The sequence below is a fragment of the Capra hircus genome (assembly GCF_001704415.2).
Source record: "Capra hircus breed San Clemente chromosome X unlocalized genomic scaffold, ASM170441v1, whole genome shotgun sequence".
Classification (NCBI taxonomy): domain Eukaryota; kingdom Metazoa; phylum Chordata; class Mammalia; order Artiodactyla; family Bovidae; genus Capra; species Capra hircus.
In genome coordinates, this window is record NW_017189517.1 from 28,209,077 (window position 1) to 28,281,165 (window position 72,089).

A 72,089-nucleotide genomic window follows, 5' to 3' on the forward strand; every position below is an offset into this window, starting at 1 on the left:
ATAATTAATCTTTTTTGTCTTCTGCTTGTGACCTGCTCTGGTCTATCTTCCCCGTTTCTCCTTGCATTCGCTCACTTTGATTTCTCTAACTTGAAAGTGTGCTTGGCATGGCACACCAGTCATCTTAGATCTCCAGGCTACTCAGTGGAGGTGAATATGTCAACCCAATCTCTTTCCCACTTGGTGTCCATACATTCATTCTCTACATCTGTGTCTCTTCGCGCTTTGCAAATAGGTTCATTTGTACCATTTTTCTAGATTCCATATATACCTGTATGTGTTAATATATGATATTTGATTTTCTCTTGCTGACTTACTTCTCTCTGTACGGTAGACTCTAGGTCCATCCGCATCTCTGCAAATGTATACTTGCTTTAATGATTATTATATTTGAAAATTTTTTAGTTTTACATTTCTCACAGGAAAAATAGCCTATTCTGACTCAGTCTCAAACATACAAACATACAGAGGCATGTTAAAGTACAAAACTTTGGCTTTAGGGGATCATACTCATGCTGCTACTGCTGCTGCTAAGTCACTTCAGTTGTGTCCGACTCTGTGTGACCCCATAGATGGCAATCCACCAGGCTCCCAGGTCCCTGGGATTCTCCAGGCAAGAACACTGGAGTGGGTTGCCATTTTCTTCTCCAATGCATGAAAGTGAAAAGTGAAACTGAAGTCGCTCAGTCGTGTCTGATTCTTAGCGACCCCATGGACTGCAGCCTACCAGACTTCTCCGTCCATGGGATTTTCGAGGCAGGAGTACTGGAGTGGGGTGCCATTGCCTTCTCCGACTCATGCTACTGTAGGGCATATTTGATTACAGTTCTCATATTATTTTTGTATAATGAATACATGTCACATAGCATGGGTATCTTTGTTTGAAATAACCTGTGATTTGCTTTGTATCATTTCCCAAATTTAGCTAATTTATTTTGCTTGTGTGGGTGTAATTTAGTTAAAATTAGTTTTGTTTTTTTTTTTTTTTAACTAAAACGTTATGATTTCTGAGGTTGTTAACTTTAAAAACTGTTCCCCAATGTGTGAAGTCCCTGATGCCTCTACCTGAAACAAATGGAAAAATTATTTTTTAGATGTATCTTCAAAAAACGAGGCTGCCTAGGATTCCCACAGAGGAATATGCATGCACACACTCAAACAATAAACGCACAATGCAAATCACACAAATTTGTGATCTATCCTTAAGAAGTTCTGCAGCTATAAGAAATAGTAATCCAGAAATAAAAGAACAATACTAACTCCCTCCCCCAAACCAAGCCCTAGAGATATATATAACATGACTAAAGGCACTAAAGGGAATAGAAGTCACAAGAAGAAAAATAAAGAAAATGACTACAATAATTATAAAACTTCAATCAATAAAAATAGGGTCACTAAATTTAAAAACTAAGTTGATTCCGAATTGAGATAGAAAATATTACGGAGTGATTAAGAGACATAGAAGTGAGAATGACACACCTGACAAGCATTCCAAAAGAAGAGAATAGAAAATATTTAAAAAAATATGAAAATAAGGAAGGATTTTCCAGAATTTAAGGGAGACATGAATACTCAGATTGAAAGAGTAAAGCGCCGATCAAGATAAATTGAAGGGTGAAAACAAGATTAGTTGATGTCCAGTTAGCAATCAAAGAAATAAAAGTTAAAATGTGGTGTATATATTTAGCTAACATTTTAAAGACACAAATCCTCAATGATGATAATGTGGATACTCATTCTTCTTTATCCATCCATCCATCAGTGGGCTCTTAGGTTATTTTCCTATCTTGGCTATTGTATACAATGCTGCAATAAACATAGGGGTGTGCTGTGATAAGTCGCTTCAGTACTGCTGGACTTTTTGCAACTCCATGGACCATAGCCTAACAGATTCCTCTGTCTATGGGGATTCTCCAGGCAACAATACTGGAGTGGGTTGCCATGCCCTCCTCCAGGGGGTCTTCCTGACCCAGGGATCGAATCTATGTCACTTATGTCTCCTGCATTGGTAAGCAGGCTCTTTACCAGTAGTGCCACCATATTGCACATCAAAACTACAATGAGCTATCTCCTCACAGCTGTCACAATGGCTATTATAAAAAAGACAACAAATTACAGATACTGCTGAGAATGTAGAGAAACAGGAACACTCAAACACTGTTAATGGGAATGTAAATCGATGCAGACAGTGTGGAAAAATGCGATGGGTCCTCAAGAAAATTAAGAATAGATGTACTATATGATCCTTTTGGATATTTATTGACTATTCATATTCCTCCTCTGTGAATTGCTTGTCCATATTCTTTGACCATCTTTTATTAATAACAATTAAAAAAACAAATATAAAGGAGTTCTTTATGGATTCTTGACCCTCAACTGGTTTTGATTATACCTGTTGGCATTGACTTCTCCCAGTTGTATGTTCTAATTTTACCTTGTCCTTTTGTCATATGGAAAGATTTAAATTGTTACTTCCTAGAAGTGGAAGTCCCACCTTGTTTTTAAACTCCTCCAAAGTATTCATCATAGTATGAGTTTTAAGGGCAATGCTTAATAAGCAACCCCATTTCCAAGGAGCAGTAGCTGCGCAGGTACAGGAGGGCCAAGAGGAGCTACTCCACGTTCAAGGTCAGGAGGGGTGGCTGTGGGGAGATACCCCTCTTCCAAGGTAAGGAGCAGCAGCTGTGCTTTGCTGGAGCAGCCCTGAAGAGATACCCCACGTCCAAGGTAAGAGAAAACCAAGTAAGATGGTAGGTGTTGCAAGAGGCATCAGAGGGCAGACACACAAACCATAATCACAGAAAACTGGTCAACCTAATCACATGGACCACAGCCTTGTCTAACTCAATGAAATTAAGCCAGGCCCACGGGGCAACCCAAGATGGGCAGGTCATGGTGGAGAGGTCTGACAGAGTGTGGTCCACTAGAGAAGGGAATGGCAAACCATTTCAGTATTCTTGCCTTGAGAACCCCATGAACAGTATGAAAAGGCAAAATGATAGGATACTGAAAGAGGAACTCCCCAGGTTGGAAGGTGCCCAATATGCTACTGGAGATCAGTGGAGAAATAACTCCAGAAAGAATGAAGGGATGGAGCCAAAGCAAAAACAATACCCGGTTGTGGATGTGACTGGTGAGAGAAGCAAGATCTGATGCTGTAAAGAGCAATATTGCATAGGAACCTGGAATGTTATATCCATGATTCAAGGCAAATTGGAAGTAGTCAAACAGGAGATGGCAAGAGTGAACGTCGACATTCTAGGAATCAGCGAACTAAAATGGACTGGAATGGGTGAATTTAACTCAGATGACCACTATATCTACTACTGTGGGCAGGAATCCCTTAAAAGAAATGGAGTAGCCATCGTGGTCAACAAAAGAGTCTGAAATGCAGTACTTGGATGCAATCTCAAAAACGACAGAATGATCTCTGCTTGTTTCCAAGGCAAACCATACAGTATCACAGTAATCCAAGTGTATGCCCCACCAGTAACGCTGAAGAAGCTGAAGTTGAACGGTTCTGTGAAGACCTACAAGACCTTTTAGAACTAACACCCAAAAGATGTCCTTTTTCATTATCGGGGACTGGAATGCAAAAGTAGGAAGTCAAGAAACACCTGGGGTAATAGGCAAATTTGGCCTTGGAATACAGAATGAAGCAGGGCAAAGGCTAATAGAATTCTGCCAAGAGAATGCACTGGTCATAGCAAACACCCTCTTCCAACAACATAAGAGAAGACTGTACACATGGACATCACCAGATGGCCAAGACTGAAATCAGATTGATTATATTCTTTGCAGCCAAAGATGGAGAAACTATACAGTCAGCAAAAACGAGACCGGGAGCTGACTGTGGCTCAGATAACGAACTCCTTATTGCCAAATTCAGACTTAAATTGAAGAAAGTAGGGAAAACCACTAGACCATTCAGGTATGACCTAAATCAAATCCCTTATGATTATACAGTGGAAGTGAGAAATGGATTTGAGGGACTAGATCTGATAGAGAGAATGCCTGATGAACTATAGACAGAGGTTTGTGACATTGTACAGGAGACAGGGATCAAGACCATCCCCATGGAAAAGAAATTGAAGAAAGCAAAATGGCTGTCTGGAGAGGCCTTACAAATAGCTGTGAAAAGAAGAGAAGTGAAAAACAGAGGAGAAAAGGAAAGATATACCCATCTGAATGCAGAGTTCCAAAGAATAGCAAGGAGAGATAAGAAAGTCTTCCTCAGCAATCACTGCAAAGAAATAGAGGAAAACAACAGAATGGGAAAGACTAGAGATCTCTTCAAGAAAATTAGAGATGCCAAGGGAACATTTCATGCAAAGATGGGCTCAATAAAGGACAGAAATGGTATGGACCTAATAGAAGCAGAAGTTATTAAGAAGAGGTGGCAAGAATACACAGAACTATACAAAACAGATCTTCACGATCCAGATAATCACGATGGTGTGATCACTCACTTAGAGCCAGACATCCTGGAATGTGAAGTCAAGTGGGCCTTAGAAAGCATCACTATGAACAAAGATAGTGGAGGTGATGGAATTCCAGTTGAGCTATTTCAAATCCTGGAATATGATGCTGTGAAACTGCTGCACTCAATATGTCAGCAAATTTGCAAAACTCAGCAGTGGCCACAGGACTGGAAAAGGTCAATTTTCATTCCAATCTCAAAAAAAAAAAAGGCAAAGCTGAATCATGTACACCCATGGTGGATTCATGTCAATGTATGGCAAAACCAATACAGTATTGTAAAGTAAAATAAAGTAAAAATTAAAATAAAAAAAAAAGAATGCTCAAACTACCGCACAATTGCACTCATCTCACACGCTAGTACATAGAAGGCAATGGCAACCCACTCCAGTACTCTTGCCTGGAAAATCCCATGGATGGAGGGGCCTGGTGGACTGCAGTCCATGGGGTCGTGAAGAGTAGGACACGACTGAGCGGCTTTCCTTTCACTTTTCACTTTCATGCATTGGAGAAGGAAATGGCAACCCACTCCAGTGTTCTTGCCTGGAGAATCCCAGGGATAGGGGAACCTGGTGGGCTGCCGTCTATGGGGTCACACAGAGTCAGACATGACTGAAGTGACTTAGCAGAAGCAGCAGCACATGCTAGTAAAGTAATGCTCAAAATTCTCCAAGCCAGGCTTCAGCAATACGTGAACCGTGAACTTCCAGATGTTCAAGCTGGTTTTAGAAAAGGCAAAGGAACCAGAGATCAAATTGCCAACATCAGCTAGATCATCAAAAAAGCAAGAGAGTTCCAGAAAAACATCTATTTCTGCTTTATTGATTATGCCAAAGCCTTTGACTTTGTGGATCACCAAAAACTGTGGAAAATTCTGAAAGAGATGGAAATATCAGACCATCTGACCTCCCTCTTGAGAAAGCTATATGCAGGTCAGGAAGCATCAGTTAGAACTGGACATTGAACAGACTGGTTCCAAATAGGAAAAGGAGTATGTCAAGGCTGTATATTGTCACCCTGCTTATTTAACTTATATGCAGAGTTTATCATGAGAAATGTTGGGCTGGAAGAAGCACAAGCTGGAATCAAGATTGCCAGGAGAAATATCAATAACCTCAGATATGCAGATGATACCACCCTTATGGCAGAAAGTGAAGAGGACCTAAAAAGCCTTTTGACGAAAGTGAAAGAGGAGAGCGAAAAAGTTGGCTTAAAGCTCAACATTCAGAAAATGAAGATCATGGCATCCGGTCCCATCACTTCAGGGGAAAAAGATGGAGGAACAGTGGAAACAGTGTCAGACTTTATGTTTTGGGGCTCCAAAATCACTGCAGATGGTGATTGCAGCCATGAAATTAAAAGATGCTTACTCCTTGTAAGGAAAGTCATGACCAACCTAGATAGCATAGTATAAAGCAGAGACATTACTTTGCCAACAAAGGTCCATCTAGTCAAGGCTATGGCTTTTCCAATGGTCATGCATGAATGTGAGAGTTGGACTGTTAAGAAAGCTGAGTGCTAAAGAATTGGTGCTTTTGAACCGTGATATTGGAGCAGACTCCTGAGAATCCCTTGGACTGCAAGGAGATCCAACCAGTCCATTATAAAGAAGATCAGTCCTGGGTGTACTTCGAAAGGACTAATGCTAAAGCTGAAGCTCCAGTACTTTGGCCACCTCATGCAAAGAGTTGACTCATTGGAAAAGACTCTGATGCTGGGAGGGATTGTGGGCAGGAGGAGAAGGGGACGACAGAGGATGAGATGGCTGGATGGCATCATCGACTCAATGGACAAGAGTTTGGATGTACTCCAGGAGTTGGTGATGGACAGGGAGGCCTGGCGTGCTGCAATGGGGTCGCAAGGAGTCGGACATGACTAAGCAACTGAACTGAATAAGCTTTGGTCACAGACATGTCCACTTCTTTGCTCACCATCATCTTTTGCCTTTCCATGATTTCAAGATCCAGCCTCTTTCTCATTTCAGTATAATCTTTAGGAGAAAGAAATGGCAATCCATTCCAGTATTCTTTCCTGGAAAATTTTCCATGGACAGAGGAACCAGTGGGCTACAGTTCATGGTGTCACAAAGAATCAGACATGACTGAGTGACTGAGCGCAGCCCACAGCATTATAATTATCATAATTTTTGTCAATCATTTTGCTTCGTTTTTAATGTTCTTACCAATTTTATACTAGACCATTCATCTTTGTTCTGTTTTCCAATCTCTTTCCACATCCACATATTCGTGTTCTAACATCACATTGTTTTAAAAAGTGTTTCTTTAATGCATTTTTATATAAGCAAAGTATCTTCTATTTTTGTTTTTCAAAAATTCCTCAGCTGTCTCATATTTTAATATTTTAGATGAATGTTAAAACTACTTTCTTAAGTTTTAAAAATCCTCTTGGGATTTTGATCTGAAATGGCAATCCACTCCAGTACTATTTCCTGGAAAATTCCATGGACAGAGAAGCCTGGTAGGCTACAGTCCATGGAGTCGCAAAGAGCTGGACGCGACTGAGCAACTTCGTTTTCACCTTCTTTCACAGGTAAATTACATCTGAATCTTTGAAAACTTTGCATGTTTATATTGTTTAGTCTTCCTATCCAGGAACATGTTCTTCTTCTACATGTACGTAAATCTTGTATGTCTCCTAGTGAAGTTTTGTAATTTTCTTCAGCCAATGTTTAGTTTTTTGTTTCTGGGTATTTTGTATATTATGTTGCCATTTTAAGTGGTCTCATTTTCTAACTAGCTAGAATCAGTACAGGACTTCCCTGGTGGCTCAGACTGTAAAGAATCTGCCTGCAATGTGAGAGACCCAGGATTGATCCCTGGGTTGGGAAGAGCCCCTGGAGGAAGAGAATGGCTACCCACTCTAATATTCTTGGCTAGAAAATTTTATGGAGAGAGGAGCCTGGAGGTCTACAGTCCATGGGGTTACAAAGAGTCAGACTCGACTGAGCGACTAACACTTTCACTTTTCCCCCACTTATTTTATGTATACAAGAAAGCTCTTTAATCTGTTCACTGACTTTGCTTACCAGCACTTTACTAAAGTCATTAGTTCTAAGATTTTTTATTTAGGGTTTTTTAGATTTTCTATGCAGATATTTCTTATTGCATTCACTATACTACTATTAAATAATTATAGTGATGCAACACAATTGTCTTGTTCTTGATGTTGATTATGTCCCCAGTGTGTTGTTGTTACAGATGTTGGTTATTATTTTCTTCTCAATATCATAATATTAAGGGCCTAATCTTTCATGCCCAGGCTTTTAAAAAATTAACACTTGGTTTTAATTAATCCAAAAATGGATGTTGAAATTTAGCAAATGAGTCTTTTGGACACCTGTTGAGATAGACTTATATAATTTTCTTTTGACCTATGGAAATGATATATTAGAGATTTCCTGATATTGTCCTCCTAATATTCTGAAATAAACTATATTTGATGATATTAGTTTTAAAATATTGTCCATATTTTATTTGCTTAGTGCTTTGTGTTAGTTTTTTTTTTTTCATTTTAAGAGTATCATTCTTTAAATCCTCTGTGTTACACTTGGCAAGATTTTATGTCAGGGTTATGCTAGCTTCAAAAATTGCATTTGCCATGATCTGACTTTTTAAATCACTGGCTATTTAAATACTTCATGAAAATCTGAAAAGAAAAATCCACAAATAATCAGTGTGGGAATTTGAATACAGCTTCCCCATAGAATATAAGCTGCAAGGAGAATTTCTATCTGTTTTGTTCACTACTGTATCCCTACTGTTCTAGAACAGTGCCTGGTATTCAGTAAATGTTTGTTGAATAAATAGAAAGTAATGAATAGTCTCCCTGGACATTTAATAGAGTTGCTTGGAAGGGTTTTTTTTTTTTCTTCCTGATTTATCCTGTGTTTTGCTCTATAAAGCTCTTTCAGGGCATCACTTATGTGTGTGCACCCACACACACACACGCATACATACACACCGCTCCTCAAAAAAAGTTTATTATAAACAACTCAAATATAAATATCACTAGAAAAATCTGTATTATACTTAAATTTTCCACTGACATTAATAACAATTATCAACATTTTCCATTACTACAAGTTACAAAAAGGCTGCAAATTATATTTTAATATAATTTTCAGGTTGGCATTTCAACGTTTCAGTGACAAACATAATGAATTGTTAAAGTCTCAATCTGAGATGGACATTGTAGCTCATTCTCTTAGTAAAAAAGCTAAAAGCAATTCTTCTAAGTCACTTAATACTTTTCAGAACAGATTACAGATCTAAAGATCATTTAAAATAAGCTCTAAATGTCACTTAAAGGAAAACAATGTCACTGAAAATAAAATACCAGATTTAAGCATCATCATTCAGATTATATAATCTTTTTATTTTGCCTCTATTACAACATCAGGGGTGATATGGGGGTAGAGGAACAAAAACAATCTCAGGTTAGGGTTGATCATAACTATATTATCTTTATCCTTTCTCTTTTTAAAGAAAAGAAATATGGTGTAGAAATTTTGACTCAATCTGATTAATTTTAAAGAGCATGTTCTCAGCAAAATTCTATGGCAATTTATATGTAGTGAAGTCTGGATTATGCTGTCAGTGATCAATGATCTGTGGTATATTTAACATACCACTCATTTCTTTGACCATGGATTGTATGATGTGATTCCAAATGAAAGGAAACTATAATTGAAAAGCACAGAGGAACCAGAAAAGAAAAAATGAAATGAAACAAACCTACCATGCCCTCTGTTGATGAAATGTGTGACTAGAGAATGTATGATTGGAAAGAAAAAATTCAACATATGTTTCTTAGTTCTTATTTTTAAGTTTCTCTAAATTATGTTCTAATTTAATTTCATAAAATAAGCATTTTATATTCTTCTGTTTTTATAGCATTCAGCGCAAAATTATGTCAGTTAAAAAGAAAAGTATCCATGTATAAATGGTTAATGCAGTAGGCCCAGTCACATGGCCATGAATAGGTGTGATCTACTCTGAACTCGTCCTGAAAGAACAACAATTGGAAGGGAAGAAACATTTTTAGACAATTTCAATTAAAGCAAGGTAGAAAAGGTAGAAGGATGGAATTCTGAACAAGTCAGACTGCTATCCTTCCTCTCCATTTCCCTAATCTTCAAATATCAGCCAAGTCCTTATAAATGATGAAGTTCATGTGCATCTTATGGGTGCAAGGGTGGGTTGGTATCCTGAGACAAAATCTAAACCTCCTTCTCTAGAAGGTGTCAGACAGATTGACAGACATCCTTCAATAACTCCTCATCTTCTCCTTCTCAGTAGCATAACCATAAATTTTGATTTGGCTCAGTACACAGAACAAAAGCTATATTTCTTGGCCTCCTTTGTAGCTAGATTTGATCACTTATCTACATTCTGGCCAGTAATGAAAGTGGTAGTATCATGTGCTCCTTAAAAGAGAGGAGGCTCATCCTTCTTCACATTTTCCACCAGCCTGGTAACACAACAATTCAGCAACACAATTTGTCATACTGAAGATGACAAAGCAAAAGAGTATAACAAACCAGGGTTCCCAATACATTTATGAATTCTCCCCTGCCCACACTGAATTGCTTGTCTTTTTTTTTTTAATTTTAAAATCTTTAATTCTTACATGCGTTCCCAAACATGAACCTCCCTCCCACCTCCCTCCCCATAACATCTCTCTGGGTCATCCCCATGCACCAGCCCCAAGCATGCTGTATCCTGCGTCAGACATAGACTGGCGATTCAATTCTTACATGATAGTATACATGTTAGAATGCCATTCTCCCAAATCATCCCACCCTCTCCCTCTCCCTCTGAGTCCAAAAGTCCGTTATACACATCTGTCTTTTTTCCTGTCTTGCATACAGGGTCGTCATTGCCATCTTTCTAAATTCCATATATATGTGTTAGTATACTGTATTGGTGTTTTTCTTTCTGGCTTACTTCAGTCTTTTAATCAATGCTGTGTATTTAAGTTATTGTTACAATGAAATATTCTTCAGCTTTAAAAAGAAAAGAAATTCTGACAAGTGCTACAACATGGATGAAGCTTAAAGACATTATACTTACATTCTGTAAGCAAGTCACAACACAACAAATATTGTATAATTTCACTTATATGAGATACCTAGTATATTCAAATTCATAGAGAAAGACAGTAGAATGGTAGTTTCCAGAGGATGAGTGGAGGAGTGAAAAAGAACTTAGTGTTTAATGAGGACAGATTATCAGTTGGAAAAGATGAAAAAGTTTTGGAGATGAATGGTTGTACAACAAGCAAATTTACTTACTGCCACAGAAGTGTACACTTAAAATTGGTTAAAATGATAAATTCTATGTTTTATATACTTTACCACAATAAAAAATGCAAAAAAAGTCAATGGTTAGCAACAATGTGTGTGATCAGAATATCTTCCAAAATCTCTGAAGTGCTCCCTTGGATACCAGTAGGATCAAAATTCAAAATTCTATTGTTGGAGACAGTGTTACTGGGCTTCACTCAATTTTATTTGATGAAACAAGAAATTAAGTGTTAACCACAATTACGTGCCTACACTGACATGAGGGAATTTCTTACACGTCTAGAGCTTCAATTGCTATTTACATGCAGATGCTTCATAAACATATGTCTTCAATTATTTACCTGAGATCAATTATTTAATGTTTCAAAGTGTTAGGTTGGAAGTTAGACATGAGCAACCAGAGGAGGCCTGGCTGTAAGGGATGGAAGCCTATCTCTGAACCCCATCCAAGAAACCCCCAGGAGAGCTCACAGACATGCTACAAAATAACTATACTTTTCAACTCCTGCACATGGGCCCTAGGCACAAGTGGATACAAAATGACCACAGGGGCTGTTCCAAGTAACTTTAGGCAGTTAGGATCTCATTAAGGGCTCATGAATATTCTACATCTAAATATGACAGAATTATGGGAAGACATAAATAATACAACTTGCTGTTATGTAACATAATTGTCAATTGGCCTTGAGCATATGCTTATTTGCATTCCCTTTCATTGATTGGTGGTGAGTGCAAGCCCCACTTTGCATCAGGCATAACCAAAAGGAAGAGACTGGAAGTACAGAAGGGGGAAGCCAAGAGGATTTGACAGGAAGGATGAGGGCAACTTTCCTGGGAGTGTTGGACTAAGAAAAGCTCTGTCTGCTTGAGTTGAATGTTCTACATGTTTTGGTTCATCACTCCAATTTTTTGTTGTGACAAAACAAGAACCAGGGAAGAGAAATAAACCAACCTGACAAAAGTCATGTCATACTCAACACGCCCAACACCAAATTCATGATCAGCATCCCCATACTTGGTTATTTGTCATCCATCTGATTGAGTAAGCCATAAAGCCAGGACCTTCACTCTCCTTTACATCTCACATCCTATCATATGCTTCTGTGCCATCATGTAGCTCCTGTTATCAGTTATTTCATTAATACTTTTACATTATTTCTGTATTTGATTACTATCTATCTCTCACACTAGAGTGCACATTCTGAGTGAGCAGAGACTTTAGTTTTGCTCATAATCGTATTCCCAGAATATAGCACAGTGCCTGCCCTTTACATGGGTGTTTAATAAATACATGTTAAATAAATCTTTAAGGTTTAACTCATAATTGGGAAAAAAAAGCTTGATATAAAAATGCATAAATGTAATTCCTCTCCTTCTTATCTTTATGAAGATGTGAGTTATTCCCCAAGCAGTTAGTGGGTTACAGTTTGACACTTATCTTGAGATTATCCTGGCTATTGCTTTAGTACTGACTTTTAGTTCAGTGTCATCTTGTACATTTACCTGAATTTCTTGAGCACTTCTAACTTGTACAATGATTTCTGTATCTGTCCCTTCTCATTAATTAATCCAAATATACTGTTCCATTCCTTGGGTAGAGAATAGTAAATATTTGAGGCTCACAAGTGTAGGTAGAGGTCCTGAGGATGGGGATGAGGATGAGGGAATGGGAGTTTACCTCAGAACTCAAACTCTGTGGATTCAAGCTGTGCTTTTGCTACTAGTTTCAAATGAGTTTACTTAACACTTGAATCTGTTTCTGCCTTTCCCGAAGTAGACACACCATTAAAGATACCTATAGCACAAAATTCGGAGAAGGCAATGGCACCCCACTCCAGTACTCTTGCCTGGAAAATCCCATGGACGGAGGAGCCTGGTGGGCTGCAGTCCATGGGGTCGCCAAGAGTCAGACACGACTAAGCGACTTCACTTTCACTTTTCACTTTCAGGCATTGGAGAAGGAAATGGCAACCCACTCCAGTGTTCTTGCCTGGAGAATCCCAGGGACGGTGGAGCCTGGTGGGCTGCTGTCTATGGGGTTGCACAGAATCGGACATGACTGAAGCGACTTAGCAGCATAGCACAAAATTATTGTGAGAGCTATATGGAGAAATGGCCCTGGAATTACTTTTTAAACTGTACAGTGGCACAAACGTACATTATCCCAATGTGAATATAGTTGGAGTGAATCTTAAAATAGCAGCGGGGGTGGTAAGGAGGTATTTGGCTACGACTCACAATATGTAGGTAACTACTTTTACAGTGTATTTCTACCTTGCTTTTGAACTAGTTTTTGAAATGAATAATGAAGTGGTTGCAGCAAAGGAAAAAAAAAATCTTAACAGGAAAAAAAGGTGGGGGAAGCACTTCTAAAATCTAGCATTTAACCAGTCAATTTGGCGTCTTTACTTCTACTGTGTTTCAGCTTCCCCAAAATCCCAAACTCTCCCACCATCTCTAACTATCTTAACTGTAATCAGGTGTGCGGTATGCGCTGCCTGGTTTCCCGTCAAGCTGGTGTTACGTCATCAGATTGTGACGTACCGCCCCCTGTGCGTGCTCAATTGTGAGGTCACATGCTCTCTCTGGTATATAAAGCTGGACTCTGCCTAGCATCCCACTTGCACCAGGCAGTGAGGGACGCTGAGCGTCCTGGCCCGCTCCTTTCCGGGCGGCTAGCGGCCCCCTGCTTCCCAACTGCCAGCTGAGTGCCTCAGTTCCTGAGAAGAGGGAAGAGGTTTGAAGAGGCACCATGAGCCTCCTGTTCCTGCTAGTGAGCAGCATTCTGTTTGCCTTCATGTTTGTCTTCTGGAAAACCTGGTTTCAGGTAAAGTGTGTAAGAGAAGTTGGAATTAGATGAAGCTCGACAAATACATGGCTTGGGGAGGGAGGTGTGTTTAAGAGAGTAGATAGTAAAGAGTAAGGCAGGGGTCTCCCCATTCCTTTTTCCTTTGAAAGCACTCAGATGTTGACTCTACCTCACACTTCTCCCATGTTGACCAGTAGTTCCACAGCTGTACTGTGTTGTGAAAAGCCCCAAGTCACTAGGTGATGAGGTCAGTTTTTCATCCACTTGAAAAGTACAGCAGAAAGTGTCCATCTGTCCCCTCCCATTTTAAGAAACTGTACCTACTCTTCCTCTCTGGCTTTTACTACCCCCATGTGATTCTGTTTGCCTCTTCCTCTCTTGTATTTTCATTATCAGTCATCTTTATGACAGCTTTGGGTGGGTGGAGGGGGCATCACAGATAATTAAGGTCAAAATGTGGGTTTCCTGATGATGTTTAATGTTCCAAGTGAAGTGCTTTTAGATAAGAATCAGGGTCCAAGTATGGACCTACTGGAATGCCTAAGAAATGTAAGCCAAGGCTATGGCATTTTGGCATCAAAAGGCTACTTTCATTTTTTTTTTTTCTCTCACTCTTTGGGAAGGACATATTTCCAAATTAATGTATTCATTCAACAGATTTTTAATCTTGGGGGAGGTCAATCAGTTCATTTTGGTAAACCAAGACTAAGAATGTTATTATTTGGTGGTATTTGGACATTGCTAAAGTCAATAAACTACATATGTTTAATTTCCTTCCCTTACAGAGAAACACTGGTGAAATGTCATCAAATTCAACTTCTGTTGCACTAGTAAGATCATACTCTTCTACTCGGTCAACTAAGAGCAATACTGATAAGAGTCTTTCGGTCAACAATCTCTCTCGGGATATCTTAATTAATTTCCCACACTCAATAGCCATGCAGAAGCGAATATTGGTAAACCTCAGGATCGTGGAATACAAGCTGGCTGAACTGGAACAATTCCTAGTTACTAAGGGTTTAAATGGTGCATTAGTTAACCGGAAATCCACTGACAAGCCTACAGAATGTAATAACAATTGAGGCAATCATTAAAGGGACTTTGAGTGGATTCACTTGATTATATGCTTATACCAAATGAATTATTATTTTAAAGGGGAGGGGTGCCAAGTCAGATACAAAATCCAGACATTTGTCAGTTTGCTTACATTTAGAGAGTTGATTATGTTGCTAACATATTTTACTGGAGAAGGAATGAAAGCACAATAGAGAAAGAAACAGTTTGAGTTGTTTTCTTTTTAATTAGCTACAGTAAAAAGAATATAGTTGAGATATAGTGATTTTAACTTCAATTGTGAAAGTTTTTTTTCTAGTGGTTTACAATACAATACTGTAAATGTCTCCAAGTTTGCATTAAAGTAAATGAGATTTGATGGAACTTTTTTCCATTATGCAGAATAGTCTAACACTATTGAATCTGTGTAATAATACTAAGAGCTATCATTGAGCACCCTAAAATATGCCAGGGACTCTGTTAAGATCTGTGCTTTACATACTTGTAAAGATAGTCACAGAAACTCTTAACTACTCTTCATAGTCAGCTATTGAAGTAGACTACTTTTCCAGCACCACCTCTGCTACTAATTAGATATTTCATTAGAAGTGTGCCTAAATCTTCCCTGAATTGCAAGTCACCTGTAGAAAATTATCTGCATTTTATTTGGTGAAAAACCCATACCTCAAATAGCACCAAAATATAATGGTAGAATGTATATAATATAATATGGCTTAAAATTAAAGTATTTATATGCTGTATTTAGCAATCTATTTTAAATATTTTATAAAATCTAGTAATCTGTTGACATTCACTAACAGCATTTGACCTACCCTCAAAGAAAACCCTCAGAATATCTAACACAAGTTCATCTTATGTGTATGTTAGTTGCTCAGTCTTGTCTGACTCTTTGCAACCCCATGGACCATAGCCCACAAGGCTTCTCTGTCCATGGAATTCTCCAGGAAAGAATACTGGAGTGCATAGCCATTCCCTTCTCCAGGGGATCTTCTTGACCCAGGGACTGAACCCAGGTCTCCTGCATTGCAAGCAGATGCTTTACCATCTGAACTACCAGGGAAGCCTCAAAGAAAATCCTCAAAATATCTAACACAAGTTCATCATATTTATGTACATAATTCACTGAGATTGCTCAATTACAGGCCTACCTATCTAACTTCATGCCCCCTGCCCCCAAAATAAGTAACCAGTATAAATTAAAGGAAAACCTTAATCCCTTACTCATTTAATCTTCAATCAAAAGGAAAAGGAATTTAAAATGTATAAGAAATTAATGCTTAAATTTATTCTTTTACTCATCATTTGACAAGAACAAAAAGCCAGCAGTAGTATATGTGGCTCTTAAACATATTTTAGAGTCACAGATTTCTTTTGATAGTCTGATGAAAAATATGGACTCTCGCAGTAGAAAAAATGCATATACACATACATGTAGAAAAATATTACATGTAATTTCAGCCTCATACAGTCTCTGAAGCCCATGTTAAGAACCTTAAGAATAACTGAAAAGTTTCTTCCATAGTTAGGTAATCCTAGATTGTGATGTTAAACCAGTTATAAATGATATATAATCAGTGTATAAATCTATTAGTGATATGATGTTTTCATTATCTTTTGTAAAGAAATTGGCACGTAGGACTTTCTAAGTTGGCTGCCCTCATTCTTGACAAGCTTCACAAGTTTATCTCCTATAAGTATGTAAATAAGTTATCAGCTGTAAATAGTAACTTATTCAAGTAAAACAAAATCATTCTACTTAACTATATGTTACAATCACAAGATCTTAGATTTGATTGAAGCCATTTCCTCATTAGTATTTTGTTCTATGTTCTATTTGAAATTAGACTTCAGGGTATAAAATGAACTACTTTAAATTTTGTGAAACACAGTAGAAATTAGATGGGTCATGTTTTTCTTCTAACCATAACCTACAGAACACATTTTATGGGGAAAGAAATAACCAAAGCTTCTGGATTCCATTTTCTAGATTTATCACTTACTGGCCATAGTTTTCTGTCTTATTTCACTATTTGTAAATAAAGAATAACTATTAAGCTCACCTTAAAAAAGTTAATTATGAGGGCATGAAGTTTTTAGACATGAATCAAAGATATTAAACAATAGTCTTTATATACATAGTTCATTTTTTCCATATATACATATATGCATGGCATTTCTAATTTTCAGTTTTACCACTTTTAAATATATTTATTTTCCCCAGATTTATGGAGAAGAAACATTGTGTGCTAAGAAATATAAGCAAACAGTATTTAAAAACTTTTATAATAGAAAATATAACTATTTTCTAAATAATCAGCTCAAAATAAAGCCTTCAGTATATTAGAAAAATATTGTAGCAATACAAAATTTTTATTGTGAAATAGAGGCAGCTATGTATGTGTGAACAGATAGATAAATCACATTGCTAAACATTAGTAGATTCACATTTTTGTATTACATTCCTGTCGAAATTAGAAAGCTCATAGATCTCATTCTGGTTTTCTGCTGTCACTAATATTAGATATTTCATGGTTAGTCTCTTTTTTAGAATCTAACATGTTTTTGTATCTTCCCCCCCGATGTTTTTCCAAGTATGGCCCCCAGTTAGCAGCTGGTCTGCAGCAGGTTGCAATGCGCTGAGAAGCAAAAAAAAAAAAAAAAATTCATTATAGAGTGTTATGTCTTCTTGCTAACCAAAATGAAATAACATAGAAAAGTAAAAAAGTGATCATCTAAATTCTTAATCGTCTATAGAGAAAATGATACTCAAATTTAACCAGTTGTTAATAGAACTGTATTAACTACAAAGCCAAAATAACTGAGTATATAAATGAACTCAAAAGGAAGTGTGTGAACCCATTCAAGCAACAGTATCACTTCACATACTTTCATTGAATTTCTATCCTGGCTTTAGAGTAAGGGTTAGGTTAGGATCTAAACCAGTGTATGACTGGGAAGTTTCAAGAATCAGAGGGTAAAGCCATTCATCTATATCCACTAAACACTGACCTAAATCTTGAATCCAGTCTGACTTCTGAGCCTACCTAGACATTGTCCTACTGAGATATCATAATCAACTCCATTCCCTTAGGCCTCCATGAAAGAGGGATAACTCAGGGTCTAGATTTGGTTCAAGGTAATTTACCAGACTTTTTCCAGTTTTAACATGCTATTATAGTATGTATTATAACCAGATGAAGTTGCTTTGTGTCATCTCAGTTCAATTCAGTCGCTCAGTCATGTCCAACTCTTTTGCAACCCTATGGACTGTAGCCTGCCAGGCTCTTCCATCCATAGGATTCTCCAGGCAAGAATACTGGAGTGGGTTGCCACTTCCTTCTCCAGGGGATCTTCCCGACCCAGGGATAAAACCTGGGTTTCATGTCTCCTGCATTAGCAGGCAGGTTCTTTACCCCTAGCACCAAGATACCATAACTTTTACGTGCTAAGCATTTTAATACGGCCTGAGGATATGATAGTAATCAAGACAAGACCCCTTCTTAAAGAAGCTTATAGCCTAGTACATGGTGACACAAAAATATACATCCAGTATAATACAATGTTATGCACATAGTAACAGATAAATTGTATCAGGTATAAAAGTTACCTGAGAGAGCTATGGTACATATACACAATGGAGTATTACTCAGCCATTAAAAAGAATACATTTGAATCAGTTCTAATGAGGTGGATGAAACTGGAGCTGATTATACAGAGTGAAGTAAGCCAGAAAGAAAAAAACACCAGCACAGTATACTAATGCATATATATGGAATTTAGAAAGATGGTAACGATAACCCTGTATGCGAGACAGCAAAAGAGACACAGATGTATAGAACAGTCTTTTGGACTCTGTGGGAGAGGGAGAAGGTGGGATGATTTGGGAGAATGGCATTGAAACATGTATAATATCATATAAGAATTGAATCACCAGTCTAGGTTCGATACAGGATGCTTGGGGCTGGTGCACTGGGATGACCCAGAGGGATGGTATGGGGAGGGAGGTGGGAGGGGGGTTCAGGATTGGGAACACATGTACACCCATGAGGAATTCATGTTGATGTATGGCAAAACCAATACAGTATTATAAAGTAAAATAAAGTAAAATTTAGAAAATAAAATGAAGCCTTATAAACAAACAAAAAAAGTTACCTGAGGGAAAGAGTGATTAATTTGATTTCATGTTCAAAATCTCATATTAACCTTCATTTTGATCATAAGTACTTTATATTATAAAGTATAAATAATATTAACATTCTTACTTGAAAGATGTTTCCTTTAGCTTGAATTATGTTTATGACAGCCATGATTGGAATCCAGATAATGCAGAAAGTAATCATACACCAGCCTAGAGCAACTCCCCAGTTAGGGTATGGAATTTGGCCATACTTAGGTCTACGAAACTGTATCACTGACCAGATCAAGATTGACTGTGAAAGTAAAATATGAAAAGAAAATGGTAAAGATTAGACTTTATTGCATTAATGGTTTCAGTTGTACTAATTATTACCAGTTGTATTCCATTCCTTAGAAATAACTTATCAAAAACAATTAAGATGAAAATACATTCAAGGTGACTAAGATAATCAGGTAACTAGCCAGAAAATCAAATTCTAAATGAACCAATCTAAATAACTTGTATTTGTCTTACAAAAATTAGCATCGATACAGATACTTGTACAACATGTATTTCAGTAAAATACCTTACCATAAAATTTATCTGTTGAAAGTAAAATAGTGTCTGAAATTTATATTATTGAACTTTCATTTATAATAGCATAATTTTATTCTGTGCTATCTGGAGGAGGAAATATGGCAACCCACTCCAGTATTCTTGCTTGGAGAATTCCATGGACAGAGGAGCCTGGTGGGCTATAGTCCATGGGGTCGCAAAGAGTCAGATATGACTGAAGTGACTTAGTATGCATGCATTCTGTCCTATAAGCTAGCCAGCATATCAGTTAGTTCAATGAGAATGTAAAATACATTTTAGTGAACATGCCTTGTGTCTTGCTTAGCAGTAGTTTCTATTTATTTCCCACTACACAGAGTACCCCTTATTCCACACCCAAAACATACAGGCATTCACACATGGGTACATAGTTACCAAAGCACTTTCTTATTGAAAAAAAAAAAAAGATGTTCGGGTAACACAGTGAATCTTAAAGATGAAAACATTTTAAGGCCAAGTTTTTTAAAAAATATTTTTTAAAAAAACCTCTACTATACTGTTGCAGCATTAAAACTAATTATATAGAAATCTGTAAAGCAAACAAAATTAAAAAATTCCTTTAATTTCATTATACTAAGTCTATTTCAAAATTACCATAATTTCATATAATTACAAGAGAATGGATGAGGGATAGGAGTCTAATATGTATGACTTTATACAAAATAGATGATAATGTATATCATTTAATATTTAATACCTTTGCATTTTAAAGTAAATCTAGTTGTCAAGCCTAGAAATCAATGAAATTAGCTGGCTAAAATGTCTAGTTAGAACTTCTAAGTTGATAAAGGGCTTATTTTATTATGGAAACTTGTCAAATGAGGAAAACAATATTTAGTAGCACTGTCAAAGCCAAATATTAAAAGCACCCTCTAAAATAAAGTGTAGATCAAATTAACATAATACCCTTTTCTAGGGAAATCGTTGAAGCATGGAGGCAATGAGAACCAAAACTCATCCTCAATAAAGTTTCCCCCTGCCCCACCCCCACCATTATCTCTAGCCCATAGTAATTTTCTGTCTCATAAAGTGTTTACTTGGCATTCAGCCTTTTACCGTCCTGAACTGTTATTTAAAGTTATTTTTTGCTTTCCTTCAGCTCCTGCTGCTGCTGCTGCTGCTAAGTCGCTTCAGTCGTTTCTGACTCTGAGCGACCCCATAGACGGCAGCCCACCAGGCTCCTCTGTCCCTGGGATTCTCCAGGCAAGAACACTGGAGTGGGTTGCCATTTCCTTCTCCAATGCATGTGTGCATGCTAAGTCGCTTCCGTCGTGTCCGACTCTGTGCGACCCTATGGACAGCAGCCCACCAGGCTCCTCTGTCCACGGGATTCTCTAGGCAAGAATACTGGAGTGGGTTGCCATGTCTTTCTCCCTTCAGCTCCTAAATTGCACTAATTTTTAACATAAACTATTGCTTCTATTGATGCACGTGAGTTTTTGTAATTTCAGATACTACTTCCCATAAAAAATATGCATTAATAACTGAGTGTTGTTCCTTAGCAGTTAGTATATTTAGATTGAATTTCTTGAAGGCAGAGACTGGGTCTTAAACAGAGAGGTTAAAAACATTGTAAGTGGCTCAGCATATTTTTTAGGGAATGAGCAAATGACTGGTTTTTAAAAATTTATTGTATTGATAATTTTTAAGTGTCTTGTCCTAGGTACTCTTTAGGATACCTTTAAGTCTCAAATAGTAAATGTTTAAGCCTATGGCCTCAGAAATAATGCAACAAAGAAAGGCACTGTAATTTCAGCAACTTGGAGGCACCAGTCATGAAAAGTTGAAAATCATTGATTTTAAAATGATATGAATTTGCTTTACTGTATTTAATGTAAATATTCAAGTTTATCTTACAAGTGTTTAAATATATATATTATTGATACCAGATTCACGGCATGTTAATACTTACCATTAAAAGGACAGGCGTAATGACAAACCAGCAAGTTCTCCACCATAGCCAGAATATCCACCTTTTTGCTCCAATCATCATTTCTATATCGTCAATAAACCTGTTCCCTCCTAAAAACAGCAATAAAGAGTACATTTAGCCCTTACTCATACTTTCATTCATTAATCATTCTGGCTCTAAGTTATCTTTCTATGTCTAAACATTTTCCTGTACTATAGCAGTGAAGCATATAATACCGTTAACTACATTTTATTCATAATAAATTTTTGCCCAGTATATTATACTTAGTTATTATAGTAAACATAATGGAGAGGAATAAAACTAAGTCATTTTGATAAAATGTGTAAATCATTCTGTAGTCACTATTTACCATAAATCCAGATGACTCCTATTATTTCCAGTATAGCTGCAATCAAAATGCCCCATCCAGCACAGAAGTGGTCAATCAGATTAACCCAGTATATTCCAGCCTACCAAAAAAAAAAAAAAAAGTCAATTACTTTTAAATATAGTTTTAATTACTTTTATGATTGATGAGGTACTCAGATTGAATCTACTAATTTGATTTTTAACATATGCTCCTTGGTTTCACCTCTGCCAAAATGTAAAAGGGAATGTTTCAAATGTAAACACAAATGGGCCTTTAAATATTTTAAACAGTCTGTACCTTTTATTCTATTCTGAGTCCCTATTTAAAAAATAAGCATTTAGAATAGTTGATTATAAAAATGAAAGGTAGTGTGCTCTTTTGTAGTTGCCAAGAAATATAGCCTATATTACAGCCTACAAAGAAGTTACAGCCTACAAAGTCTGTAACTTTATTGTAATTGGGGAAAAATTGTCCACTATTGGGCTCCCCTCCCCAAATTATACATGCTATTGAAATTGTGTTATGATGGGGAAAGAATCTGGGTTAAAACTCAGAAAATCTTAAAGTCTGTACTAAACATGCTCTTAAACCATGGCTTCCTTATTTAGATTATAAAGTACATTCCAACTAATATTTTATCTATGAAAAAATACTGTAGTATACCTGAGTCACACAGATGAGGCCAAGGAAAAACAAAACCAAGCAGCAACCCAAAGTTATGGGAGCCCTCATTTTCTTCATCACTTTGGGAAATAAATCTTGAATTGTCGTGGTAATCGTTTCTTCAGAAGGAAAAAAATGACATGTCAATTCATTTGCCAATAATTTTAATCATAGAAATCAACTTCTATTAATTAAGTTTACAAATATATGTTGAGAATATACTCTGGGCCCAACTTCTTGCTTTTAAAAATCCATAGGATCCTTTCTCTTGGCAGTCACCATTCATCAGTTCTGATAAAAAAAATCAAATACAGCTCTATTTGTTGTTTTTAGTGTGTTTTATAAGGTTTTTCATTGGTAGTAATTATAAGGTAATAGTTTCCTGAGGGCTGAAGAAGTTTGAAAGAGGGTTATAGGGAAGGAAGATTTTAGTAGAACTTTTAAATAAGGTGAATTCACATGGCTACAGAAAGGCCTTCTAGGTTTAAGGAGTAAATATGTTCATTAAACAGGATACTGGCTAAAAGTAGAACGATATATGAGTAAAGGATTAAGAAACGTGTTTGAAATTTTTGGAGGGCTTTGAAAGTCAACTGGAGGAGGCTGGACTTTTTCCTATACATTATTAAAATGTTTTATGTAACATTGTGATATCACAAAAACTGTTTCAGAATTTTTAGTTGTGTACCCTAGGGCAGGAAGAGAAGAGGACAACAGAGGATGACATGGTTGGATGGCATCACTGACTCAATGGACATGGGTTTGGGTGGACTCCAGGAGTTGGTGATGGACAGGGAGGCCTGGTGTGTTGTGGTTCATGGGGTCGCAAAGAGTTGGATACGACTGAGCGACTGAATTGAACTGAAACCTAGGGGAAATTCCTGTGTGTAAAGAGAACCATCAGTCAGTTCAGTTCAGTTCAGTCGCTCAGTCGTGTCTGACTCTTTGTGACCCCATGAATTGCAGCATGCCAGGCCTCCCTGTCCATCACCAACTCCCGGAGTTCACTCAGACTCATGTCCATCAAGTCAGTAATGCCATCCAGCCATCTCATCCTCTGTCATCCAGCACTTTGGCCATCTCATGCGAAGAGTTGACTCATTGGAAAAGAGAACCATATATAAGAATAATTACTGCAGCAGTGCGTGTAACCACTACCAATATTGTAATTAGCCCCCAATTAAAATAAATTAATTTTTTAAAATTGGAAATAATCCAAATGCCCATAATTATGGTAACAGATTGTGAATTAACTTGGTGACTCAGATGGTAAAGAATCTGCCTGCAATTCAGGAGACTCGGGTTCAATCCCTGGGTTGGAAAGAGCCCCTGGAGAAGTGAATGGCTACCCACTCCAGTATTCTTGCGTGGAGAATTCTATGGACAGAGGAGCCTGGCAGGCTAAGTCCATGCACAAAGAGTAGCAACGAGTCAGACATGACTGAGCAACTAACACATGTCTGTGTATCAACATGGATTCATAATACATATAGAAAGCAACTGTCAGAATGGTATGTATGTTATGAAACTTCACATTTATGTGAAAATTTAAAAATTTTATCTTATTTATGGATATATATATATATATATATACACAATGTACACAAATAACATATAATCCATGGTGACAGTTGCTTTCTAGGAAGGAAGAAATGTGAATTGTATTAGGCACAGAAACATAAGGGACTTCAAATTTATCTGTAACAGTTTATTTTTCTAAAAAATGTCCAAAGCAAACGTAAAATATTAATATCTGTTCCTTTTGAGTATCTGATACATGAGTATGTTTTCTTTTTCCATATTTAAAATTTAAGTTAAAAAGATTTTTCAGAAAGATCATTCTGAGAGTAAAAGCTAGACAGGGGCAACAAGGGTAAGAAAATGATGTTTTGAAGTAGAGTAAAATATGAGAGGGATATGTTAACATTGGGAGTATTACTTACCAATGGAAGCAAACTGAGAGTCAAGACCCAAAGTCAAAAGCATGAAAAAAAATAATATGGACCAAAATGGCCCACCTGGGAGTTGAGCTAAAGCTTCTGGATAGGCAATGAATGCCAAATCAAAACCTAGGAAAACGTAATGGAATTTTAATTTAAATTAAGTTAAAGAAAATTAAAGAAATTCACATATTTGAACATTTTTCAAAGTAAGATACTAGAAAACTCTCAATTTGACAACTCAATGGATAATATACATTCTTTAGCAACTGTTTCACTATCACTTTTTAAAAGTGTTCATGTAGGTTGTTCTATAATATGGTAATGTAAACATGTGTTGTAAATTAAGCTAGTGAGATAAATTTTGTAAATGGTACCTTTCTCACATAAGAAATCTTAACTACATCACTGATGTTTGGCTGATTTTATTTTTTTTTAATTAATGAAGAGCAACTGTCTTAAACTCCAGTCAACTCTCTTTCCAATGTTTACCCAATATCACAATATGTAGTGTCATTTATTTTTTTCACTGTACATTTCACAGCTATGTAGTGCCAACTTATTTTTTTATTGAAGTATAATTGATTTACAACAATATTCTGTTAGTTTTGGTATACAACATAGTGATTCTGTATTTTTGCACATTATACTCCATTATAGGTTATTGCAAAATAACAGGTATAATTTTAGTGCCATTTAAATTATTATATGGACCCCTGCAAGATTGTATGTAATAAAACTATAAATTGAATCTTATTTTCCATTTGATGTATGTTGCCTTTAGAGACACTTGTCAACATTTTTTAAATCATATTATATAATACTTAGTTTAAGTATTTTAAGTGTCTCCAACCTCCCAGGGGACTGACCTAGGCTTCAGGAGAATTCGCTTCTAGTCTAGACTCTATCACTTCCTAATTTTTGATCTTCTGCAAGACATAACATTTCTATGCTCAGTCCCATCCTCTGTAAATGAGAAGTGGGACACTACATGATCTCCAAAGTCCTTTCTAGTCCCAACATTCTATTCTCACTCCTCAATCTCTCCACCAAATGATACTAACAATAAATAGAAATTTAGTAAGAAAAACCGACTTAAAAGAACCCTAGACTTCTGTTCCTAAGAGTCTTCAAAAGTGAAAGTTAGTTGCTCTGTTGTGTCTTTGTGACCCCATGGACTATAGCCTGCCAGGCTCCTCTATCCATGGAATTCTCTGGGCAAGAATACTGGAGTGGGTAGCCAGTCCCTTCTCGAGAGGATCTTCCCCACCCAGGGATCGAACCTGGGTCTCTTGCATTGCAGGCGGATTCTTTACCGTCTGAGCCACCAAGCCAGATAATTAAGCATCTCTAGTTAATGTCTTTAAAGTTAAGACATTCATTAATCAGATTCCTTTAAAGCTGGACACAGCTGTATATGCAAAGTCAGTTGGGTTTCAATCTATATGACATTTGTGCATTTAAAAAATTCATATGTAATGGTGTAATTGTACATGGATTAATTTTCATATATAGTTTCTCTCACATATTCATATATATATTAATACACACATATATATATGTATGTGTCTTTATATACATGCATGAAAATGAAGATAATGAATATAAAGTGCATAGCGTGATGCCTAATACTTGCAATTGTGCAGTAAGTAGTTCATATTAACCATAAGTAGTTCATATTAAGCACTAAACAAAATTTGGAAAAAAATTTAAACAATTGTTCTCTAATATAGTCTTGTTTCTCAGATCATCTAAGAATTATTATATGATTAAAACAACCAAGTTATTTAAGATGAAACGAGAAAGAAAAAATACCCTAAATCTTGAGTGCTTTGGAAAAGAAATGCAGAAAAGCAAAATGTCTGTCTGAGGATGCCTTACAAATAGCTGTGAAAAGAAGAGAAGTGAAAAGCAAAGGAGAAAAGGAAAGATATACCCATCTGAATGCAGAGTTCCAAAGAATAGCAAGGAGAGATAAGAAAGCCTTCTTCAGCGATCAATGCAAAGAAATAGAGGAAAACAACAAAATGGGAAGCACTAGAGATCTCTTCAAGAAAATTAGAGATACCAAGGGAACATTTCATGCAAAGATGAGCTTCATAAGGACAGAAATTGTATGGACCTAAAGAAGCAGAAGATATTAAGAACAGGTGGCAAGAATACAGAGAAGAACTATACAAAAAAGATCTTCTCAACCAAGATATACACGATGGAGTGATCACTCACCTAGAGCCAGACATCCTGGAATATGAACTCAAGTGGGCCTTAGAAAGCACTATGAACAAAGCTAGTGGAAGTGATAGAATTCCCGTTGAGCTATTTCAAATCCTGAAAGATGATGCTGTGAAAGTGCTGCACTCAATATGCCAGCAAATTTGGAAAACTCAGCAGTGGCCACAGGACTGGGAAAGGTCAGTTTTCATTCCAATCCCAAAGAAAGGCAATGCCAAAGAATGCTCAAACTACCACACAATTGCACTCATCTCACACACTAGCAAAGTAATGCTCAAAATTCTCCAAGCCAGGCTTCAGCAATATGTGAACCGTGAACTTCCTGATGTTCAAGCTGGTTTTAGAAAAGGCAGAGGCACCAGAGATCAAATTGCCAACATATGCTGGATCATGGAAAAAGCAAGAGAGTTCCAGAAAAACATCTATTTCTGCCTTATTGACTATGCCAAAGCCTGTGACTGTGTGCATCACAACAAACTGGAAAATTCTGAAAGAGATGGCCTGCCTCTTGAGAAACCTATAAGCAGGTCAGGAAGCAACAGTTAGAACTGGACATGGAACAACAGACTGGTTCCAAATAGGAAAAGGAGTACGTCAAGGCTGTATATTGTCACCCTGCTTATTTAACTTCTATGCAGAGTACATCGTGAGAAACACTGGACTGGAAGAAACACAAGCTGGAATCAAGATTGCCGGGAGAAATATCAATAACCTCAGATATGCAGATGATACCACCCTTATGGTAGAAAATGAAGAGGAACTATGAAGCCTCTTGATGAAAGTGAAAGAGGAGAGTGAAAAAGTTGGCTTAAAGCTCAACATTCAGAAAAGGAAGATCATGGCATCTGGTGCCATCACTTCATGGGAAATAGATGGGGAAACAGTGGAGACTGTCAGACTTTATTTTTGGGGGCTCCAAAATCACTGCAGATGGTGACTGCAGCCATGAAATTAAAAGACGCTTACTCCTTGGAAGGAAAGTTATGACCAACCTAGATAGCATATTCAAAAGCAGAGACATTACTTTGCCGACTAAGGTGCATCTAGTCAAGGCTATGGTTTTTCCTGTGGTCATGTATGGATGTGAGAGTTGGACTGTGAAGAAAGCTGAGCGCCAAAGAATTGATGCTTTTGAACTGTGGTGTTGGAGAAGACTCTTGAGAGTCCCTTGGACTGCAAGGAGATCCAACCAGTCCATTCTAAAGGAGACCAGCCCTGGGATTTCTTTGGTGGGAATGCTGCTGAAGCTGAAACTCCAGTACTTTGGCCACCTCATATGAAGAGTTGACTCATTGGAAAAGACTCTGATGCTGGGAGGGATTGGAGACAGGAGGAGAAGGGGACAATAGAGAATGAGATGGCTGGATGGCATCACTGACTCACTGAACTGAGTCTGATTGAACTCCGGGAATTGGTGATGGAGGGGGAGGCCTGGCGTGCTGCAATTCATGGGGTCGCAAAGAGTCAGACACGACTGAGCTACTGAACTGAACTGATATCAGTGTTTCTTAAATGAGATATATAGAAGCTATATATAGCATTACATACCTGATTTTACAACTTGTGTGACTTCCTTTCCAGATATATGAGCCATGTGTCCCAATATAGAAAAAATAGCAAATCCAGCAAATACACTAGTAAGGCAATTTGTCACACAAACTACAATGGCATCTGAGTAACAGTTGTTATTGAACTTATTGTAAGATGATAAGGCAACCAAACCACCCCAGGCAACTGACAGAGAATAAAATATCTGTGTGGCAGCATCTTTCCAAACCTATAAAAGAAAATAATATTTTAAAACACACAGTTTTAATTTTTCACTTGTATAAAATATTTCGTATATGCAAGTCAATAACATAAAAACAAAACAAACACCTAAATACCCACTACTGAGCTTAAGAAATAAATTGTTGCTAGGCTATTAAAGCCTCCCTGTGCTCCTTCCTGATTGTATCACACTTCCAACTTCAGTGGTAACTGCTATCCTGACTTCTGTGTTTATCATTTCTCTGGTTTTCTTCATATTTTTACTATCCTAAACAATATGGCATTTAGCCTTGCATGTTTTTAAGTTTATAGTAAAGTTATCTTAGTGCATGTAAACTAATACAACCTGCTTTTTTCATTCAGTAGTATATGAGATTTATCCATTATCAATTTGAACCATATGAAATTTTAATTCAACTAAATATTGCCAAATTATTCTCTGAAGTGGTTGTATCAGTTTGCACTCCCACCAGATGGTATGAGAGTTCTCACTCCCCCACATCCTTGCCAACATCAGTCAGAATTTTGAATGCTGTCCAAACTAATGGCCATAAAATGAGTGTTGATAACCTTAAATAATTTATAAGGCTTAGCATGTTTTTATTTGTTTATATTCTATAGTTATTTTTTTTTCTGTGAAATTCCTGTTCACATATTTGCCAATGTTTTATTTGGGTTATTTGTCTTATTTGACCTCTAGGAATTCTTTATGTAGTCAGATTCTAATCCTTTATCTGTTATACGTCTTAATTTTTTTCTCCCAATTTGTGGCCTTTTCCCCCCTCTTAACACTGTGTCCTTTGATGAACCAAAGATTTTATTTTAATGTAGCTGAAGGTATTTATCTTTGCTTTTATGTATTGTCCTTGATTTCTATGACTGAAAAAAAGAATCCTTAGCCCAAGGTCATAAAGCTACTATCCTATATTTTCTTCTAAAAGACTTAGTTTTGCTTATATCCTTAAGTTCAATTCACCTGAAATTGAATTTAATGCATATTAAATTAGAAATCCAAATACATTGTTTTCTAAATGAAATATCAATTGAAGATAATTGATATTATCCATTATATTATTTGGATATCAATTGTATCAATTGGATAGTCCAGCCCATTCCCATTGATCTGTATCCCCACCTCTGCCACATATCAAGTTCCATATGTTCATGAATCTGTTTTTGAGACTACTGTTCTGTTCCACAGGCCTGTACGTGTATACCTATGCAAACACATTATCTTAGTACCATTAGCATTATAATACCATTTTACATCTGGTAGGACAAATCTTCCTCATTTCTTATGAAATGCCTTGCTTTATTGCATAAATTTTAGAATAAATTTTCAGGTTCCATGGAAACTGTGCTGGGAATTTGATTGGAATTCTGTTTACTCTGCATATCAACTTGGGGACAAAAAAAACATATTCTTAACAAGGATGGTACTAGGGAGTTTTTAAAGAATGATGACACATTTAGACATCCCTTCAATCATCCAGTTCCCTCATTCCATGTTTTGATTAGAGCCCCATGTAGCTGGCCTTATCTCTTTAAGCAGTGCTCACACTCTTCATCTAATTCAACCCCTTTATCTTTCCCCCTTTTACAATTTACCCCTCCTATGTCTTTGCTAAAGGGAAATAATTAGTCTTAGAAACTAACCTAGGTAAATCCATCTTGATAGTGAAATTCTATAGATATAACATTACTCTGAAGAAAAATCTAATTATGGAGACTTCAAATAATAGGGTTGGCATATAAGTAGGCAAAAGTGTATTTTTAGTCTATCTGGAAATATGATTGGTCAATGGAAGGCAGGCCGTGTTAACATGGTGACTTAACAGTTCTAGCTCTGGAATCAAAAAGAATGAAGTCTAAATCCAATACCTCTCACTTTCATTGAATTTGATTTATTTTAACATCTTCAAGCCTGTTTCATCATCTGTAAAATGGAGATGATGATGATAATTATAGTAGTAATAACTATGTGTCCTAAGAATGATGTGAGAATTAAATGAGACAATATATGCAAAGCAATTCATAGCATATTCAATGATAGCTATTATGTTTTTATGGAAAAGAAATATAAACTGATACTCAGTTTCATTTGTGGAAGTTAAAAACAATAATTTTCTCTTTGAAAGGTATATAATCTATTTCCAATTTCAATAGGAATAAAGTTGTTAGGAGTAAATAAATATTTACTAGGTTTTCAGAATATAGCTTGATATTAGATGATTATTATACTAAATTGCTTTATAATGGCAGGAAGCCAGTAGAAAGTAAAATGGATGGATAAATAGATGGGTAGGTAGATGCATAGATAGACAGCTAAATCATGGTCATTTCACTATACATTTAACAATTGGTTATATTTAAGTGGTGACTCAGCAGTGAAGAATCTGCCTGCCAGTGCAGGAAACACAAGAGACTCGGGTTCGATCCCTGGGTCGGGAAGATCCCCTGGAGAAGGAAATGGCAACCCACTCCAGTATTCTTGCCTGGGAAATCCCATGGACAGAGGAGCCTGGAGGGCTACAGTCCATGGGGTCACAGAGTCAGACATGACTTAGTGACTAAACAACAACAAGATAAGAAAATCATGTGAGAAATAAGATGCACTCATTTCTTAGGCAGTTTTACATATCAGGTTGGCCAGCACAAATGAACTTTTTGGCCAACCCATATTAAGAGATGAACAACATGCTTATGTTAGTCTCTCAGCTGCTTTGACTTGATACATTATGCATGCATATGTGAGTGGGGTGAAGGGTCTGGAGGTGGTGTGGCAGGTCTCGGTTATGTAAGAATGCTCTGCATACCATGAATGATGTAACTAAGCTGCCTAGTTCCAAACATACTTATCGTCTCTATACCTACCCATCTCACAGCTATATAAAAGACTATTAGTTTAGGGATTGCTCCTGCTGCTGCTGCTAAGTCGCTTCAGTCATGTCCGACTCTGTGCAACCCCGTAGATGGCAGCCCACCAGGTTTCTCTGTCCCTGGGATTCTCCAGGCAAGAATACTGGAGTGGGTTGCCATTTCCTTCTCCAAGTTTAGGGATTAGGAAATCTTAATTCAAGATGCACAAACAGGCGATGTAAATTTAACTAAATGTGAATCTTCCTGGATCTCAACTTTTATCACTGTAAAATGAAGGAGTTAGTAAAACAATCACTGGTGACCCCTCTAGCTATCAATTTGTGTGGTTCTCTACTCTCCTAGAGATATCAATAGAGTTCAAATATTTAAAGAAAAGGAAAAATACATACTTGTGATTGCATGCTTAGCATATAAATTGGAGAGGAATAAAAAAAATATCTAAGAAAATATTTTCATTGCCAGCACACCCAAAGAAGGGGTGAGGGTAGTGTTTGTGTTGGGATGGGGAGGTAGGAGAATTAAATTATATGTTTCACACAGAACTTTAGGCTTAGCTCTGATGTTTTAAAGATAATAGACACCAAAACATAGACCAATATAAAACAGTCACATAAAAATTGCAGGATAGTCTCATGGAGCTATAAAGCCTAGGTTTCTGAGGATTTAAAAGCCACTTAGAGGAATATCAAAGGAGCTTTTCCACTGTGCTCAAAGTTATGAGATTTAAAGAAAATGTAGGGTTCATTTCTTAGGAAAAATGCTACATTCTACAATTATTTAGTATTACATAACAGCAATAATTAAAATACTTGTGTGATCATTTATATAACAGTTTACCATTTTTTCAAAGTATATTAACATATTTTATCTTGTTTAATAACCTAACAGAGAGAAGATGATGAATCCCAACTTCCATTTTATTTGTTTCTTATCCATCATCAAAAATGGTCATCTAGTTGGGAAGAGATTAACACACAAGGTTAAAAAATGTGAGGCCCAAGAAAAATGAAGAAATAAGCAGTGGCCTTTGGATACATCAAAGTACGTTAATCTCCAATGCATAAACAATAAAAGTTCATAGTTCTAAAATGATTTAGAGTCATCAATTTAGATTAATGATTTAGAGTGATTTTTTGTGATTACTACTGAGTGAAAAAGATTTGGACACACAGAAGGTAACCAAAAGCCGGAGACTGACCTCTCAATTTTCAAAAAGGTAAAGGATGGATTTCCATGACTAAAAATTGATAAATTTGACTTGGTTATCAGAAACATTCTACAAAAAATAATTAAATATCCATATTGTGAGTATTTAGAACATAGCAACTGCTGAAAGCATGAGTTCCACAAAGAATACCATAGCAAGCTAAAACTAACATCCATTTTGGCTAATACTACTAATATGATATTATAGTGTTTCTTGATTTTAATATAATATTGTGGGATTTTGCCTGACCAGAAGCTTAATATATTCTAAGAATGTGACATGACTACTAAAATAGTGAAAGTGTTATTAGGCTGTATCAATAGAAGGAAAGTCTATGGAGTATACTTACTGGCAATGCCCTCTGCAGTTAAAATTCTAAAAGATTTTCTGTACATATGATACACATAGCCATTATCTGAAGACAGACTAATATTAAAAGGGGTTACAAATTCATATTTATGACACATTATTTATGTGTCTTGTATACAAGTAACAGTTTTGTTTATGGAATTCTTCATTTCAAATTTATGTTTTAACTTCAGAATATTAACTTTTAAAGACAAAGTTTATATTAGACCATTAAACCATCAACTGTAATTTTTAAATCTACTACGCATTTATCTGATAAGTCACATGCATGCTAAATCACTTCAGTTGTGTCTGACTCTTTGCAACCTCATGGACTGTAGCCCACCAGGCTCCTCTGTCCATGGGATTCTTCAGACAAGAATACTGGAGTGGGTTGCCCCTTCTCCAGGGATCTTCCCAACCCAGGGATTGAACTCATGTCTCTTATGTCTCCTGTATTGGCGGGCAGGTTCTTTACCACTAATGCCATCTGGGAAGCCCTGGTCATCAATTTGTGGGTCCAAATCCTTTTGATCAAATAGGATCAGTTTGAATAAAATGACTGAAAATCCTGTTACTAAAAATGACTGTCTCACTTCTAATAAGACAGCATTAGTGTCATGTTAAACACTTAAAATCAGGCATCCTAGTGGACAGAAACATTAATAACTTTAACTCCATATTCTTTTACAAGATATTGCATTATAACACTCTAGGTAATCAAAGATTTTCAGTATTGACTTTATCTAAGGTTGACCTCCTTAGATATGTGAAATCCAAATTGTTTTACCTCAGCATCCTTAAGTTTTGCAAAATCTGACTGTGCTCCAATATAGTATGAAATGCCTTTTGATGCACCTTCCAGAGTTGCCCCTCGAATCACCAGGATGAGTAGGACAACATAGGGGAAAAGAGCTGTAAAATACACCACCTACCAAGAACAACCAAAAGTTATTATTTTTAAAACTCATGGTATATAATTGTATACAAAGAAAGTTACTAGCCAGTTGAGATGTTTAGCCTATTAATGTCTGATAATACTAATACCAAAGTTGGCATAATTTCCTCTTTCTGTTTTTACCACTCTTCGAATGATCCACTTTCAAAACACTCTGATGTATGTGGCAATGTTTCCCGGGTTTATGTTGTAAATAAACACTATATCAGCAATGGTTATTTGAAATCCAGATGAAGCACTTTCCTAAATGTATCCTAATAAATGTTTGTAATTTCATCTCTGGTTCCTCTGCCTTTTCCAAATCCATCTTGTATATCTAGAAGTTCAAACTACCATATAGTTGCGTTCATTTCACATACTAGCAAGGTAATGTTAAAAATCCTTCAAGCTATCCTTCAACAGTACATGAACCAAGAACTTCCAGATGTACAAGCTGGATTTAGAAAAGGCAGAGGAACCAGAAAAAATTGCCAATATCTATTGCATAATAGTAAAAGCAAGGGAATTCAAGAAAAAATATCTGCTTCACTGACTACCCTAAAGCCTTTGACTGTGTGGATCACAATAAATTGTGGAAAACTCTTAAAGAGATGGAATACTAGACCAGATTACTTGCCTACTGATAAACCTGTATGCAGGTCAAGAAGCAACAGAACCAGACATGGAACAACGGACTGGTTCAAAATTGGGAAAGGAGTATATCAAGGCTGTATATTGTCACTCTGTTTATTTAGCTTCTATGCAGAGTACATCATGCAAAATGCCAGGCTGGATGAAGTACAAGCTGGAATCAAGATTGCCTGAAGAAATATCAACAACCTCAGATATGCAGATGATACCACTCTAATGGCAGAAAAGTGAAGAGGAACTGAAGAGCCTCTTGAGGAAGGTGAAAGAGAAGTGTGAAAAAGCTGGCTTAAAACTCAACGTTCAAAAAATGAAGATCATGTCATCCGGTCCCATCACTTCACGGCAAATAGATGGGAGAAAAGTGGAAACAGTGGCAGATTCTATCATCTTGGAGTCCAAAATCACTGTGGATGGTGCCTGCAGCCATGAAATTAAAAGATGCTTGCTCTTTGGAAGAAAAGCTATGACAAACCTAGACAGCATATTCAAAAGCAGAGACGTCACTTTGCCAACAAAGGTCTGTATAGTCAAAGCTATGGTTTTCCAGTAGTCGTGTACAGATGTGAGAGTTGAACCATAAAGAAAGCTGAACGTGAAGAATTGATGATTTTGAATTGTGGACTTTTGAGAGTCCCTTGGACAGCAAGGAGATCAAACCAATCAATCCTAAAGGAAATCAACCCTGAATATTGATTGGAAGGACTGATACTGAAGCTGAAGCTCCAATACTTTGGTCACCTGATGCAAAAAGCCAACTCATTGGAAAAGACCCTGATGCTGGGAAAGGTTAAGGGGAGGAGGTGAAGCGGGTGACAAAGGGTAAGATGGTGGATGGCATCACTGACTCAATGGACATGAGTTTGAGCAAACTCCGGGAGATAGTGAAGAACAGGGAAACCTGGTGTGCTGAAGTTGATGGGGTCGCAAAAAGTCAGACACAACTTGGTGACTAAACAACAAATGTCTGATAGGAGTGAAAATCTCCTCTTGGTAAATTAGTGCATTAAGGTGGGAAAGAAAATGACTTTAAAGTAGTCTAAAAAGTAAACTTTTAACTGAAGTAGTTAGTCTATGCTCAATCCCAGAGAAGAAAGAAAATCTCCTAGTAGTTGTCCAAATCCTGTGAAAGTTTTTAAAGTGAGTACTGGACACTTGATATTATTATCCTTAAAGCTACCATTAAAAGTGTTTGAAAGCACACATATATACATGTGAACTGCTTGTATCCTAGATAACACATGGTTCCAGATGAACAGACTGCCTTTGAGGCTAGCTTTGCATTAATGTGGGTAATTTCTTTGCTCCATAGATGTCCTATGTTTGGTAATATGCCCAAGGAGATGATTTAAACAAACCATACCAAGACCAGTAAAAATCAATTGCCTGGGTAAATGGATTTTCATGGATTTTTCAATATTAACATCAGAAACAACCAAGGGTTTCAAAAATGTACAATCACAACACTGTTTTGGAAAATTTCCACTGAATTTGTGATGTTCCTGGTATTTTTGTGATCTAACAGTATGTCTCATTACAATGTAACAGTAACTGTGCTAGATATTGTACCAGGAACGCAAAGATAGTATCCACAGTTATTCTTGTTCTCTGTCCTTATGGAAATTTCAGTCTGGTAGTTACAAACACACACATGTTTATTTTTCTGGGTATTGTACAGCTGCTCACAGAGAAAATTTCATGTTCTCTGATATTGCTGCAGTACTTTATGAGAGTTTAAAAATAAAACAATAACATGGGAAATGTTTTTCAGAAGAGGGCTTTCTGCTGAGAGAGGGTTCTGAGTCAGTTTTGGCAAGCTTTAAGAGAACACTTGTATAGCTTTATTTTTTTCTTTCTCTCTCCAACAATGGAATAATGGGAATCCTGACACCATTAACCTATATAACATATATAACAGGGATCTAGACTTCCCAAACCAAAACTTGTAACATATAATTCCACTCAAGATGCTTCTTTATTATAATAGGATGGAAATTTTAAAAATATACTCCCAAGCCTCAGAATGCTGTATCAGCTAGAAGGGTCCAAGATTAGAGAAATGACACACATCTAGTAATAATTTTTGCTAGTTTTATTTTTAACAATAGCAGTGTTCTTATGTATTTTCTTAGAGTGAGGCTGCCTACTCAGAAAGCTTTTCACACATTCAAAGGATCTCATGATAGAAAAGAACATGCATTTGATACTACTTGGCATTGAACTATGGTGAAATTGGAAAACAGTAACATCACTGTCTAAGGTGTTTTCTAAATTACCTTTCCAGAAGACTTTATTCCTTTAAATAGTGCGGCTCCGACTATAAGCCAAGCCAGAAGAAGACAAAGTGCTAAATACCAAACAATGACTCCAGTCTCATCCAGTCCACTTGACCGTTGGAGTGCCACTTTACTGAAAACACAGATGTCCTTTGATTAACACACAATCATTCATCTTAAAACATTGAATTTTGTAATATCTATCATACAGGGGAAGCTTCATGAGTATTTTACTAATACTCATACTAATTCATATTTATTCATATTAATACTAATATTAATTAGTATTTATTAATGTTACTCTGACGTCAATGTCACATGAGCCTTTTACTGATACAGTTGTATGGAGGGGCAAAAATAATTCAGTGATAAGTCAGGCTCAGAACTTTCTGGTTAACTGCAGCCAATCCAAAGTTTCAAATCATAGAATAAAAGATCCACTCATTCTTTTAGCTCCGATTTTCCCCTAATATTTCAAAGCTCCTCTATGGGAAAAAATTAACATCAGATTATTTTACTCATTATGGTATTTTTTTCTCAAGTTAAAATGACAGAGAAGACATTTTAAATTGTATTAAATATTTTTGTATTCATCATAGTGTTAGTCACTCAGTCGTGTCTGACTCTTTGCGACCCCATGGAGTGTAGCCCATCAGGTTCCTGTGTTCATGCAATTTTCCAGGCAAGAATACTGGAGTGGGTTGCCATTCGTTTCTCCAGGGTATCTTCCCGACCCAGGGATTGAACGTAGACCCAGGGATCAAACCCAAGTCTCCTGCATTGCAGGCAGATTCTTTACCACCTGAGCCAGGGAAGCTCTAATTCATCATACTTGTTATTATCAAAGCTAAATGGTCCCATTATTTATACCTTTTTCAAAGGCTTTCTGTAAAATTCCATGATTTCCACTAGGGACATATATAGATATAGGATTTTACTTCTTAGCTTAATGTTTAGAACATTTCAAGGGCCAAATTTTAAAAGGGTCACACAGAGCAGTAACATGGAGGTGAGGAAGATTTCGTTACAGCAATAGTCAAAGAAGTTATATAAGGGTAAAGGGCAGGTATACAGTAAGGAGATTAGAGATCATTTAAAATTAATAAAAGCAAATATAACCCCAAACATCTATTTTGTCATATAATGACAACTATAAACAAAATGAATAATGAAGAATTTCAGCTGTAAATAGCAATTCTGCCCCTAGTATTATTCATCACCCAACTGTTTATCATTAGAACTTTCTCATTATAGTCTAAAAATTGCATATTTTTCTTCAAAGCAATGCCCTAACTTATAAATAATGAGCACTATATAAATCATCACTGATGACCTTGTGCCCCATTTAATAACTAACTTATGAATGACAATCTATTAGCTATGGGCTAATTTTGCAGGCTACTACTATTCACACAGGATAAACATTTGAGTCAAATGAAGTATAATTTGCTCTTATATGAGTTAAGAGCTGATCAATATTTTATTGTTATTTATAAAAAGTTTTATTAACATCTGCTTAGGATGTAGATAATATACTGTACTCACTTCCAATACTGTTCACTGGGAAGCTGCCCTGTCTGATAAACTTCACTTCCATTGATGCAGGTAAGATTGTTGGCATCTACCCAGCTTTTATTCACTTGAAAGGTTTCATTTATGCTTATACTCACATTACAATGTGTCACTAAAAATTAGAAAAAAAAGAATACACACAGACATGTACTTAGTTTTAGAAGAGTGCTTTCCTGGAAATAAAGTTTAAATGGTGAAATACTTAAGGTACTGTCTAAATTGTTATTTAGTGAATGTGGAGTAGAAATTTCACAAATGGAATAAGCCATGCACACTCAGCAACTTAAATTTTCTCTACTACTAAGCTGAGGGTGAGTATGAAAATATCTGCCCTTTTAAACAGTATGCATTTTTATATTTACAGTATATTTACAGTAGCAACAGCTGTAGAGTAATAGTCATTTCAATTGGGATTCAGTACTCTAGGGAAATTTTCATATGTGGACTTATTTAACATATATAGATAAATGACACCCTTAAATTCCTAAGAAGTGTTAAATCTGTATCAATTTATTCTCCAATATACACAGCCAATCCCAGTGGTAATAGTCTACAATATCGATGCTACATTATTCCAAAGACTAGCAATACTCACCATCTCCTGAACACTACTATGTATCATAAACAGTGATTTTCTCTCTTACCACTTTCCCATTTTCTTCCTTGTCTACCACCCACAACCTAGGTCTGCAAGAAGTACTCCAAGTAGTGGTTTAGCTTTACTGGCTGCCCTCAGAAATTAACATATTGCATTAATCAAATTTCAGGTTATACATGATTTATTCTGATTTCACCAGTAGCCTGTGGCTCACTTAAAGTTGAACCTAAATTTTTTAGGAAATGATTTAGGCCTTTAATCGTTAGAAAATATTAAAGAATGAATGATTCAGAGTTCAGTTCAGTTCAGTTCAGTCGCTCAGTTGTGTCCAACTCTTTGTGATCCCATGAATCGCAGCACACCAGGCCTCCCTGTCCATCACCAACTCCCAGAGTTCACTCAGATTCACGTCCATCGAGGCAGTGATGCCATCCAGCCATCTCATCCTCTGTCGTCCCCTTCTCCTCCTGCCCCCAATCCCTCCCAGCATCAAAGTCTTTTCCAACAATAAGTAAATGAATTTTACCGAAAGGAGATCTGCTACAGTTTCCATCAGCCCAACTGATGGAACATTTTGACCATGGTAGTTCACGTTGAAAAGAAGCAAACAGGTAGTAAAGACTATAGGCAATTATGACATTATAATAGATTGTCACAAAAATGGATATCAGGACCATTGTAATCCCCACACCTGGAAAAGAGAACAATTTAAAAAAAATAAGTGAAATTTCTTTTGCTAATTCATACAGCTGCATTCTCAATTTCCACAAAATCTATTTTAAACTGAGAAAACTGTTCCAATGTTTTCTCTTTATTGGAGAGGTGGAAGACAGTACTGTTGTCTGAATACCTCCTCAAAATTATTTTGATGATTGACTTTTTGAGACAGATTTTGAGTTGATCAGGAAAAGGTGCTAAGATTAAAGATCTATATTAAGCCACTGAATTCACATAAAGAAAAACCATGTTTATTACTCATTCTTATTAAGTCTGTAAATTCTTGTCAGAGTGGGTACCACTAAAAAAAAAAAAAAAACAAACTATTCAAAGCTTATATCCTATCGATTCAGTAACCAATACTCCCATCTTCATCTATAAACAAGCATTTTGACAAGTAGAAGATAAAGCCTCTGAATGAATGTCCTAAGAGGAAAATGTACAGCATTTCTACAAGTGTGTGTAAAGAAAATTCAGTAAATTGGTAATTATCTGAATTTAAACGTCTGAAATTTCTTTAACTCTCTAGTTTCAAAATGCAGCTTAGCATACTGAATATAACTCCTTGTTAAGACTAACTTTTGAGGTAGCTTCCTTCATATTCCAGCATGATAGTCTCTTCATCTCACTATAAATGTATTTTTGATGTTACATTGAAACTTTTACAAGTAGCTTTCAGCAGCTAGCACATACCAAAAATGATATATAATCTTCAAACAGAAATGCTGTTTGATGTTTAATAACAATCAAAGCATTTTCAAAAAAACATTCCCAGTGTCCTATTCCATTAAGATCATCCAAGAAAAAAATAGTGACCTGCCCTTCAACTTTCCTGAATGAGGCATTGTAAAAGATATGCAAAAGCAAGAAGACAGAGACCACAGAGCAAATAGAAGAAAAGACAGAGCCATAAAGTTAACACACAAGACTGTTTGCCAAGAGAATTCAAAAGGTGAAAATAGGAAAATAGTAACAACTTCCTCATATCCTTCTTAACCCTAACCATATCTGCAGCCCAAGATAAAGAGAAATACATATTAACATTTGATTTCTAAATTTGATGGTGGCAAATAGAAAAACAATGTATGTCTCTGCCTTTGAAAGTTAGTTGCTCAGTTGTGTCCAATTCTTTGCTGCCCCATGGACTGTATAGCCCACCAGGCTCCTCTGTCCATGGATTTCCCAGGCAAGAATACTGGAGTGGGTGCCATTTCCTCCTCCAGGGGTTTTTCCTGACCCAGGGATCAAACCCGCATTTCCTGCATTGCAGGCAGATTCTTTACCACCTGGGCCATCATGTCCAGATGTTAAATGCTTTGATCCACGCAGTGAGGACAGCTATATGCAGGAACAAACCAATAAGCACAATAAGGAAAACATTTTAATACCAACCTTGAAACAATGGAAGAATCCTCCAAATTGAAACTGGACCTAAGCTAGAAAATTGTCCCATGGAGCACTCTAAGAAGAACAAAGGTAAACCAGCCAGGGCTAGCATAATCACATATGGTATCAAGAAGGCACCTAGAAAAGGCAAAAAAAAAAAAAAAAAAAAAGAACCAAAGTACTATTATATGCCCAAATCTTGATGGCACTTTGACAACCAACACAACATTTTGAAAGCACTCTGATATAGTGGAGTCAGAGAGAACTGAGTCTGGGCTTAAAATCTGTGAGAAGGTAGTTGATTCTCTAAATCATGGATTCCTAATGCATGAAATGGTGATGCTGGTATTACCTAATGAGGTTGTTGTGATTATTAAAAACAATAACCCATAAAAAGCAATTCAAAGAAGTTGAATGATCATAGGCTTTGGAGACAGATAGACCTAGGTTTATATCCTGGCTTCATCATGTACTGGTGATGTGACCTGGGGCAGTTTATCTAACCTCTCAATCTTGGGTTCCTCATAAATGGGAAGAGCAATGCCAACTCATCAGTTTGTGGTAAGGGTTTGATCACAGAGCCTATGTGAAAACACTTCACAAAATGGGCAGGCACATAGTATATGTTCAAAGCTAGTTTCCCTCCTCTCTCCTTAAAAAAAATAAATCTGCTTTTAAGACTTAGGGTTTAAATGTTAAATGTGGTTCAAAGTAGAAGCTATTGCAGTTAAGTTCATTATTCTCCAAATAGTCATGTGTCTTCACTCAATGTTAATAAGAAACATTATTTTTGGTAGAATAATCTTGAACCCTTGAGATGCATTCAGAATTAACATTCAATTTCATAAGGACTAATTTTCCTACATTTGGATTATTTAGTCCCATTTTTGTTTTTTTGGGTTTTTTTTGTTAAACCTTTTATTATTTTACGTTTATCCTGTCTACTTTTAGGGCATACAATTCATTAAAACTTGGACCAGATTTTTGGTAGAAGCAGGGACAGAATATTAAATTTGTTGTTTAAGTAGTCTAGAAGTCTTAAATTAACAATGTTTAATAAGAAATTGAGATAAGTGAGTAAAATAGACTTTGGGTTGGATTATGTACGTTTTTTTCTTCATATAGTTTTCCCATTATGATACTGTAACATCATACCTGGGGATTACATTTTTTTCTAACCCTAAAAATATATTTTACTAAAAATAAGACAATAAAGTACTTGTTACATACAAGTCACTAGTCACCAGAACATAGGGACAAATATGTTTTTACAGATGTTGCAATGCACATACCATCATTACTATGACTAATAGAAGTTTAATTCCCACCAATGGTAAATATGAAGAAAAAGTAATACAAAATATCTGTTTGAAAAACAATATGTAATGTTTTGCTAGCCCAGTGTAAACAGTTTTTTAGACATATACAGAAAACAATTTCCCTCAGTGTTATTAATGGCTTTTCTCCCATTATATTATTTCATTATTAATAACAACCATAACTGGTACAGTAGCAATACAAACTAGTGGTCAAATTGTTAATGCTACTGACCTAGACCCTAAGGTAGTCTGATGCTTCTCTTTCTTATAGTGTTAAAAAGCATCTAAAGATAAAAATGGTTCCAGATTTTAGCAACAGTTTTTTAAGCCTGACCATAATTTTAAATCTAATCTATTAACATTTGACAAATTTAAATTTCATGTTCCTGTTCTACCCTTGGGCAAAAAAGAGAAGCAACTGAGAGAGAGTAGATCATCCGCTACTCAAATGATGTGATCTTTTAAAAATGAAAGCCAATATGATAAGCTAATTTTTAGAGGAAACAGTGAGAGAGGTAATAGCATACAATAAAATAATGCCATTTTGTTTCAGCTAAGTTTAAAAATTCTATATTAAACTTAGTTTGATATAGTTCCTAGAAATCTATAGTAAGTACTGGCCCTTTATGACATCAACTCCCAGGGTATTTCTTAATTTAAACCTGAACATAAGGGGCTGAAAAGGAACCTAAATGCTTTTCTCTGCTACACTGACTCATCTTCCAGCCCAAATGTATACTAAACTCTTGATTAAACAATGTTGGCTCTAGTTGGTAATTTATATTGGTAATTTATGGTACCAACACTTAAAGTGTTTGATAAACAGAGCTCCTTTCTTAAATCTTTGAAGGGTAATATGAATGTTTTAAAATAACTAATTAATAAGGAATGTAAGATTGAAATATCACCACACAAAATCCTATTGTACCAAGAAAAATAATTGCAATGGCATAGTTTCACTGGTAACCAATTTTGAAATATAAGGGAATGTCACCTCTACACTTCTAATAGGACTTATAATTACAAGTAAATAAATATGGTGTAAGTGAAAAGTTGTTTCAACATTACTAGAGGATTGTGCAATTCATTCTGTTTCCTTTTGGGTGTCACTTCAGAGTTATTTTTTTCCTCCTTGTTCTAGTTGAGTCTTCTTTAGTGATCTATGAGGTATAAACCATATTGTTTTACAGAAACTAAACACCTAGCCTTGAATTAAATTCTGTTGCATTTTAAAAGGATCTTCTACCTGGCCAATCCAATTTGGAGTATATGTAACTGATATTGCAGCTTAAAGTACAAAACCTTTAATTACTTTTTAATCAATTCTTTCTACGATTAAGTTTCCAGAATGTAATGCCTTATTTTATTTAAGCAAATGATTTATTTGAATTTCTTATTAGAATGAGAATTCCCTGCCTTTTGCTTAGATTCAGCAATAAATTAGGCAAAACACAACTTGAGTCTGAACACATTATCATAGGAACATGTATAAATTAAGAAGAGTAAGTCATATGATGATCGCTTGAGATTTCAAATGAGAAATCAGAAGTGCTAAATATGCAACTTTCATCAAGTTTATATCTGAAGATCTTATGAAACTAGCTTTCCAACTTGAACTAGAAAACCATGGTCTAATAATAAAATGCAGTATGCTCATTTCCCATCCTCCCACTAACCCATATTATCATATACCTTTCCTTAGGTCTTAAAATATCATCAGAGGCCATAGAGCACCTCCCTTAAAACTGAAGGGGAAATAAACTGGGGGAAGGGGGGTAGTACCTCCGCCATTGTTGTAGGTCAAATAGGGGAATCGCCACACGTTCCCCAGTCCCACTGCATATCCAATCATAGATAAAAGATAATCTGATTTTTTGGACCAGTTACCACGCTCCTGATTCTCATCATTTTCATTAACATGAAGATCCTCGGGTGCAACCTCAGCATTCTAGAAAAAGAAAAATATCATCAGCTTATTTTTCTATTAAAAATTACACAGAAGCATAATTTCAAAAATTCATAGAGTGACAGTGAGAGAAAGACATACAGAGACAGGCAGACAGAGACAGAGAGAAACGAACCCTGAAAAACATAGCCAAAGAAAACTCTTTCCAAAGCTAGTGACACCTCTGTGCATGGCTGCTTTTAAAATGAAAAAAAAAACTCTGTAGGTGGATATTTTTACTAGTTCTTTGGGTTATGTCATCCAAATTTTAGTGAAAAGGTTACATGTGGCACCCAGTATAAAAGGCAAATGAAGATGGGCAGATAAAACTTCAAGTGCAAAAGTTTTAAAGATGAGTTAGGTAAAATCAACACTCCTCCCAAGAAATTGGAGGAGCTCTTTGAAAAAAAAAGGTTCAAATATAGTTTCTGCTTTTTTTAAAAAAAAATCATTGACTCTTTTTCATACTGGCTGATAGTTTTGATGTTTGGAGCTGTCAGGGAAGTTTGAGTTCCTTTCCATATCTTGGAGAGTAAAACTAGTGCATTTCTGAAAGCCACAAAATAATACAGACAAATTCTCATGTCCCATCAGGTGGAACAGCACTCTCTCCACTTCAGAGAAGAGGGAAGGGTTCCCTCAGGTCAAGTCATTTTCTTATTTCCCTCCAACCTATGGACACAGTCCAGAGAGGGACAGAACACAGAAGGTGGTGAGCATACCCAAGGCAGAAGATGAGGCGACCATAAGTCTTCTCGCTACCAGAGTAAGAGCTGTCCTGTTTCCTCTCCTCTATGGGGACATCTCAGCCACACTTGAAGGTAGTTGAACAGAAATGTGGCAAACGGAATAGCCAAAGAGAGCGAAAGCTGAGATTTGCCTCTCCTTAAGTTTTCCCTTCCCAAGCCCTCCATAGGTCCGCAGCTCACAGACTCCTACCTCCTTCCTTCTGCACTTGAAGAAGCTCAGACACTTGAACTTATCCATGGTTCACTGGCTCCCTGGGCTGCTCTGCCTGTCTCTCAGTCTGGCCGAGCTTGACTGGTGACGGATACACACTCCCCGGTCACTAGCTGCCAGAGTGAGCCACCTTGCCCAGGGGTGGGACCATTTATGGAGGGAAGCTCCCTCCTCCCCCGCCTGGTTGCCCTGTCATGTCAATTACCGGAAGGGACTAAAGTGAGGCTCTGGTTTTTCCCCAGGTAAGCTGGCATGTAGCAATCCCCTGCCCTGGCCCCGGGAAAGGGCTGGGCTGTGAGAGAGCGGAGCAGTCGGAGCCGAGATGACTGATAGCCTTTGACTCAGAGCCTGGCAGCTGCCTTTGCAGTCTCTCCTCCTTTCCCGGGTTCCCTGCTTCCTTGTAACCTCTCAGTCTGGTCTCTGTCCTGGGGCCAAGTGCTGATCTCTACCAGTGCCTGAGGCAGAGGACATGGTCTGTGGGGTTCATTCCATTCCCCAAGATTCTCCTGAACAGACTGCACTGTCCTGGGCTCTGGGATTTCCCAAAGTTTTGCCCTTCACTAGAAAGCACTTGATCCCCTGGGGCTAACACTGCTCCCAGAGAGGAAAGCTCGTGAATTGGGCACCTTGAAAAGCAGCCAGTTGAGATAAGATTACTCAGCTGGCTCTGCCTGAAAAGAGCAACTTTGAGCCTGTGTCTCAAGCGCCTTTCTCAGCCTTCAGGACAGTGTTGCCCTTTACAGGGAATGCTTTGTGTAAATTTCAAAGAGGCCAAACAAAAACAAATTATTGAGCAGGTTTATGGGAAATTCTAACCCTAACAAAGGACTCCACTCTGCAAGAAAGGCGAGGCCTGGAAAGTAAACTATGAGGAAGCATTCTGGTTGGGCCAGGGAGGAAAGTACTATTATAATGCTGTTTACCAAGGTAACATCTTTTCTTCAGAAAACTCAAAGGATTTAAACTCGATCATACCAGGCAAAAGATGGTGTCAGTTATATGAGGCACAGTACAAATAGCTGCACACAGATGAACCCGCCACGAGCCAAGTCCTGGGTATCCTACATCCAGTGTCCAGCTCCTCTGCTCTCCACTGACTGACAAGAATCTTCCATTTGCAATAGAAATATGCCCTGGGGAACCTGAGCAGGTAAGGCAGAAGAAAGTCCATGAGGGAAGTGGGAAGGTAGTCAAGAGAAAATATCAGTAAGTTTCATCTAATTTTGTCTTGAATATAGCACAGGTTGCTGTGTATGTCTGTGCGTGTTTGCATCTGTGTGTGCATGCACATGCATGTGTATGTGAATCTATTAGTGTTAAATGCTACTGGTGTGACATAAAGGCTAAAATGAAGGAATTATATTAACCTGTTGCAGACATAAAAGAGAGGAGGGGAAGGAAGACTTATAAACCTCTTTATGAAAGAATGAGCTGAAAAGCAAACCTAATAGCGTTTACAAAACTATCAAAGTCGCATATCAAAGTTCTATTTACATGGAACACTGAAAATAGATTGTAACCAAAATTACTGCAGATGGTGACTGCAGCCGTGAAATTAAGAGAAGAAAAGCTATGACCAACCTAGACAGCATATTAAAAAGCAGAGACATCACTTTGCTAACAAAGGTCAATCTAGTCAGAGCTATGGTTTTTCCCAGTAGTCATATGTGGATGTGAGAGTTGGACTATAAAGAAAGCTGAGCACTGAAGAATTGATGCTTTTGAACCGTGGTATTGGAGAAGACTCATGAGAGTCCCTTGGAGTGCAAGGAGATCCAACCAGTCCATCCTAAATGAAATCAGTCCTGAATATTCATTGGAAGGATTGATGCTGAAGCTGAAACTCCAATACTTTGGCCACCTGATGCGAAGAACTGACTCATTGGAAAAGACCCTGATGCTGAGAAAGAGTAAAGGCAGGAGGAGAAGGGGACGACAGAGGATGAGATGGTTGGATGACACCACTGACTTGATGGACATGAGTTTGAGCAAGCCCTGGGAGTTGGTGATGGACAGGGAAGCCTGGCGTGCTGCAGTCCATGGGATCAAAAAGAGTCAGACACGACTGAGTGACTGAACTGAACTGATGGGAAAAGTGATGACCTAGAGGGATGGGGACTTCCCTGATGGCTCAGACAGTAAAGTGTCTGTCTACAATGAGGGAGACCCGGGTTCGATCCCTGGGTTGGGAAGATCCTCTGGAGAAGGAAATAGCAACCCACTCCAGTATTCTTGCCTGGAGAATCTCATGGACATAGGAGACTGGTGGGCTACAGTTCATGGGGTTCGCAGAGTCAGACTTAGGTCATGACTTAGTGACCAAACAGCAGCAACAGAGGGGTGGGATGGGAGGGTGGGAAGGAGGCTCAAGAGGGAGGGGATGTATGTATACATATAGCTGATTCACTTTGTTGTACAGCAGAAACTAACACACTATTGTAAAGCAACTATACTCCAATAATAAAAGTAAAAAAAAAACATTTTTTTAAGAGACTAGGAATCTATCTATTCCAGGGATAAGTGGTAAGCAGAGGAAACAATCAGCAATTTTCCCTGCCTGTTATACAGTAGAGAAGCTTCTAACAACTTGGAAAGTTTGAAAGTGAAAATGTTAGTTACTCAGTCCTGTTTGACTCTGTGACCCCATGGACTGTAACCCACCAGGTTCCTCTGTCCATGGAATTCTCCATGGAAAAGAATACAGGAGTGGGTTGCCATATCCTTCTCCAGGGGATCTTCCCAACCCAGGGATCGAACCTGAGTCTCCTAGTTTGAAGGCAGATTCTTTACCATCTGAACCACCAGAGTTTAGAGGTGTAAAATTTAAGATAGAAGGTACTTTAAAGAATGTAGTGTTTGCTTATTTGCTTGCTTTAGGTATATCATTCCCATCGCCATGCATGGCTTTCCATGATATGACTTCTTTCTAACTTTTCAGTGTCATCTCTTGCCAGTCTCTGCCTCAAACTCGTGAGCTTGTGTGTCCTTTCCAGCATATACACATACCATGTTGTTACTCACCTCTGTGCCTTTGCTCATGCTGTTTCTTCTTCTGGAAATTCCTGCCTTCCTCATTTGGCTAACTACTACCCATCTTTTAAGACTCTGCTTAGGTATTACCTCTTCCAGATCTTTCCACAATAGTTGTGCCTCTATTACTGAAAGCTAGGTTTAGATGCCTTTCCTCTGGATTCCTATGCTATTCAATACTCATTTTACATTGTGTGAAATTACTTGCCTAAAGTCCTTTAGACTGCAAACTCTCTGTGGGTAGGGAAACTGTCTTAATCATTCCTGTATTTCTGATACCTGGCACAAATCCTGACAGACACAGAACAGGCACCCAGGAAATGTTTATTAGGAAATTTTACTCAGTAAGGGACATTTAGAACTTTGTGGTCAGAGAAGGGAAAGGAAAACTGGTCTAGAATCCATCTCCAAAAGATCATAAAATATCAGGAGCTCATTTTCTCTTTCTGGGAGTCTGACTTATTAACTGATGAACAAATTGTGTTTGTGAATTTTTTAATTTATTTGGGACTTGAAAGAAGGATAGAAATTGAGTGGGCATGTTAGAGCAAGTTCGTGTGCCCAATGTAGAGTGAAGCCAAACTGAAACGTCAAAGTTTGGACCAGAGAAAGGTTCATTGCAGGGCCAAGCAAGGAGACAGGTGGCTCATGCCCTAAAAAACCCTGAGCTCCCTGAAGGGTTTCAGCAAAGCATTTTTAAAGGACAGGGTACAAACGTGATCAGTCTGTGCCCAATTCTCTGATTGGCTGATGGTTAGGGAACAGGCAGTGTCACAGGGGTTAACATTATCAGTTCTTAGGCTCCAGGAGGCCTGGGGCTATGCGCTCATGGTCAACAAGTAGTTGACATCTTCAATTTGTTGGGGAGGGGGAGTTTTTTAACATCTGTAAAACAACTCAGGAAATGTGCATCAAATACTGTTATCTAGGTACTTCAGAGAGGAGCTAAAGCAGAGGATATGGGGGAGAACTCTGTCCAGGAAGCCCCCTTAGGTCCTGCTTGGTTACAAGTCCCCCCTTTTCTTTATACTCCTCAATCTTGAGGAAACAAGGTCTGAACAAGAAAAAGAATAAAGGTTCAGATAAGGAGATCAATCATAAACTTGACAGAGGTACCCATAGGGTCCTGGTCAGATACAATTCCAGCAGATACCACTTTGAAAATGGCTGGTGGCATCAGAGTCTGACAGTTACTCCATTTTTACTTCCAAACGCATTTCTCTCCTCAATAGCCAAAGGAAATGTCACCATTAGTGGTTTTAATGCTTTCCTAGATTTCATTTCCTTGAGAAAATGCAAGAATTTGAGCTCATAAAATCTTCTGAACGTATCTTACTATCTGAAAGCCTGTTGTGCCAGTTGTTCCCAGAGTATAGGGAACCTGATCCCTGATCTCCACCTTGAACTCCTTTCAGGGGGTGTTGAAAGTTAGCAGGAGCAGTGGCTCATGATTTAACCCTTGTAGAGGTAGATGGCAAGTGCCAATGTTTAGTTGGCAGAGCCCTTTCATCATCAATTTGACCATGGCTTTGAGGGCATTTCATCCCATGTGCTCATTCCCAGGTCTGGCGAATATTGCATTGATAGGCTACTCAATGTGCTATCACTGGACTAGGACTTATTAACAGTGCCAGAAGTCTCTGGACCCCTTGTCTTACTAGTTTCTTATGGTCCAGGAAAGTAAGTATTCTCTCTTGTTGCTTATTCCCATATCTAGAGTTACACTATTACAATCATTTATCTCATATGGGACTATATGTCATCATTTTATCAGAGGTTCAGTCACACATTTGTTAATGCAAGAAAAAATTTTGTAAAACAGCCATTCACTGGTGGGTTAGGTCAGAATGTTCCTTGTGAAGTGAACAGAGATATTTTTGTTTAACATTTAAACATGGGGGAGAGTTCTCTGAGATGGCCCATCATGTATACTTTAAACGATAGGCAATGTCCCTTTAGTGATCAACTGGTAGCAAAAGCAATAGAATACAAAGGATAAAGTAAAAGAAACAGATTCAATATGGAGTTAGATTTGTTATTGCCTATTATAATTCCCCACTGTCGATGTCCACTCTACAGTCTTGTGGGAAAGGGATAGCTCTGGTTACTTTCTGCTAAACAGGGTGATAAAAGGAGATTGTAGAAAGGAATTGATCAGCCTTGGGCAGTGAATATTCCTTAGAATCTTTAGTAAATAGCACAATTCTCTTTCCTTCTTTATCTACAATTATTTGAACTGGATGAAACCTCCTAGACTTAACTACTACCTAATTTGTATTTGGACTTATATGTTTTTGCTTCCAGTTCCCATGATGTGTTTGTGAGTGCGTGCTCAGTCATGTCCAACTCTTTGCGACCCTATGGACTATAGCCCACCAGGTTGCTCTGTCTATGGGATTTCCCAGGCATGAATACTGGAGTGAGTTGCCACTGCCTCCTCCAGGGAATTTTCTTGCCTTAGATATCGAACGTGTGTCTCTTGAGTCTCCTGCATTGGCAGGCGGATTCTTTACCACTGTGTCACCTGGGAATCCAGTTCCCATACCTATTTATTAATTTTAACTTTCTGTGTCATAACTATACTTAAGGGGGAGGATTTCCTTACATCTGGAAAAACACAGATTAAAAGCCAGTAATATTTCAGGCAAAACTAAAAAATTATAACCATATTCATCAGTTTACTCAGCTGTATATAATTAATCTTTTTTTACTAACAGTTTTATGAAATCAGTTTCCATTAGATTTTTAAAGTATCTTATCTAGCTTAGCACTATGATTTAAGTTATCAGAAACTCGTTTTTGTTAAAACACCCTTTTTATGACTCTTCTTGAAGATGTTTTGCAAAGCATCAGCTTAGCTGCTTATAAATGATAAAAGTCTTTAAAAGTTTTGAAGGTTTTTTTTTTAATGTTATTACCACATCCCTTGTTCCTTTAGTTCCAAGCAACACAGATGATTAGATAAGTTCCAGAGAACCCAGGTAGGTCATTTATATCTCACAGGCACAGGAAGAGAAATATAAATTCCTCCTCTAACTACTTATACAAAACCCAGCCATTTGGGGCTATTTTCAGGGAACTTTCTTTTTTTCCCATTACCAAATATCCACTTTAGTTTAAAGGAACAAATAACAGTGATAGACAATAACACATATCACCTGCTCACATTCTCATGCCTTATTTTCAGCAAAATCAGGATGAAAAAGGCAGATTTGGACTCAGTACTGAGATACTCGTTCACATATAAACACACACACCCAATAGCACTAACAGCAATACCAAAAGACCCACTTTGATATAATAACCAAGCCATAAGGGGCCTTTGTTCTCCAGATCTTAGAGAGTACTGAGACATTTTCTTTCATTTAGGGAGCATAATTAAAGATCTCCTCATTTTACAGAAATACCCCAGGGAACTATAAGATGGATCAGAGCTCTGATCATCCATACTTAATTATCCATGTCCAGGAGAAGGCAATGGCAACCCACTCCAGTATTCTTGCCTGGAAAATCCCATGGACAGAGGAGCCTCGTAGGCTGCAGTCCATGGGGTCGCTAAGAGTCAGACACGACTGAGAGACTTCACTTTCACTTTTCACTTTCATGCATTGGAGAAGGAAATGGCAACCCACTCCAGTGTTCTTGCCTGGAGAATCCCAGGGATGGGGGAGCCTGGTGGGCTGCCGTCTCTGGGGTCGCACAGAGTCGGAAATGACTAAAGTGACTTAGCAGCAGCAGCAGGACCTCTGCAATCTGAAACCTCAGGTTCGGGCGATTCTGTAGAACAAATACAAGAACAAATAGAGGAAATGAATTTATATGATAACATAGGTGATGAGGAAGAGAAACAATCCATAAAAATGAAAAATAAGAGCCAAAAGAATGATAGAAGTCAAGAACAGATCTTTCTCTCTCGACCAACTGCACCTTTGGTTGAGCCTCCTCCTTTCAATCCTGAAACCCCTTGGGATGATGGATTTACTTTTAAACCACAGATAACTGTGCCTAATAAAATGACGCCTTTACAAAAGGGAGTTCATATGGCACAATTGCAGGGGATGAAGACGTTTTAGTTCTCCCTGTGACTGTAAATCAAATCCCACCAGATCCTCAATTCTCACAAGGAGGAATGCATTATGATTATAATGCCATACCATTTAAAACCATAAAAGAGATAAGACAGGTATGTACCCAATATGGAAATAATTGTCCTTATACCATGGGACTAATTCAGGGACTTTCACAAGCTGAATGGTTAATTCTTTATGATGGGGAAATGCTAGCCAGAACTTGCCTATCCACCTCAGAATTTTTACAGTTTAGGACCTGGTGGCAAGATGAGGCAAATCAACAAGCTTGCAGAAATGAGACAGCCAACCTGCCAGTTGATATAACACTTGATCAATTAATGGGTAGTGGGGCACATTTTAGCATTCAAGATCAGTTACAACTTGATGATCAATTACTCACTCAAGTGAGAATATGTTTAAAAGCCTGGGAGAGAATAAATACACCTGGTCAAGCCTCGATTTCATTTTCCCAAATTAAACAATCAAATGGGGAACCTTGTGTAGATTTTATTGCCAGGCTACGTCAAAATTTAAATAAAACAGTCTCACAACCTGGTTTAAGAGATATGCTGATGCAAGTTCTTGCTTTTTACAGTGCTAACTCAGAATGAAAAAAGGTGATTCAGCCTCTCAAAGCACAGGGTGCCCCTCTAGAAGAATATCTTAAAGTTTGCCAGGATATTGGGTCTGAACCATATAAAATGCAACGTCTGGCTCAAGCATTGTCTAAGGCTAATAAAAACACAGATATGAGATGTCACCAATGTGGAAAATTAGGACACATTAAAATAGACTGTAAAGGAAGAAGAAGGTCAGTTCAGTTCAGTCACTCAGTAGTGTCCGACTCTTTGTGACCCCATGAATTGCAGCACGCCAGGCCTCCCTGTCCATCACCATCTCCCGGAGTTCACTCAGACTCATGTCCATCGAGTCCGTGATGCCATCCAGCCATCTCATCCTCGGTCGTCTTCTTCTCCTCCTGCCCCCAATCTCTCCCAGCATCAGAGTCTTTTCCAATGAGTCAACTCTTCTCATGAGGTGGCCAAAGTACTGGAGCTTCAGCTTTAGCATCATTCCTTCCAAAGAAATCCCAGGGCTGATCTCCTTCAGAATGGACTGGTTGGATCTCCTTGAAGTCCAAGGGACCTTCAAGAGGCTTCTCCAACACCACAGCTCAAAAGCATCAATTCTTCGGCGCTCAGCCTTCTTCACAGTCCAACTCTCACATCCATACATGACCACAGGAAAAACCATAGCCTTGACTAGGCGGAACTTAGTCTGCAAAGTAATGTCTCTGCTTTTGAATATACTATCTAGATTGGTCATAACTTTTCTTCCAAGGAGTAAGCGTCTTTTAATTCCATGGCTGCAGTCACCATCTGCAGTGATTTTGGAGCCCCCAAAAATGAAGTCTGACACTGTTTCCCCATCTATTTCCCATGAAGTGATGGCACCAGATGCCATGATCTTTGTTTTCTGAATGTTGAGCTTTAAGCCAACTTTTTCACTCTCCTCTTTCACTTTCATCAAGAGGCTTTTTAGCTCCTCTTCACTTTCTGCCATAAGGGTGGTGTCATCTGCATATCTGAGGTTATTGATATTTCTCCTGGCAATCTTGATTCCAGCTTGTGTTTCTTCCAGTCCAGCATTTCTCATGATGTACTCTGCATAGAAGTTAAATAAGCAGGGTGACAATATACAGCCTTGACGTACTCCTTTTCCTATTTGGAACCAGTCTGTTGTTCCATGTCCAGTTCTAACTGTTGCTTCCTGGCCTGCATACAGATTTCTCAAGAGGCAGGTTAGGTGGTCTGGTATTCCCATCTCTTCCAGAATTTTCCACAGTTTATTGTGATCCACACAGTCAAAGGCTTTGGCATAGTCACTAAAGCAGAAATAGATGTTTTTCTGGAACTCTCTTGCTTTTCCCATGATCCAGCAGATGTTGGCAATTTGATCTCTGGTTCCTCTGCCTTTTCTAAAACCAGCTTGAATTTTGAGCATTACTTTACTAGCATGTGAGATGAGTGCAATTGTGCGGTAGTTTGAGCATTCTTTGGCATTGCCTTTCTTTGGGATTGGAATGAAAACTGACCTTTTCCAGTCCTGTGGCCACTGCCGAGTTTTCCAAACTTGCTGGCATATTGAGTGCAGCACTTTCACAGCATCATCTTTCAGGATTTGAAATAGCTCAACTGGAATTCCATCACCTCCACTAGCTTTGTTCGTAGTGATGCTTTCTAAGGCCCACTTGACTTCACATTCCAAGATGTCTGGCTCTAGATGAGTGATCACATCATCATGATTATCTGGGTCGTGAAGATCTTTTTTGTAAAGTTCTTCCGTGTATTCTTGCCACCTCTTCTTAATATCTTCTGCTTCTGTTAGGTCCAGACCATTGCTGTCCTTTATCGAGCCCATCTTTGCATGAAATGTTCCCTTGGTATCTCTAATTTTCTTGAAGAGATCTCTAGTCTTTCCCATTCTGTTGTTTTCCTCTATTTCTTTGCACTGATCTCTTCTTGCTATTCTTTGGAACTCTGCATTCAGATGCTTATTCTTCCCTTTTCTCCTTTGCTTTTCACCTCTCTTCTTTTCACAGCTATTTGTAAGGCCTCCCCAGACAGCCATTTTGCTTTTTTTATATTCCTTTTCCATGGGGATGGTCTTGATCTCTGTCTCCTGTACAATGTCACGAACCTCATTCCATAGTTCATCTGGCACTCTATCTATCAGATCTGGTCCCTTAAATCTATTTCTCACTTCCACTGTATAATCATAAGGGATTTGATTTAGGTCATACCTGGATGATCTAGTGGTTTTCCCTACTTTCTTCAATTTGAGTCTGAATTTGGCAATAAGGAGTTCATGATCCTAGCCACAGTCAGCTCCTGGTCTTGTTTTTGTTGACTGCATAGAGCTTCTCCATCTTTGGCTGCAAAGAATAAAATCAATCTGATTTCAGTGTTGACCATCTGGTGATGTCCATGTGTAGAGTCTTCTCTTGTGTTGTTGGAAGAGGGTGTTTGCTATGACCAGTGCATTTTCTTGGCAAAACTCTATTAGTCTTTGCCCTGCTTCATTCTGCATTCCAAGGCCAAATTTGCCTGTTACTCCAGGTGTTTCTTGACTTCCTACTTTTGCATTCCAGTCCCCTATAATGGAAAGGACATCTTTTTTGGGTGTTAGTTCTAAAAGATCTTGTAGGTCTTCATAAAACCGTTCAACTTCAGTTTCTTCAGCATTACTGGTTGGGGCATAGACTTGGATAACTGTGATATTGAATGGTTTGCCTTGGAGACGAACAGAGATCATTCTGTCGTTTTTGAGATTGCATCCAAGTACTGCATTTCGGACTCTTTTGTTGACCATGATAGCTACTCCATTTCTTCTGAGGGATTCCTGCCCACAGTAGTATATGTAATGGTCATCTGAGTTAAATTCACCCATTCCAGTCCATTTTAGTTTGCTGATTCCTAGAATGTCGACGTTCACTCTTGCCATCTCTTGTTTGATCACTTCCAATTTGCCTTGATTCATGGACCTGACATTCCAGGTTCCTATGCAATATTGCTCTTTATAGCATCAGATCTTGCTTCTATCACCAGTCACATCCACAGCTGGGTATTGTTTTTCTTTGGCTCCATTCCTTCATTCTTTCTGGAGTTATTTCTCCACTGATCTCCAGTAGCATATTGGGCACCTAATGACCTGGGGAGTTTCTCTTTTGGTAGCCTATCATTTTGCCTTTTCCTACTGTTCATGCGGTTCTCAAGGCAAGAATACTGATGTGGCTTGCCATTCCCTTCTCCAGTGGACCACATTCTGTCGGGCCTCTCCACCATGACCCACCTGTCTTGGGTTGCCCCGCAGGCATGGCTTGGTTTCATTGAGTTAGACAAGGCTGTGGTAAGAAGGTAGTCAGTGATAAATTATACTATTGGCTCTGATGCCACTCCTATTTGTATTGGCTTTGGAAGTATATGTCTTAAAACAGTATAACAAAAGTGGCTGTCACTTGTCAAAGAATCAAATGAGGATAAGACTTCCCTCTTTCTGTTAACTGCCCTTACATTTTTAAAAAAAAAGGAAACCTCCAGCATGATGAATCCACCTGACCTTCCTGATTGTGTTGCTGAAAGTAGCCATGGTATTGAAAATTGTTTAAGATGGAAATTATGTAAAAGATCAAAAGGTCACTTATTATTAAATGTTGTAGAAGGCTCCATTATTGATTGGGGACCCTGAGGAACCCCTAAACTTATAGAATCTAAAGTGTCTTCCCCATGGGTATATAATGAAAAGACAATTAGTACATATGGTAGTCAACCCTTCATATGGCATGGGGGGTGGATTAGCTACCCCTGTGCCTCGTCCAGATCATTATCCTATTCACGATGAATTATGGAAAATACCCATGGCCTTAAAAGAACTAATTGCTTGGAAGGGACGATATACTAAATATATTTTAAATGACCCAAAAGCTACCTTTAATTTTACAAAAAACTCTACCCACACTATTCAGACTTGTATAAGAATTCCTTTTGTCTTTATTGTTGGACCAGCAAAATATGATCCTAATTTGGGATTAATAACTTGTATTAACTGTTCATTTTATAAATGTATAAATAATACCATTCCTTTTGATGAAAGTTGGCAGAGTATTTATGTTCTTAAAACCAGAACTGGCATATGGGTTCCAGTTGATTTACAATGACCTTGGCAAGAAAGCCCTACATTATATGTTATTGAACAAATATTGAAAAATCTTAAACGTGTTAAACATTTCCTGGGATTACTAATTGCTGCCCCCTTAGGCATTATTGCTATTACCACTACAGCAGCCAGAGCTGGAATGGCTCTTCATAAATCTGTACAAACAGTTCATTTTGTACAAGAATGGCATAAAGATGCTGATGTCCTTTGGACCATTCAACAAAAAACTGTTGGAAAGTTGGCCTCCCAAGTGGCCGACCTTCAACAATCTGTTATTTTATTAGGAGTTCAATTAGTCAGTTTACAAAAACAGGTGAGACTAAGATGAGATTGGAACTATACTTCCTTTTGTGTAATGGCTTTCAAATACAATAAGACACAATTCAATTGGGATAGAGTTAAACAACACCTATTGAACCAAGGTAATATTTCTGTAGATATTCAAGATCTACAACAAGATATATTAAAAGCTTTTAATAAAGAGATCAAGACATTTGGATACGAAATTGCTCTGGTTATGGAAGTGCTATTAATTATGTGTTTGTGTTTCTGTATAGTCTGGAGAAGAACGATCAAGAGACAATGAAGCCAACAACAGCAACTAGCATTTCTCACCATTTCTCATCACGTGCAAAATCAAAAAGGGGGAGATGTAGGAGACAGGAAGAATAAATGAAAAGCAGTCTCCGCTTGTTCTTTCATTCACGGCTGAAAGTATAATAAAGCTGGCTTGGATTCAGTTTTGTCACCTTCACCTTGGAGCAGTGTTGGTTCCCTGATCCTTGCTTTTCTCTGAATTCTTGTGTCTCATTTCTCATTCTCTTGCCGTACTGCTCTTTTAGAAACCCTGTTTGTTGAGCTGGTCTCGACAACCCTCCATATCCAGTAGAATAGTACACATAGGTGAAATTTTGTATAATTTCATCTTCAGTGAGATAGAATAAGCTTACCTGTATTCCCTCCTTGAAGGAGAAGTCACAACTGAGACAACATCTGTGCTTCCTCCCTAGTGGAGTCTCACATTGTCAATTTGCAAGGGTCATCACTGAGAGATTCAGATTCAACTGACTCACAGTGAGGATGATTAATACTGGGTTCAGGGTGAGGGCTGGATTTCAGTAGTGAGAACTTTGAAACAAAGAGAGACACACATTTTTCTCTAAGGTGCAACAAACACATAGGATTTAAAGCATATAAAACACTTAGGTGCTCACTAACCATCCTATACAATGTAATTTTTCTTTAAAATATAATTTACCAAAGCACTTGAACCATACTAGACAATAGATCTAACGTGGATTTAAAAAAATAAAATAAAATGAGAATGTTCTCTCCCAGGACAGAGAGTATCTTTCTTCAGTATGCCAATATTCATTTTTTCTATAACCCTGAAACTTTGGATCTGTACCCACCAGAGGTACTCTTTAAATTGTTAGTAATAATAAACACATTAATTTGACCTAGTTATCTGATACTATTATAATGATGCTTTAAAGCAGAGAAATATTTAGTCTTCACTCTTGATACACTGGTACATCTCCTTTCAAAAGCATTGCTGTAAAGCATGCTTATTGCTAGTTTGCATTTACAGTAATAAACTGTACCAAAACTATGTGCTGCAGCACTTAAATATTGAGTCATTTAGAAATCCAGATGTCTAATCTTTTGCTTTCCCACCTAAGGAAATCATTCACTTCACATGAACCACAGAATGATTGATCTTGTGAACTTCTTAAATAAAAGCAAGCATTAAAAAATAATTTCAGTATGAAACCTAATTGAAATTCACCTACTAGGGGCCTTTAAGAAGATGAAATCAACTAAAGAATAGTTACATTAATACTATCTATGTTGATGTGCAGGAATTCTCAATCTCTTATTCTAATTAAGAAAGATCAAGTTGGGAGTTGCCATTACTACATATTCCAGAGAACTGGAAAAAAGGAAGGGCTATGAACAAAACTGATCATGTGTATAAAGTATAGGATTTATTTTTTCTTGCTTGGCCAAAATCCTTTAATGTAAAAGTGATGTGCAGTAGAAAGTCCAATATGTAAACAAAATAATGCAATTCATTCTTCCTTCACCAGGCACAGCAGTGCTCTAGCTTTGTTTGCTCAAACTGACATCTGGAGGGCTATCTGAGGCCTCCTTCGTCTGTGCACTTTTGTTTATTGCTGAATCTCATGACAACTGATTTGTTTGTGTTTTTATACAGTCCAGCTCCATAATCAGTACTCTTACAGTTATTAACATCAGTGGGGTGCAGCAACCAGTCACTGATGATCAGGATTTCAGGCTGCCCATGATCCTGTGTTATTGGGATACTGTTGTTTTCAGGCTTAGGAGTGGTGATACACCTGTCTTGTAATTACACAACACCAGCTAATGCCTCAGTGTGGGTTATTGACTGACTCATTTGTTTAGATCTTTTGTGTCGAACTGAAATAAGTCAAGCAAAGAAAGACAAATATGACATAATATCACTTATATGTGGAATTTAAAACAAAAACAAACAAAACAAGCTCATGAATACAGAGAAGAAATTGATGGTGGCCAGGGGCATGGGTTGAGAAAGGTGGGCAAAATAGGTGGTCAAAAGTTATAAACATTCAGCTATAACATGATTAAGTTCTGGGGATGTGATGTACAACATGGTGACTATAGTTAATAATACTGTATTGTACATTTGAAAGTTGCCAAGAGAGTAGATCTTAGAAGTACTCATCACAAGAAAAAAAATTTAACTATGCCAGGTGACAGACGTTAGCTATAATTATTGTGGTGATCATTTTGCAAAAAATACAAATATGGATCATTATGTTGTACACCTGAAACTAATATAATGTTTTTTAATTATACTTCAATTCTTAAAAAGTAAAGGACACATGAGGAAAAAGAAAAACAGTGCCTCAGGTATATTCCATAGTTCTGGGGTCACTTTTAGGTATTAAAAGTTCAACCTAGTCCAACCCATTTTAAAATTTCAATTTATTATCTACTTACTTTTCATTTTCTTTCTTCCTCTAGTAATAGCCAGACTTCAGCTCAAGAGACCTGGAGTGGTGAGGAAAGACTACTGGCTCTTTTATTTTTTCCTTCTCTTTTTAGATTCCCTTTCTCAGATGGGAAGTACTCCTGGTAAAATGCATGTTCAGTTGTCACTGCTTCCCTGACTATGAATGACCAGTCATCAGTGACCTATGCAAGGCACATATTCAAATTATGGGTGCATGTGAAGTCATCTAGAACCATGTGGACATGTGACTGATCTTTGCCCTAGTCTGTGACATCCAGTTGCAACCCCTGCCAAGCTGGCCTCGGTAGTACACCCCAGAGCCTCTGGCTGTTGGGAATATCTTCATCAACAGGCTGTCTTCTTGGGTAGCATCCTAGCAAGATGACTCAATACTGGCTCTCTTTGGTGGCATCCATTTGACCAATGGGAAACCCATACATAATTTCTATGCCACACTGGAAGTTCAGGCTGTTCCACTGACAAATCTTCTTTTTGCCCTGCCATCTCTCTTCTATTATTTTCTCCTGTTGCCCAGAGTCATAAGGGACAGACCAGATGGTCTACTAGATAAGCTGAGATGAAAACAAAAAATGACATACCATCATCCTCCTTTTACCAAGTCTTGCAGTTTCTGGCAAGCAGTTATCTTGGAGTCCTTTCCACCTTCATTTGGTATTGGAGTACCCATCCTCTTCCCCTTTAAGAAGAAAGAGCACTTATTGTGATAATAATTTTGCAATATATACAAATATTAAGTGTTTGTGTTGCACACCTGAAACTAACATAATGTTATATTTCAATTATATCTCAAAAATAAAATTTAAAAAGAGGAAAATAAACACTCCACATGTATGAAGTGAAGTGAAGTTAAAGTCGCTCAGTCATGTCCGACTTTTTGCAACTCCATGGACTCCATGGAATTCTCCAAGCCAGAATACTGGAGTGGGTAGCCATTCCCTTCTTAAGGGGATCTTCCCAACCCAGGAATCAAACCCAGGTTTCCCACATTGCAGGCAGATTCTTTACCAGCTGAGCCACAAGGGAAGCCCCTCCATGTGTATAACTTTTTACATGTAACTTCACTTATCATCTTCCCAATAACACTATGAAATAGGTAGCAAATGTATCATTGACCCATTTTACAAAAGAATCGAAAGCACAAAGAAGTATATGATTGTCCCAAAACGTTGTGTTTTCAAAGACCCCCTGTGTGAGTGGCAGAGCCAGGAATGAACTCCGGTTCCCTGCTTCCCAGGCTTGTGCTCTTTGCTGGAGCTCCACTCTAAGCCTCACTGCAGGCACTCTGCTTTATCCTTGCAACTAAACTGACATGAAGATCTTTGGGACTTAACTAATGACATCTCCTTGGGCAGGTTGTTGCAAGACAGAGAGGCCTTATTCACAGTCTCATTGTAATATATTAAAGCAATGTTCTGGTAAAGGAAGGGCCATTTTGTATATATACATCACTAGGTGCTTTGGGGAAGCTGTGGTAAGGAGTCTTTCTCAGGAGAATGCTAGAGTTCAAGAAGACAATGAACAATCATGTGCTAAATGATCTAAGTGCTTGGATAACTGGGTTAGCCAGGGAGAGTGTCACAGGAGATGTAGGATAAGCCTTGACTGAAAAGCTTAGGGTTTATGGGACAAGATAACTAATCAGGCAGCAATGAGCATAAAGCAGCATAATACAGGTGATACTAAAGCAAACAATTTTGTGTGAGGGAGGGGGAGTAGACAAAATGTTTGGCTCAAAGCAGTGGGATTACCATACTGCAAGGTTCAAGAAGGGACCTTGTCTTGTTCACCACTGGATCCCTGGTGCCTTGAAGAAGGCCTGGAGAATAGCAGGCTCAATAAATATTTGTTGCTTGCTGAGCCTAAGAATAGAGATGCTTGCACCTGGATTCCACCTTGTAGGTAAGAGGGAGCCTTTGGAGTTATCATCAAGAATAGAATCACTTGAGCATTTCACAAAGTGCCTCTAGAAATATTTCAAATTTTATTTTGTATCCAGGCTTCATCCTACATCCTTATCCTATCTAAGGAAATCTCAAAGTAGATAAGGGCAAAAACAGCAGTCCCAGTCTGTGAAATGAAGCTGAGTAATGGTCAAAGTAGCATTCACTTTTCTTTATTTGGCTGACATTAGAATCAAATTTATGGTAATATTTGTATAATTTCTTGTGGTTTGAAAAATCTAGATTTACATTTATTTGCACATTTAATAAGATGGTAAATTGATATAAATTTCCAGAGGGCAGTTTGGCAACATGTATCAAAAATTTGGAAAATGTTCATACCCTCTGACCTGGTACTTCTTACTGCTAGAAATGTAGTCTAAGAAAACAAAGATATGAACAAAAATTTAGCATAATCAAGAAAAACTAGTAACACACTGAATAAACATTTTGTGAATGTTTCAGTTAATTTTATATTATTCAGCCAAGAAAATTTCTGTTGTAGAATAATTACATACAAAAATAAGCATGTACCCAAATAGACTGGAAAGCCTGGAAGAAATTATGCTAAAATACTAGGGATGGGGGCTCTCCAGGTGATGAGATAATAGTTTATATTTCCAATTACCATGAGTATTTTTTATAATCAAAGAAAAACTATACTTTCTGAATTTGTTTTTTAAAATCTATCTTCTCATCCTTTCTGCAGAGGCAAAAAAAAAGAAAGTGGACAGAGAAATGGAAGTGACAATAAATTTAATGTAATTGAGGAACATATCATAGGTATTTATGAACTATGCCTAGGTACCCTAAGTCCATTCTTGGGGTAATCCTGCAAATTACTTTTTAACATTCTTGCCCCAGTATGACTATCCATGAAAATGACAACAGAACAACCACAACAAAAGAATTAGTTTAATTTTGATAGTTCTCTACTTTCTGGTATCCCAAGGAGGAAAAAGTGATATATCTAGTTCTAAGCCTAGGATTCTCTTTGAATTCTAGTATAAACCTCTATTCTTCTGCTTCTTGCCCTTAAAGTTGGTATAAAATTTAAACAGAAAATGAAGGAAATGGACTCTAGCAGCTTTGACAGTGTTTACTTCCTCCCAACTTTGCAGTAATTGGGAGTATTAAGAAATATGACTACTAACCTCAAACAGGCAGTTTCCTGCTAGCTAACTTTCTGCTGACATCATCCAAGGTAATTCCTGGGTAGCAGATATGAGGGGAGGGGGGTTCTTTTTTTTTTTTAACTCTGTGCCCTGTGGCCCATCAGCTTTCCTCTTTCTGTCTCTCTTGTCTCCTTCATCTGCTCCATGTCCACTACCCACACGTGCTCAGTGAGTCAGTTGGAGTGAAAACACTACTGACAGACCATGGCAGTTTCAAATTATAAACCATTCACAGACTAGGTAAATTGCAGATACACAGGTTTATTATTTAAATTAGCTCAACACAGCTTGCTTGTTAATTAGGCATTTAAAGACGCTGTTGCTCTAGATTTTTCTCCAAAGCGGAACAGCTCACTTACTTGGCCTTCTTCTTTCCTCGCAGACCAGCAGTCCCACCCCCAAGGCTGAGGTAAAACAGTGCCTTCTTTAAGTACTCCAAAATGGCATAGCATATATTATAATAAGTGAAAAATCACTGGGATAAAGTATAAGTGAACATTTCAGAAAATATACGTTGAGCATAAAAGCAATATTTTGGGGGAAGTTGTGTACATAATACTGTTTTTAAAATGGATATCAAATGCCTATTGTATAGCACATGGAATTCTAGTCAATGCTACATGCTAGCCTGGATGGAGTGGGGTTTGGGGGAGAATGGATACATGTATAGGTATGGCTGTCCCTTTTCTGTTCACCTGAAACTACCACAACATTGTTAATCAGGTATACCCCAATACAAAACAAAGAGTTTATAGTTAAATAAATAAATATTTTTAATCACAAAATAAGAAAAGTATAAAGTAAAAACAAAAATCATTCATAATACCTCCACCCAGATACAATCACTGTTTTTCAGACATATATTTTATACCTATGTAAATGTGTTTATATGTATGTATATATATATAATCAGTTTCATGTTGCTAAAAAAAGTTTTACATACTTTTTTTTGCCCCTAGTATTATATTTTGAGCATCTTCTTAGGTCAACATTCAAAAAAAAATGACTTCATAGCATCTCTTTACAATAGGTATGACAATTTACTTGACCTACTGGTAATTTATAATTTTTCAAGTTTTCATTGCTATAAATAATGTTTAGATAATAATCTTTATATATAAACTATAATGGTTATTTCCTTGGTATAAAAGTATGATTTGAACTCAGAAGGAATGACTGTTTAAAGGTTTCAGACATATTTTTAAATTACCATCCAAAATTGTACCAATTCACATTAACTCCAGAAGTATATCAGAGAACCTTGGCAATTCTTGGAAATATTTTCAGTATGGTTTGAGAATCCTGACCCAGTCCCAGATATGCAAAGTTCTTATCTAATTATTTGCATATCAGATTTACTGCAATTTCCTACGTATAAACAGAAAGACTCTCCATTGACCTTTATGAAAAATCACTTTTTAAAATGACCATGAAGTCAAATTAGTGGGTTTGCTATCTTATACCTCTTAGTCACATTTCTCTGTGGATTTCACTTATATCCTAAATCTCACCAGAATGTAATAAAAATTATAGGACAAATATCCATGTGAAAATTTCACTGACTGATTTCAGATGACTGAACAAGTCACCAAATAAATGTAAAATGCAATTCCCTAATGTTTTGGGTAATTTTAATTGATTTCAGTCAATTTCTGTGAAAATTATGAGTGAAGCCTTACATTTTATGAACAGTAACATGTGCCAGAAGTGTATACTTCTCACCTTACATGAATAATCTCATTTAATTTTCACAAAACTCTTAGGTGAAGTTCTGATGAGGAAACATAGGCTTAGAGAGTGTAAGTAACTCTACTCCAACCACTAGAAAATGGCAGAACCACATATTAGGCCCTAGTATATTTGATTGTACAGCTAGAGCACTTTCCACTTCCCCACTTGGCATTCTGAAAGGTAAACTGAAACAGAAATATCATCTCTGATGATCAATAATTTTCATCTTTTTGCTATTTTTACATGTCTTTTACTATGTTTGATTCTATTTGATTTTTAATTACTATGTTTGATTACTATTCTATTCCATAAACTAGTACTACCCCAGGAATATTCTGAAAATGAATCAATAAGTGATTGCAGAGCCCATTAGAAGTCTAAATACAGCCACTCAGTTTAACAACACATCTATATAAAGTATGTGACATTGAAGCTGCTGTAAAAATGACTTAAACCCAGTGGCTCCAATTCTAATGTTGTCTATTAGTTTATGTGTACATTTACACTTTATTATTTAACAATATTGGGAAAGAATATTTATCCTCAGATACCTTCATTGTATTCATCAGAGACAGACAGAATGAAAACAACAATCACAGAAAACTAACCAACCTGATCACATGGACCACAGCCTTGTCTAACTCAATGAAACTATAAGCCATGACGTGTAGGGCCACCCAAGATGGACGGATCATGCTGGAGAGTTCTGACAAAACGTGGTGCACTGGAGAAGGGAAAAGCAAACCACTTCAGTATTCTTGCCTTGAGAATCCCATTAACAGTATGAAAAGGCAAAAAGATATGACACTGAAAGATGAACTCGTCAGGTCAGTAAGTGCCCAATATGCTACTGAAGAAGAGTGGAGAAATAACTCCAGAAAGAATGAAGAGATTGAGCCAAAGTGAAAACAACACCCAGTTGTGGATGTGGCTAGTCATGGAAGTAAAATCCGATGCTGTTAAGAGCAATACTGCATAGGAACCTGGAATGTTAGGTCTATGAATCAAGGTAAACTGGAAGTGGTCAAACAGTAGATGGCAAGAGTGAACATTGACATTTTAGGAATCAGTGAAGTAAAATGGACTGGAATGAGTAAATTTAACTCAGGTGACCATTATATCTACTACTGTGGGCAAGAACCCCTTAAAAGGAATGGAGCAGCCCTCATAGTCAAAAAAGAGTCCAAAATGCAGTACTTGGGTGCAATCTCAAAAATGACAGAATAATCTCTGTCCATTTCCAAGGAAACCATTCAATATCACAGTAATCCATGTCTATGCCTCGACCAGTAATGCTGAAGAAGCTGAAGTTGAATGGTTCTATAAAGATCTACAAGACTTCTGGAACTAACACCAAAAAAGATGTCCTTTTCATCATAGGGGACTGGAATGCAAAAATAGGAAGTCAGATACCTGGAGTAACAGGTAAGTTTGGCCTTGGAGTACAAAATGAAGTGGGCAAAAGCTAACAGTTCTGCCAAGAGAATGCACTGGTCATAGCAAACACCCTCTTCCAACAACACCAGAGACGCTACATATGGACATCAATACTGAAATCAGATTGACTATATTCTCTGCAGCTGAAGATGGAGAACCTCTATACAGTCAGCAAAAACAAGACTGGGAGCTGACTGTGGCTCAGATCATGAACTGCTAATTGCCAAAGTCAGACTTAAATTGAAGAAAGTAGGGAAAACTACTAGACCATGCAGGTATGACTGAAATCAAATCACTTATGATTTACAGTGGAAGTGACAGATTCAAGGGATTAGATCTGATAGACAGTGTGTCTGAAGAACTATGGATGGATATTCATGACATTGTACAGGAGGGAGTGATCAAGACCATCCTCAAGAAAAAGAAATGCTAAAAGGCAAAATGGTTGTCTGAGGAGGCCTTAAAAATAGGTGAGAAAAGAAGAGAAGTGAAAGGCAAAGGAGAAAAGGAAAGATATACCCATCTGAATGCAGAGTTCCAAAGAATAGCAAGGAGAGATAAGACAGCCTTCCTCAGCGATCAGTGCAAAGAAATAGAGGAAAAGAACAGAATGGGAAAGACTAGAGATCTCTTCAAGAAAATTAGAGATACCAAGGGAACATTTCATGCAAAGATGGGCTCAATAAAGGATAGAAACAGTATGGACCTAACAGAAGAAGTTATGAAGAAGAGGTGGCAATAATACACAGAAGAACTATACAAAAAAAATGACCCAGATAACCACGATGGTGTGATCACTCACCTAGAGCCAGACATCCTGGAGTCCAAAGTCAAGTGGGACTTAGGAAGCATCACTACAAACAAAGCTAGTGGGGGTGATGGAATTCCAGCTGAGCTATTTCAAGTCCTAAAAGATGATGCTGTTAAAGGGCTGACTCAATATGCCAGCAAATTTGGAAAACTCAACAGTGGACATAGGACTGGAAAAGGTCAATTTTCATTCCCATCCCAAAGAAAGGCAATGTTAAAGAATGTTCAAACTACTGCACAATAGCACTCATCTCACATGCTAGCAAAGGAATCCTCAAAATTCTCCAAGTGAGGCTGCAACAGTACGTGAACTGTGAACTTCAAGATGTTCAAGCTGGATTTAGAAAAGGCAGAGGAACCAGAAATCAAATTGCCAACATCTGTTGGATCATAAAAAAGCAAGAGAGTTCCAGAAAAACATCTGGTTCTGCTTTATTGACTACACCAAAGCTTTTGACTGTGTGGATCACAACAAACTGTGGAATATTTTTAAAGAGATGGGAATACCAGACCACCTGACCTGCCTCCAGAGAAATCTGTATGCAGGTCTGGAAGCAAGAGTTAGAACCAGACATGCAACAACAGACTGGTTCCAAATTGGGAAAGGAGTATGTCAAGGCTATATATTTTCACCCTGCTTATTTAACTTATATGCAGAGTACATCAAGTGAAGTGCCAGGCTGGATGAAGCACAAGCTGGTATCAAGATTGCTGGGAGAAATATCAATAACCTTAGATATGCAGATGACACCACGCTTATGGCAGAAAGTGAAGAAGAACTGAAGAGCCTCTTGATGAAAGTGAAAGAGGAGAGTGAAAAAGTTGGCTTAAAACTCAGCATTCAGAAAACGAAGATCATGGCATCTGGTCTCATCTCTTCATGGGAATTAGATGGGAAAACAATGGAAACAGTGACAGACTTTCTTTTCTTTTCTTTTTTTATTTTTTTAAATTTTATTTTTACTTTATTTTACTTTACAATACTGTATTGGTATTGCCATACATTGACATGAATCCAGCACGGGTGTATACAAGCTCCCAATCCTGAATCCCCCTCCCACCTCCCACCCCATATCATCTCTCTGGATCATCCCCATGCACCAGCCCCAAGCATCCTGTATCTTGTATCGAACATAGATTGGCACTTCATTTCTTACATGGTAGTATACATGTTTCAATGCCATTCTCCTAAATCATCCCACCCTCTCCCTCTCCCTCAGAGTCCAAAAGTCCGTTTTTACATCTGTGTCTCTTTTGCTGTCTCGCACTGCAGATGGTGACTGCAGCCATGAAATTTAAAAAATGCTTGCTCCTTGGAAGAAAAGCTGTGACCAACCTAGAGAGCATAGTAAAACGCAGAGACATTACTTCATTGACAAAGGTCCTTCTGGTCGAAGCTATGGTTTTTCCAGTAATCATGTATGGATATGAGAGTTGGGCCATAAAGAAAGCTGAGCAACAAAGAACTGATGCTTTTGAACTGTAGTGTTGGACAAGACTCTTGAAAGTCCCTTGGACTACAAGGAGATCAAACCAGTCAATCCTAAAGGAAATCAGTCCTGAATACTCATTGGAAGGACTGATGCTGAAGCTGAAACTCCAATATTTTGGCCACCTGATGCGAAGAACTGAGTCATTGGAAAAGACCCTGATGCTGGGAAAGATTGAAGGCAGGAGGAGAAGGGGATGACAGAGGATGAGATGGTTGGATGGCATTACCGACTCGATGGACATGAGTATGAGCATGCTCTGGGATTTAGTGATGGACAGGGGGCCTGGCATGCTGCAGTACCTTGGGTCACAAAGTGTTGGACACGACCAAGTGACTGAACTGTACTGACCTTCATTGTAACTCTTGCTGACACCTACAAAATGCCACACAAATATCTGGGGGCAGAATTTGACTGTCTTTACATCAATATATGTTACTAAATATGAGGTAAGGACTAATCTAATGTATGAATCAACTTCTTTCAGAGCATCTTGCTCCCTCCTCTTCCCTTAAAAGGAGTGGCTTGCTTGTCAAGTGTCTATTTCTTGTTCCTTTCAATAAATTATCAACCACTTGTATGAGAATCCTATAAACATTTGGGAAACAGTCTCTGAGACAATTCTTTTTGTCCACAGGAGCCATCTTGAGTACATTGAAACTGTTGGAATTTACAAGATAGCACCAAGTTACAGCACTGGTATTGTCTTAGATAAACTCTTCCAACAAACCTTGTAAGGCAATTTATGATTATCCTCCCAGTCAGTGTTTCTCAGACTCAACATTACTGACATTTTGGGCCAGATGGTTCTCTTTTGTTTGGAGGGATTCCTGTATTCATCGGATGTTCAGTGGCATGTATGCGTGCTAACTCACTTCAGTCATCTCTGACTCTTTGCACTGACCTCTATCCAGTAGGTGCCATAAGCAACGCCTTCCCCACAAGTTGTGATCATCAAAAATGTCTCCAGACACTGATTAGTGTGCCTGAGGGTGGAAGATCAGTTCAGTTCAGTCACTCAGCCGTGTCTGACTCTGCGACCCCATGAACTGCAGCACGCCAGGACTCCCTGTCCATCACCAACTCCCGGAGTTCACTCAGACTCACATCCATCGAGTCAGTGATGCCATCCAGCCATCTCATCCTCCGTTGTCCCCTTCTCCTCCTGTCCCCAATCCCTCCCAGCATCAGAGTCTTTTCCAATGAGTCAACTCTTAGCATGAGGTGGCCAAAGTCCTGGAGCTTCAGGTTTAGCATCATTCCTTCCAAAGAAATCCCAGGGCTGATCTCCTTCAGAATGGACTGGTTGGATCTCCTTGCAGTCCAAGGGACTCTCAAGAGTCTTCTCCAACACCACAGTTCAAAAGCATCAATTCTTCGGCACTCAGCCTTCTTCACAGTCCAACTCTCACATCCATACATGACCACAGGACAAACCATAGCCTTGACTAGACGGACCTTAGTCGGCAAAGTAATGTCTCTGCTTTTGAATATGCTATCAAGGTTGGTCATAACTTTTCTTCCGAGGAGTAAGCGTCTTCTAACTTCATGGCTGGAGTCACAATCTGCAGTGATTTTGGAGTCCCAAAAAATAGTCTGACACTGTTTCCACTGTTTCCCCATCTATTTCCCATGAAGTGATGGGACCAGATGCTGTGATCTTTGTATCTTTGTTTTCTGAATGTTGAGCTTTAAGCCAGCTTTTTCACTCTCCACTTTCACTTTCATCAGGAGGCTTTTTAGTTCCTCTTCACTTTCTGCCATAAGGGTGGTGTCATCTGCATATCTGAGGTTATTGATATTTCTCCCGGCAATCCTGATTCCAGCTTGTGCTTCTTCCAGCCCAGCGTTTCTCATGATATACTCTGCATATAAGTTAAATAAGCAGGGTGACAATATACAGCCTTGACATACTCCTTTTTCCTATTTGGAACCAGTCTGTTGTTCCATGTCCAGTTCTAACTATTGTTGAGGGTGGAAGATAGTAGACAAAATCTTGCCAGTTGAAAACCACTGCTCTCACTACAGTGTCTCCAACTTCTTTGTAGCAAGGTGTTATTTCTGATTTCCCCTCAGAGCTTAAGATTAAGGTAAAGAAGAAAGAAATGGCTGTAGAGAGGAAAATGCTTGAGTTGGGCAAAGATGGTCAAGAGGGTAGGGTATATCTGTAAGGACATAAAATATTAACTTCTTCCCTTCCCTACTTCCCATACTTCCCTCTTTCTTATTTTAAAGTAGAATCAAGAAAGGTATATTTGCACTATTAGATAGCACATATATTTGGGAACTATACTGGAATGTTTAAGAATATGATCACTCTAATAGTATGAATCTTTATGAAAATTCTAGCTCTGCCACTTCCAAGCTGAATGACTCTGGACAAGTTTCTTAAGCATCTTATGTCTCAGTTTCTTCATTTGTAAAATGGGGATAATAATATAGTACTTTTTTCACCAGACTTTTGTGATTCAATAATAGAATGCAAATAAACTGCTATTAGGAAAAAACAAGGAAAGCACCCCAAAAGGTAACTCCTTTTATGTAAGCAACATAAAAAGGTTCTTGGAAAGTTGTTTAGGGGAATTCCTTGGGGGTCCAGTGGCTGACTCAGTGCCTCTACTACAGGCAGCAGGGCTTCGATCCCTGGTCAAGGAAATAAGATCCCGCATACCAAGGCCCTTCCCTCAACAAAAAGAAAGAAAGTTGTTTGACAAGTTCTTTTCCTACCTTGATGTTTTTTATTTTGGAAATTAAAAAAAGTACTATATCTATTTTTGGAGCTAACATATAGAAAATTTCCTGAATAATTTCCTGCTTAAATGGAATTTTAGCTTTCTTAATTTTAATAGGAAAATGATTTCTTAAATTTTTAATCCAAACCTGATAATTAAAGAATAGGATAGAACAATGGTGGAACCACCAAAACTGCCCAAAGGACCTGTATTTATGCACCCATGCACCCAGAACTAGAGAGCCCCAGCCACTCTGGAACCACTACAAGGATTATTAAAAACTTGTAAAGTAAGAGACAGTGCAGCAGAGGCTGGCCGGATTTTGCCTAGTAAAATCATGTTAGACCTGTTTGGTTCATCTGTGATTGACTTGGCTTGTGACAAAACATTTAACTATGAGGCTAAAACTTTGAACTCTTCTATATCCCATGGACGGAGGAGCCGAGTGGGCTGCCGTCCATGGGGTCGCTAAGAGTCGGACACTACTGAGCAACTTGACTTTCACTTTTCACTTTCATGCATTGGAGAAGGAAATGGCAACCCACTCCAGTGTTCTTGCCTGGAGAATCCCAGAGACAGGGGAGCCTGGTGGGCTGCTGTCTATGGGGTTGCACAGAGTCGGACACGACTGAAGTGACTTAGCAATATGCTAAGAAAAATGTAGCAATTAAATTGAAAACATCGAAGTCCAAGCTCATGTACCCCCCTTAAATCATAACAAATTAATATCTAAAGTCCAACTACAAAGTAGGCAGCTATGCATTTGAAGAGAAAATAAAGAAGAAAATTGATTTCAATATGCATAGAGATTTACTAGTC

The 72,089-nt window shown here is 37.7% G+C and overlaps 2 protein-coding genes across 3 annotated transcripts; one reads left to right on the forward strand and one right to left on the reverse strand.

Annotated features, from left to right (window-relative positions):
• Positions 1-12,896: 12,896 nt before the first annotated feature.
• Positions 12,897-14,695, forward strand: CT83 (cancer/testis antigen 83). Its single transcript, XM_005700266.3, has 2 exons — positions 12,897-13,631; positions 14,399-14,695. The coding sequence occupies exons 1-2, from the start codon at positions 13,557-13,559 to the stop codon at positions 14,693-14,695; spliced, it is 372 nt and encodes a 123-aa protein (XP_005700323.1). The 5' UTR covers positions 12,897-13,556.
• A 1,263-nt stretch (positions 14,696-15,958) lies between these two features.
• On the reverse strand, positions 15,959-45,300 carry SLC6A14 (solute carrier family 6 member 14). 2 transcript variants are annotated; one of them, XM_005700262.3, is made up of 14 exons: positions 45,079-45,236; positions 43,977-44,142; positions 40,882-41,013; positions 39,299-39,463; positions 38,148-38,286; positions 36,603-36,735; positions 33,532-33,672; positions 28,085-28,313; positions 24,308-24,433; positions 22,365-22,483; positions 21,702-21,801; positions 21,332-21,441; positions 18,950-19,117; positions 15,959-17,323 (listed from the first exon to the last, which is right to left on the reverse strand). In XM_005700262.3, exons 1-14 carry the CDS (start codon positions 45,124-45,126, stop codon positions 17,177-17,179), a joined length of 1,923 nt encoding a protein of 640 aa, XP_005700319.2. In that variant the 5' UTR covers positions 45,127-45,236; the 3' UTR covers positions 15,959-17,176. The 2 variants fall into 2 exon arrangements, with proteins under 2 accessions (XP_005700319.2, XP_005700320.2); XM_005700263.3 differs by having other exon boundaries at positions 16,967-17,323; positions 44,862-45,300.
• Positions 45,301-72,089: the final 26,789 nt, after the last annotated feature.

Bases quoted from the DNA above. Each gene is read 5' to 3' on its own strand.
- SLC6A14 (XM_005700262.3), bottom strand. From the start codon at position 45,126: ATGGATAAGTTCAAGTGTCTGAGCTTCTTCAAGTGCAGAAGGAAGGAG. The intron at 28,314-33,531 runs GTAAAACAATTT...TTTCTTTTATAG, and splicing joins CAAAACTTAAGGATGCTGAG to GTTTGGAAAGATGCTGCCAC. The intron at 19,118-21,331 runs GTAAGTATTAAC...TTACTTTCACAG, and splicing joins TTACGCCTGTCCTTTTAATG to TCAATCTTGATCTGGTCAGT.
- CT83 (XM_005700266.3), top strand. From the start codon at position 13,557: ATGAGCCTCCTGTTCCTGCTAGTGAGCAGCATTCTGTTTGCCTTCATG. The intron at 13,632-14,398 runs GTAAAGTGTGTA...CTTCCCTTACAG, and splicing joins TCTGGAAAACCTGGTTTCAG to AGAAACACTGGTGAAATGTC.